At 45.2% G+C, this 60,948-nt stretch overlaps 1 protein-coding gene and 1 long non-coding RNA gene across 2 annotated transcripts in view; one reads left to right on the top strand and one right to left on the bottom strand.

The window, feature by feature from the left end:
• The first annotated feature begins 7,846 nt into the window (after nt 1-7,846).
• LOC131279709 (uncharacterized) lies at nt 7,847-30,621 on the top strand. Its single transcript, XR_011649631.1, has 2 exons — nt 7,847-8,058; nt 28,516-30,621. It is a non-coding gene; the product is annotated as an uncharacterized lncRNA (long non-coding RNA).
• A 16,986-nt stretch (nt 30,622-47,607) lies between these two features.
• Nucleotides 47,608-60,948, bottom strand: part of ABCA4 (ATP binding cassette subfamily A member 4) — a 110,561-nt gene continuing 97,220 nt past the window's right edge. The window contains exons 39-45 of the mRNA XM_058302953.2: nt 60,939-60,948; nt 57,210-57,344; nt 55,880-55,983; nt 55,708-55,800; nt 53,552-53,801; nt 52,647-52,727; nt 47,608-49,352 (exon numbers count right to left, since the gene is read on the bottom strand). The exon at nt 60,939-60,948 is cut by the window's right edge and continues 132 nt beyond it. Coding sequence (XP_058158936.1) covers nt 49,344-49,352; nt 52,647-52,727; nt 53,552-53,801; nt 55,708-55,800; nt 55,880-55,983; nt 57,210-57,344; nt 60,939-60,948 — 682 coding nt within the window. The 3' untranslated portion in view covers nt 47,608-49,343. The remainder of the gene's footprint in view (nt 49,353-52,646; nt 52,728-53,551; nt 53,802-55,707; nt 55,801-55,879; nt 55,984-57,209; nt 57,345-60,938) is intronic.

Below are 60,948 nucleotides of genomic sequence, written 5' to 3'. Positions count from 1 at the left end.
ATCCAGGTTTCTAAGCATCATTTGTTAAAAAGACTATTCTTTTGCAATTGAATGATCTTTGCTACTTTGTAAAAAATCAGTTGACCATAAATGTTGAGGGTAGATGTCTAAACCTTCAGTACTATTCCATTGTCTGTCCTCGTGGCACTACCATGCTGTTTTGATCATCAAGGCTTTGTAATGAATTTTAAGATTGGGGAGTGTGAGTCCTCCAACTTCACTCTTCTTTTTCAAGATGGCTTTAGCTATTCAGGGCTTGCTTGATAGTCTTCCATATAAATTTGATGATTGGTTCTTCTATTTCTGCAAAGAAAGTGTTGGAATATTGATTAGGATTGCAGTGAATCTGTAAATTGCTTTGGGTAGGATTGGCATCTTAAAGATTTTTTATCTTCTAACCCATGAACATGAGGAGTCCTTCCATTTACTGGTATTCTTTGATTTCTTTTAGCAATGTTTTGTAGTTTTCTGCATACATGTCCTATACCTCCTGGTTAGATTTATTCCTAGATATTTGATTCTTTTGGTTGCTATTGTGAATGGATTTTTTTTTCTTGATTTCTTCTTCCAATTGTTCATGGCTTGTGTACAGAAACACTACTGATTTTGGGGTGTTGATTTTCTACCCCAGCACTTTGCCCAATTCATTTATTAGTCTAGGAGGTTTGTTGTGGATTTTTCAGGATTATCTGTATATAGAATCATATCATGTGCAAACAGGGAATGTTTTACTTCTTCCTTTCCAATTTGGATGCTGTATTAGTCAGCTATAAAGGGGTGCTGATGCAAAGTACCAGAACTCTGTTGGCTCTTATAAAGGGTATTTATTTGGGGTAGAAGCTTACAGTCACAAGGCCATAAAGTGTAAGTTACTTCCCTCACCAAAGTCTGTTGCCATGTGTTGGAGCAAGATGGCTGCCAGTCTCTGTGAGGGTTCATCCTTCCTCTTCCTCCTAAGGCTCCATGGTCCCAGCTCCTTCTGATCTCAGCTATAGGTTGGCATAAGGCTTTATCTCTCTCCCCAGGGCTTGATTCTTTCTGGGCCCAGCTGCTCTGTTCTCTCTACAAGGTCAGCTGTAGGCTATAAGTCTCTAGCTCTTCCCAGGGCCTCTGCCATGTCTATGGACATCTCTATTCCTCTGTGTTCTTCTGTGTATTTTCTTCCTGGAGCTCCAGCATCAATACTTAAACTCTTTCCTCTGCTGGTCTTTTTCTCTGTGATTCCTGCCCCTTTGGTGGGGACTCAATGTCCTACTGATGTGGCCAAATCAGAGCCCTAATCGTAATTTAATCAAGTAAAAATGAAACCTTTGACTTTAATACAATCTAATATGCCCAGAGGAACAGACAAGTTTGAAAACACAATCTGAAATCTATTTTTGGAACTCATAACAATATCAAACTGCTACAAATGCCTTTTATTTCTCTTTCTTGCCTAATTGGTCTGGCAAGTACTTCCAGTACAATGTTGAATAACAGTAGTGCTCGTGGGCATCTTTGTATTGTTCCTGTTCTCAGAGGTAAACTTCCCGTTTTTATTGTTGAGTGTGGTGTTACCTGTGGGCTTTTCATATATACTGTTTATCATGTTGAGGAGGCTTCCTTCTATTTGTGGCATCTAGTATTGTTTTCAAGAGTGAGTTTGGATTTTTTCAAATGCCTTTTCTGTATCAGTCATATGTTATTTTTTTTCTTCAATCTGTTAATGTAGTGTATTACATTGATTGATTTCTTTATGTTGAACCAATCTTGCATACCAGGGATAAATCCCACTTTATCATGGTGTATAATTCTTTTAATGTGCTCTTAGATTTTGTTTCCTAGTATTTTGTTGAAGGCTTTTGCACTTATCTTCATAAGAGATAATGGTTTTAGTTTTCTTTTCTTGTGATATCTTTATCTGGCTTTGGTATGAAGGTGACGGCCTCATAGAATGAACAAGGGAGTGTTCCCTCTTCTTCAACTTTTTGGTAGAGTTTGAGCAGAATTAGAGTTAAGTCTTCTTTGTATGTTTGGTAAAATTTCTCTCTGGAGCCATCTGATCCTTGGCTTTTCTTTGTTGGGATGCTTTTTATGACTGATTCAATCTCTTTACTAGTAATTGTTTTGTTGAGATCTTCTATTTCTTCTTGAATCAATGTAGGTAGTTTGTGTGTTTCTAAGAATTTATCCATTTCATCTAGGTTGTCTAATTTATTGGTATAGAATTGTTTATAGTATGCTCTTATAGTTCTTTTTATTTCAGCAGAGTCAGTAATGCCCCCCTTGTTCATTTCTGATTTTTGTTATTTGTATCCTATTTTTTTTTTCTTTGTCAATCTAGCTAAAGGTTTGTCAGTTTTGTTGATCTTTTCAAATATCCAACTTTTGGTTTTGTTGAATCTTCCTATTTAAAAAAAAAATTCATTTATCTTTCCTCTAATCTCTGTTATTTCCTTGTTTTGGTTTAGTTTGCTCTTATTTTCTAGTTCTCCCAGTTTTGAGGTTAGTTTTCTGATGTGAAGTCTTTCTTAATTTTTAAAAAAATTTATTTTATTTATTTCTTCTCACCCCCACATTGTTTGCATTTGTTGTGTCCTGGTCTTCTTTTCAGGAGGCACCAGGAACCCAACCTGGGACCGCAGATGTGGGAAGGAGGAACCTAATCACCTGAACTACCTCTGCTCCCTGCTTTGTTGTGTCTGTCATTGTGTTTTCCTCATGTCTGTTGTTGTGTCATCTTGTTACGTCAGCTCACTGTACCTGCCTGTTGCACTAACTCACCACGCCTGCCTGTCATGCCAGCTTGTTGTCCTTCTCATCCTCTTTTAGGAGGCACTAGGAACCTCTGCTCCCTGCTTTGTTGTGTCTCTCATTATGTTTTTCTTCTTGTGTCTCTTGTTGCATCATCTTGTATCAGTTTGTCATGCCTGCCTGTCACACCCACTCACTGTCTTCTTTAGGAGGCACTGGGAGCCAAATCACAGATCTCCCATGGGGTAGGTGGGGGCCCAATCACTTGAGCCACTTCCACTTCCCTCTTATTTTTTAATGTAAACATTTAGAACTATAAATTTCCCACTCAGCCCTGCTTTTGCTGCATCCCATAAATTTTGGTATGTTGTATTTTCGTTTTCATTCATCTCAAGATATTTCCTAATTTCTCTTGTGATTTTCTCTTTAGCCCATTTGTTGTTTAAGAGTATGTTGTTTAATTTCCCAATATTTGTGAATTTTCTGTTTCCGCCTCTTTTGTTGATTTATAGCTTCATTCTGTTGTGGTCGTAGAATATACATTGTATGATTTCAATCTTTTTTAATGTATTAAGACATGTTTTGTGACCTAATGTATAGTCTCTCCTGGAGAATGATCCATGTGCACATGAAAAGAATATGTATTCTGTTTTTGTTGGGTGAATTGTTCTATATATGTCTGTTTAATCTAGTTGGTTTAGAGTGTCATTCAAGCCTTATATTTCCTTATTGATCTTCTGACTAGATGTTCTCTCCATTATTGAGAGTAGCGTATTAAAGTTTCCTACTATTAGTTTAAAACCATCACACTCTCCCTTCAGATCTGTCAGTATTTGCTCCATTTATATTTTCAGCTCACCAGTTAGGGGCATATATTTTTGGCTGAATTGTCTCCTTATCCATACAAAAATGATCATAATTGTCCCTTGTGACTGTTTTTGACTTAAAGTCTATTTTATCTGCTATTAGTATAGTTACCTCAGCTCTCTTTCAGTTACTACTTGTGTGGTATATATTTTTTTCATCCTTTCACTTTCAGCCTACTTATATCTTGGAATTTAAGGTGAGTCTTTTGCAGACAGTGTATTGTTGGGTCATGCTTTCTTATCCATTCTGTCAATCTTTGCCTGCTTTATGACTGGAGAGTTTAATTTACTTACATTTAAAGTCACTACTGATAATACAGTACTTTCCTCTGCCATTTTGCTACTTAGCTATTATGATTCTTTAAAAAAAAAATCTTATTGAAGTATATCATTCATAGATGAACATATATAAACAATAAGTATAAAAACAAGCTTGCATATCATCATGAAGGGCTCCCATATAACCTTTGAGATTCTCATACCTTTTTTGTCCCTCAATTCTTCCATTAATGCTTACTTTTATATTTATTGGATTTTTTGTGGTTGTATCATATTGAATGCCTCATTTCTATTTGGATATGTTTTTCAATTTTCCTTGTAGCTACCATGTGGATAAAATTTAACTTCCTAAATATATCACAACCATATTTGGTTTGATACCAACTTAACTTCAGTAGTATGTCCATATGCTTTTCCTATCCCCTCTGTCCCCCACCTATTTTTGGGTACCTGTTACCACTTATATTTTTGTACATTGTATATCCAAAAACATAGATTTAGCTTTACTTTTTATGCATTTGCACTTTAGCACCTCTAGGAAGTAAGAAATGGAGTTACATACCAAACAATACACAACAATAGTACTGGCATTTGTAATTACCTGAACGGTTATTTACTGCAGGTCTGTCTTTCTTTATGCTGCTTTGAACCACTGTCTGGTGCCCTGTCCTTGCACTCGGAGGAACTCCCTTTATCATTGCTCATAGGGCAGATCTAGTGGTCATGAACTTCCTCAGCTTTTGTTTATCTGAAAATGTCTTTATTTCTCTCTCATTTTTGAAAGAAAGTCTTGCCAGATATAAAATTCAACCCACAGCCTTCTTGCCTGCATGGTTTCTGATGAGAAACTGGCACTTGATCTAACTGAAACTCCCTCATATGTAACATTTTGTTTCTCTTGCAACATTCAGAACTCTTTCCTTGTCCTCTGCCTTCGATAGTGTAATCAATATATGACAGGATGTCTCTTTCATCGTGTTTATCTGTTTGCTATTCTCTGGGCCTCTGGGATGTGCATATTTCCATCTTTTGCTTAATTTGGGAAGTTCTCTGTTATTATTTCTTTACTCTTCCTTCTGCCTTTCTCTCTTTTTTCTCCTTCTGGGACTCCCATAATGCATATATCGGTGCACTTGATGGTGTCCCAGAGATGTCTTAGGCTAATTTTGCTTTTAATATTTCCTTTCTTTCTGCTAGTCAGCCTGACTCATCTCAAGTGTCTTTTTGTTTTTTAAGTCTTAAAATGTTATCTCATGTTTCTCAAGTGTCTTTTCTTCAAGTTCACTGATTCTTTCTTCTGCCAGCTCTACTCTGCCCTTGAAACCCTGGGATGTTTCATTTCAGTTATTGAGCCTTCAACCAGTAGTTTTGTTTAGTTACTTTTTAAAATTTCTATCTCTTTATCGATACTCTCATATTGCTTACTTGCATTTTCTTGATATCCTTTAGATTTTTCTCTGTAGTTTCCTTCAACTATTTGAGCATTTTTAAGGTTATTTTTTAAAGGCTTTATTTGCTATGTCCATACTCTCATGTTCTTTGTTGGTATTTTCTTGATTTTTATCCTCTTCTTTTGGATGGAGCATCATTTGCTGCTTGCTGTCTCTTTGTTACACACTGTATATTTTAATATTTTAAATGTTTACAGGAAGTGGATATGCCTCAAGCAATTGGGCTCCCAACTACCATATAGGAAGTCCAGGTTTCAATACCCAGGGCCTCCTGGTGAAGGCAAGCTGGCCCATGCGGTGAAGCTGGCCCATGCAGAGTGCTTTCCTATACAGGGAATGCTGCCCCTTGTAAAGAGTGTTGCCCTGTGTGGGAGTGCTGCCCCACACAGAAGAAATGGCCCATGTGGAGAGCTGATGCAGAAAGATGATGCAACAAAGAGAGACACAGAAGAGAGACAATAAGAGACACAGCAGACCAGGGAGCTGAGGTGGTGCAAGAGAATGATCGCCTCTCTCCCACTCTGAAAATTCCCAGGATTGGTTTCCAGAGCTGCCTAATGAGAATACAAGCAGACACAGAAGAACACACAGCAAATGGACACAGAGAGAAGACAATGAAGGGAGGGGGGAGAAATAAATAAATAAATAAATAAATATTTTTTTTAAAAAAGTTAACTCTGGGACTTATCCCCTGAGATATCTGTTTCTTGATTTTTTAATCAGCTGCTGATAAGACAGAAATTTTCTTGAGTTTCACCCTCCTATCAGGAAGGTCTGCCCAAGGCGAATGCAGCATGCAGGGTTTTCCCTGTCTTTCTGGGCCTCTGTCTTGTCTTGGGCTTTTGCTTGTTAGTTGTTTTGGAGATCCCCTGTTATAGGAGTTTGGTATTCCCTCTGTTTCCCAGGAGACAGACCTCCCTCTCCCAGGTGTTTGAAGTGGGCAGGCTGTCTGCCTCGATCGTTTCTTACACTCCTTTCCTTGTCTGAAGCTGCTTTTGCCTGGATGTCAAATTCTGGGATGAGGGGCACATTGGAGAGGACTTTCCCAAGTTATTTTTTCCCAGTCAAAGCAGACCAGGGACTCACAAAGGGCTCTCAAGTGTCCTGGGGAGGGGATCAGGCAGTACACCAAGAGCTTCTCTGACAACTCTCCAGAGCTGAGCGTTACTAACCCGCCCAGCAAATGCCAGCTGTCCCCTGCAGCCCTGAGGCTATGCATCATCTTAAGTTTCCACTGCTACCAGCCCTGTCTGGGGAGGGTTGACACAATGGCTGCCCTCAGAGCTAGACCCCCAGTAATCCAAATTTGCTAACCAAAAGCCATGATCAGCAGAATGGGTGTAGCTCAGTGGTTGAGCATCTGCTTCGCATGTACAAGGTCCTGGGTTAAATCCCCCGTCCCTCAGAAAAGAAAAGAAAAACAAGCCATGATCAGTTATCAGCTGTGCCCTCCCTGTTCTTGGGGAAGAGGGCTTTTATGTCTCTTTCTGTCATCAGTGAGCTAGCCAGGTGCTGGACCCCAGGGCAGCCGGCTGCAAGAGTGGTGGATGGGGGGTGGTGGTGTGCTGGTAGTTGCTGCATGGAGAGAGCAATTTACTGTTCTGTACCAATTTGTCAGCCTTTCCCTCCCATACAGTGTTCTTCTGGTCTCTGGAGTTTCAAAATAGCAGTTTCTGACTGTCTAATAGTTATTTTGGTGCAAGGACTGAGTCTCGGAGCTCCCCACTCTACCATCTCCCCACAATCCCTCTTGTGGTGCTATACTCAGCACCCTGCGTAATAGCAGATGGTCAGTAATTGTCTTTTGATTTGAACATGCAAATAAATACTCTCAGCCTGGTGACTCAGTGGAAAGATGGAATATACTGTCTTCTCATTTAACTCGGCATCTTGGAGCTCCCAAACCTCTCTTTGCCTCTATGTGACTCTGCCCTGCCCTAGCGCCCGTCTTTGACAAGGCAATCCTCCTCCTTTGGTACACCATGCACTTTCTGTCAGCCACCAGGCCCATATCAGCAAGAGCATTTTTCCTGCAATCTGCATGGCATGGTGGATGGGCAGTGAATTTGGAGTTAGTAGGCCTAGGAACTCATTCTGGATCTGTTACCAATGAGCTGTGTGACCTTGGGCAAGTCATGTATTTTTTTTTCAGCCTCAAGTTTTCCACCTTTAAGACGGGGAAGGGGTTTGTTAGTGGTTTTGGCATGTTTAGGGGTTCGGGGGTATATTCATTTCCCTGGGCTGGGTAACAAAGTACCACAAACCGGATGCTTAAAACAGCAGAAATTTATTCTCTCACAGCTCTGGAGGCAAGAGGTCTGAAACCAAGTTGTCAGCAGGGTTGGTTCCTCCTGGAGGCTGAGAGGGGGAATCTTCCATGCCTCTCTTCCGGCTTCTGGTGGTGGCCAGCAGTCCTCGGCGTTCCTCGGCTGTGACAGCTGCACTCTAATCTCTGCCTCTGCCTTCACAGGGCCTTCTCCCTGAGTGTCTGTCTGCATATCTGTTTTCTGTTCTTAGGAGGACACGACTGACTGGATTAGAGCCCACCCGAACCCAGTATGGCCTCATCTTAATGGTTACATCTGCAGAGACCCTCTTTCCAAATACGGCCACATTCTGAGGTGCCACGTGGACATGCATTTCGGGGGACGTTATTCAACCCAGCATGTAGGGGGCAAGCAGCTGGACTGGGCCTGTACCCTGACTTCAACTACATCAGCCCTGACTTGGTATGTTTTACTGTTTATACATCTTGGTAATATTTCATTTGAACAAAGACTTCCTCAGCCAAAACCTGTTTTAAAATCCCTGGACTAGCTATAAAATGCTTTTCCTCTTTCTGTTGTATCAGGAACCAGTGTTCCTCACTTGTTCATAAGCAAAAGTCTTTGCTGGTCTTCTGTAAAGGATTATTACTAGCTGGAAAGATTTCCCCCTTTAATCTTCTTAAAATCAAAATCTAACCATTTGTCCTGTTGGTTCTCCAAACTCACTTTTTGTGCAACATCCTGGCTTGTTTGTATATTTCTGTCTTTCCAAGCTTTGTTCTCGTTCATGTTGAGATTTGCTAGCTGATTAAAAACACACTTCTGCAATGATGTCATTTTGGAGATTAGCTTGGTGCCCTAAGAAATCAGAGGCAGGCTCAAACTTGCCGCTTGTGAGCTGAGTGGGAAGAGAAGCATTGGATATTTGCAGGATTCATTTTATACATTCACCATTTAATAAGCATTTTTCAGTGCTGTGCTAGAGGTCACAGTGGGGAGTAAAAATCAAAGGCTACACTGTGTCTTCTTGTGGGGAGTTTACAGATCAGAAATCTTCTAAGGAACAATTACATTAACTTAAAATTATGAGGGTCTTAAGTGTTTGTTTCCTACTGAAAACAAAAAGAGAGCTTGTGAGCGTTTTTGACCTTGTCGGTATAACTTTCAAAGATGAATTCAGTTCAGACTCATTCTCTGTGATCTTAATCTGAATTCTTTGCAGTTTGTACATTAACAGTTTAGTGGGTAGACAGTACATTATAAATTCTGTACTAACTCCTAGTTATTGACTGATTTACTGTTTGTTTTATTTTTTAAATGAAGCAAACTAGCCAAAGAAAGCATGTACTTTTGCCTCCATGTCTTTGTACATGCTGTTCCATTGATCTGGAAACCTCTTTTCCTTATTCCCACCTGCCCTCCCTATGGTTAACTGACTCTTTAAGTCCATATTTAGTGGGACAGGTTCTTTGGGAAAAAGCCCTCCTAAGTCTGGGTTATGCATCTGTGCCAGTTTAAAGTTTCTTTATGAATCCCCAAAAGACAAAGATTATGTTTTTTTAAAAAATATATTTATTTCTCCCCCCTCCCATTGTTTATGTTTGTTGTCTGCTCTCTGTGTCTGTTCATTGTGTGCTCGTCTTCTTTTTAGGAGGTACCAGGAACCGAACCCAGGACCATCCCATGTGAAAGGGAGGTGCCTAATTGCTTGAGCCACCTCCTCTCCCTGCTCGTTGTCTCTCATTGTGTTTCCTCGTTGTGTCTGTTGCGTCATCTTGTTGCATCATCTCGTTGCATCAGCTCACTGCCCCAGCCTGTCTTGTCAGCTTGCTGTCTTGCTTGTCTTCTTTAGGAGGCACCAGGAACCAAACCTGGGACCTCCTGTGTGGTAGGCAAGTGCCCAACTGCTTGAGCCACATCCATTTCCCAATTATGCTGTTTAACTAATCCATTCCTGTGGGTGTGAGACCCTTTTGCTTATCCTACATCAGTGAGGCATGACTCAGGTTGAGTCTCATCCCCTTGCTGGGTCTAATGTAAATAGAGACACAGAGAGACAGATGCACAGAGGAAAAGGAAGCTGCCATATTACATTGATCCTGCCATGTGAGAGAGGACTCCAGGTTTGCCTACAGCTGCAGAAAGGCCAAGAAGCCCCTAGAGACTGAGAGAGGAGGACCAGAAAGAGACAAGCCCTGTGTCTGGTTGCCCACAGCTGAGCTCTGGGAGCCGGTAGGTTCTGGAGGGGAGGCAGAGATCGGCGGCCACCCTGCTTTGCCGCGCGGCAGCTCCCTGAGGAGGCATCTCTGCTGATGCCTTGATCTGGACATTTCTTGGCCTTGGAACTATAAGTTTTTACCATAAGTAAAACCCCCATTATAAAAGGCAACCTATTTCTGGGACTTTGCATTGGCAGACCTTTGGCAAACTGAGACAGGACCCTCTTGTACTTGTACTTCCCTTTGCTGTAGAGCACACTTACACTTTCTTGTCCTGTCTGTTTCAGTATTTCTACAGTGTGTGATGCTAACTTCCATATAGGGTTTACCGGGTACTAACCGTAGACACACTTTCCATCCACGAACTCACTTAATCATCTCATTGCTGTGAGGTAGGTGGGTACCGTATCATCCCCATTATGCAGATGGGGAAACTAAGGCACTCAGAGGCTAAGGGACTTGCCCAAGGTCACACGGAGAACAAGTGACAGAGCTGAGATTCTAAGCCGGGTCGTCTAGCACCAGTCTATACTGTTAAGTATGCCATCATTCCAGCCCCAGGGCAGTCTAGCAATTTCCTTGGCACTTAGAAGGCACTAAATGTATCCTCAGTGGAGGAGGGGGTGAGGCATGACCCTCGCGCCCATGAACTTCCCGCATGATGGTGGGGTCGCAGAGAGCTGGGGGGGGGGGCGGTCAGGAGAATCAGGGGCCCAGGCCAAGGGCCTGGGGAGCCGCCAGAGATGCATGCGGGCTGGAGCGGGGAGCTGACCGCAGCGTGGCCCATCTCCCAGGGCACGGCCACCGCCCTCCGTGATTGTGTCAGGGCAATCTGGAAGGCGTTTGTGTTCCGAATGTCAAACTAGTCAGCCAGATGGCCTCGATGGGCGGGGAAATAGGATGCATTTAATTTGTAGAAGATGCCTATTAAAAGACAAAAACAAAAGTTTTCCCTTAAGGACAGAAGAGCGAAGGAATTAAACTTATGGACCACCTGAACTGCGGAACTCCCAAAGATAGAGCCATTTTCTTTTCAAAAGATGTGGAGTCTAAAGAGCTTGTGTAGCAGGAGCTCTCCTGAGACAACCCAGCTGGCCACGCTTTGGTCCCGCAGAGGGGGCAGACGGTCAGCGGATGCTGGCTACGGGGCGCGGCGTGGGAGGACACGTCCCTGCCCGCCCTGGAGCCCTTTCGTCCCGAGCGTTCATGGACGGGGCGTCACAAGAGCCCCTCAGTTGAACCAGTGTTTTTAACAGCACACGTTCACGTGTTGACAGGTAGGCTTTAATTTACAGGTTAGATACGTTACATTCAGGTTGTCAGAAAATTCTGCTGCAATGAAATCTGTGTGTGGACTCGCCCGTGTCCAAGCCCAGCTCCCTCCTGCACGTGAGCTCCTTGCCTCCCCCTGTTCTCCCTTCCCCAGCCCCTCCCAATCCTTCCCCCTCTTCCCTTGAGCCTCTCCAAGCAATTCCAGTCCTCACTAATCTGCCGCATTTGTGATTTGAAGTGAGATGTTAAAGGCAGTATTTATAGGGCGCCCTCTGACAGATTTGGGGATTAAGACTTGCCTCTGGCAATGTCCTGGGCTTGTTACTTAAACTCTCCCAGCCTCCGGTTTCCTTACGTAGAAGGGGGCACTAATAACTGCTCCTGTCATGTGGGGATTTTAAGAGGATTAACTGAGGAACATGTGCCAAGCGCTCGTAAGCCAGGCCCAAGGAGCAGCGCCCTGGAAGCCTCCCTTTGCCCTGGCCTCGGGTCCTCCCTGGCCTGGCGCAGTCTTTCCAGGGGCTTAGGGGTTGGAGGTGGCCTTGTCACCTACCACATACAGCAGGCAGGACACAGGGACTTTGGACAGGGACTGAAGTTACTAACCTAGTGCTTATGATACCCTTGATAACCGGGAGGATCCCTTCTGCACTACGGCATAGAATATGCTAGAACAGCTTCATCCCTGGCTTACTTATTAACCAAGTCAGGGAGGGTTTTGGTTGCAGACCCTAACTTACATTGAGAGCATTTGTTTTTATTCTCTCTAATGTGGTTCATTGTGATCCTCTGGTTTTATTTAAATGCAAGGAACTGAAGCTAACCCAAGCAGAACAAAAAGGGCTGTTGGCCTGGTGCTGGCAGGGGGATCTGGGAATCCGACACTCCGTGATCACACGTCGCCAAGGGCGCTCCCAAATTCCTGGTCTCTACCCCCCTCCTCTGCCACCTTCTCATCCTCCCAAAGCAGGCTGCAGGAATTTTTCATGAGATTAAAAGTTAACTCTTCAGCAGGCTGTACTATGAGTAAGCAAAAACGCAGCAGAGGCACCGCAGGCTCAAAGCCAGGAACTGGAGTTTGGGTTGCCGGGGTAGAAAGAAACGGCAGAGCCGAGTGGGAGAAATCCTCGGGCTTTGTGTCTGCCACTGTGGTCTGGGGCAGGCCATTCTTTGCACGAGGATTTTTATTTTGACAATCCTGAGTTCTCAGTTATTTAATCAAAAGTATCAGGACCTGGCGGGTAGAGGGTGGGATGGCATGAAAAGGCCTGAATTCTGGGCTGTGGGATCAGGATTTGGTCTTGATATAAGCCTAAAGATAATGGTCCATGGGGAATTTTTTCTCTTTAAAGCGTTAGTCCCATTGCTCCATGCCAGACCCTTCCAGGCTGTTAGCAGTTGCTAACATTTGCTAGACGCTGCCTGCTGAGCGGGGCAGGCCTGTGCTGTGTCCTTGACAGGGTTTATTTCATTCAGTCCTCACAACAACCCCTCAAAGTAGGCTTGATGATCCCTACTCTGCAGATCTGGACTTGAGCTGCAGAGGTTGGTATTTGTCAGTTAATTAGAAAGTGGCAGCGTTACGACTCGAACCCAGGTCTGGCTATCGCCAAAGCCTGTGCATTCGGTAGAATGGAGGGATAGATAAAAAAAAAAAAAAAGCTCCCTCCCTTTTCCCCTAGCTCAGTGGAGTCAGAAGGAATAAGCATGCTCCCATTTTCCTTATAACTTAGAAACACATTAGAAAGGGGGTGTGGATTTGCCTCCAGAGTAGAAGCCTCAGGCGGGAGGCTGGCGGCTCTAGCCTCGGTGCAGCAGTGAGGGGCGGGCTCGCGTGGGTCCTGGTAGAGGCAAGGCCTGAACTGTGAGAAATGGAGTGTGGACGGGACCTCTCCAGTCTAGGTTGGCTTGTTTGTGAAAAGCACCTACTGCAGGGGCCTGCCTGAGAGTTTTGCCCTGTGACCCAGAATGGGAATGTATGAGAATGCGAATGGGAACATGCAAGGAGAGTTTGTTTTAGGTGGGAGGATTTGGGCTGGGTGGCTTCCAGGGCTGAGGTCAAGGTTAGGTAGCGCCCAGCCTGTGTGCCACTCACCTCTCTCCAACCTCCGCTCCCCAAATTTTAGCCGGCATCTTATCCAGCCCTTTGCCCTGCAGACCTTGGGGACTTTCAGCTGATGGGGTGCAGGGACTTGCCCCAAGTCATGCCCGTTCTGGAGGGAGTCAGAACTGGAACTCAGTCCCCTGGTGTTCTTTCCTCCACCCTGCCGGGCCTTGGTAACTCCTCTTTGTTCCTGGTGAACCCACCAGAGGTTTCCCGAGAACTTTGCATTTGAGGTCTGCAGTCCCAGTCACCTCTGCTGGCACCTAACTCTCTTTGTGTTGCCGTTTCTCTTCCAGGAAGAGGCAGTACATGTGGCTCTTTGTTGGAGTCTTGCCACCATCCTTCCCCCAGGAACAGCATGGGGCTCTCACTTGCTACACTTAGCAAGTGAGAGCACGGCTCGCACAGGCTCCAGGCCTGGCACGAGGAGGGTGGAGAAGGCTAAGTCCAGGCCTGCAGCTTACTCATTCAGCAAGTAGGTATCCAGCTACTGCCGTGTGCCTGTGACTGGAGGCTCCGGTGAGCAACGTGACAGCCTTTGCCAGCAAAAAGTTAACAGTCTGGTGGGGGCGGACGTGTCGTCAGGCAACCACTGTGGAGCGTGATGAACGTCTCCACGGGGGGCAATAGCTTAGCTTAGCTGGGAAGAGCATGAGTGAAGGAAAGGGTGAGGGCTCAGAGTGTCCCGAGCGAGGGGCCCACATCTAGTTTAGTGTCTCTGGAGCACAGAGGCAGATATGCTTACCAGTCCTTATAAGTCTTTTCTTATTTTTGCGTGGGGGCTGGGATGCCTCTTTTTTTTAAACCAGGACGTCCCAGGGATCAAACCTGGGTCCTCCACACGGTAAACGGGAGCTCAATTGCTTGAGCCACAGCCGCTTCCCACTGTAAGTCTTGATAAATCTTGGGCAATTTCCCTGAGAGGAGCGGGGCATGAGATCACGGTTCTATTTCTCACTTGTAACCTGAGCGTGTGTGAGAGAGAAGCCCTTTGAACCCTCTGGTAATTGCCCACAAAAAGGTGTGTATGTATGTGTGTTTTTAAGAGCCCTGGAGGCAGAACAAGTTCAGGACTTTTATGCCAGGAATAATAATTAACCTTGACACTCTGGCCACTAAACTAGATTTTGCCCTTGACATGCTTCTGTTCCAGACACTGCCAGGGATGTTCCCGTGCATCCTGCTGCTCTGTTGTTTATTCCCTGCCACGGGTCACAGACGTGCCCTAGATGTCCCCATCGTGGGCTCATGTTGTCACCCCAGTCACAAGCCACAGAGAAGGACTCAATCCTTGAAAGCGAATCCCGTATCTTGTGTAGCTCTTTGTTTTCCTAAATGGGAATGTCTTCTTTCTTTCATCATGATTTTCCCTTTACTGTGTCTCTGTCCACCCTCACAAATTAAGTCTTTTTCTCACCTATCCTTTGTCTTTTGAAGAGACTATATTACTTTTTAGAAGCTCTTTATAGATTCAGACTATTAACCTTTTATTTATCAATATTGAAAATTATTTTTATCAGTTTGTCTCTAACTTCGTTAGTGGTATCTTTTGTTGTTAAAAAGTTTCAAAATTTTAGTCAGTCAAATTTGTCTAATTTTTTTCTTTACGACCTCTATGCTTTGTGTCCCGTCTGTTTGGAAAGGTCTCCTCCACCCCAAAGATTACAAAAGTATTCTCTTCTGGAAATGTAATTATTTTAAATTTAAGTTAACCTCTTGAAAATCCATCTGGAATTTGCTTTTGTGCATGTTGTGTGGTAAACAGAATGTCTTTAAACTTTCCCATACAGTTGGGCTTAGAAGAGGTGGTTCCTGCTGCGCCAGGGTCTTGCCTCCCCTCTGTGTGGGGAAGCTTGTTGGTGAAAACTCAGAGGATTGTGCTCTTGGCCCACTCAGGCCAATCTGTTTTCTGCCGAGAATGACCCTCAGACTTTACTTTTAGAGCCCCTCCCTTCCTTGGTGATTTAGTGCAGGCTTCATTCAGAAGGTTGTGTTCAGAGCTGCATTTTTTTGAACCTCAGCAACTATAAAGCAGAGGGGATAACGCCTTTGTCATAATGTGAGGAGGAGTAAGTTCTACTAAATGCAGTAAAAGGAGATAACATGTGGGTATGAAGAGAGACAGAACTGAGCTCAAATCCCAGCTCTACCTCTTATTAGTGGTGTGAGCCTGCCAGATCGCTCAACCTCCCAGAGCTTGGGGGGCCTCATCTAAAAGTGGGGGTACAAAAAACTGCTTCACAGGATTATTTGGAAAGCTTCTGATGAATGCTAGTGCACCTCCCACTCCTATTATGTCTGTTAAGCCTTCTCTGTTTGCCAAGGGTGGATTCTAAAGTCACTGCCTTCAGCCCATAATTATTACAGCTTGGGACAGTCAGAATTTATACACTGAGATGACATTTTAAGAATGGGAAGGACTCGGCCCAACCCTTCTGAAATACAATCTCTGAGAGGAACCAGCCAGGTGCATATAAAGCCCTCTGGGAAGATTTTAAGATGGGTAGCCCAGCTGTGTGTGTGTGTGTCAATATTGATCTCCTGAAATTCACTTTTACTATTTGGCATCGGAGATCTCATCCTGTTTTCCTGACTGGGGTCCCTGAGCTGAGGGCATTTTGGGAAGGGTGGAGGCTCAGCAGTGGGGCCCCCAGAGCTTTATTTCTGGCCTTGATGACAGGTTTAACTGAACTATCAGAGATTATAGACCTGGAGGCCACACATGGCCCATAAGTAAAGGTGTTTTTTGGAGTTTTGTTTATACCAGGTGGAAATTCTTGACTGTAGGATTAAGAAATAGCTGTGTTTTCTGGACAAGGTAGCAAACCCAATTATAGTAGGTGTGATGGAAAGAAAGTTGTTGGGAAGAATATGGGATCGGGGACAGGCGATCTGGGTGGATCTCAACTCTGACACTTGCCAGCTATATAATCTTGAACCACTCTGAGCCCCACTTTTCTCTTAATTAAAGCTGGGTTAATAAGGTCTAGAATTAAATGGCATGAAATGAATTTAACTATGTAAAAGTGTCCAGTCTATGTCCATACCACCCTGAATGCACCCAATCTCCTCTAAAAGTGTCCAACCTATATGTCCTCACTTTTTTTTTTGTACAAAATAGCTATAAAATGACATAAGGGGGTGGCGGACTTGGCCCAGTGGTTAGGGCGTCCGTCTACCACATGGGAGGTCCGCGGTTCAAACCCCGGGCCTCCTTGACCCACGTGGAACTGGCCCATGCGCAGTGTTGATGCGCGCAAGGAGTGCCCCGCCACGCAGGGGTGTCCCCCGCGTAGGGGAGCCCCACGCGCAAGGGGTGCACCCCTTAAGGAGAGCCGCCCAGTGCGAAAGAAAGTGCAGCCTGCCCAAGAATGACGCTGCACACACGGAGAGCTGACACAACAAGATGATGCAACAAAAAGAAAGGCAGATTCCTGTGCTGCTGACAACAACAGAGGCGGAAAAAGAAGAAGACACAGCAAGTAGATACAGAGAACAGACAACCGGGGTTGGGGGGGGGAGGGGAGAAGGGGAGAGAAATAAATAAATAAATCTTTTAAAAAAAATGACATAAGCATATCATTTGAAGACTACTTAAAAGTTTTATTTTAATTAAAATCATTCCCTGATCTTAAAGTTCTCCTGAGAGTTCAGGTATCTTTGCCCCAGATCAGAATGGATGGTGACAGTATCCACCTTTTGGGCCAGTTCCAAACCCCTGTTCCTAAGGCATCACAGAGAGCGGAAAGAAAATGGCCATTGAATTATCCTGGGCCACCAGCCTCTTGGCCTCTGCACTAACACTAAAGGATTCTTGGCTAAGTTTCACTAAGGCAAATCACTCAACTCCATGTGTTAATGAAGTGTAATTATTTTATTACTTTAGTTTTTTAGAGTAGAATTTTATCCTTGATAGCCATTTCTTCAAATTTTTATCATGGTATTGAAATTTGGTTCCAAATGATCAACTCTCTCAAAGGCATTTGTTATTACACTTTTGATACCTATGTTGAACCTTATCCTTCCAACAATGGTATCAGGTTGATGTTTCTTAAATATTGTAGGTATCTTATACTACACACTCACAAATGTCATTGGCTCATTTGCAAAAAATAATGATATTTAAATGTTTATGGACATTTTTGGCCTAGAAACTGACAAAGTAACACAGAAAAGCCAAATACTTGATTTAGGTCTCCTATAGCTGATTAAAATCGCATTATTTCTTTATGATTAGTTTTCCATTTTCTCCTCCAGATCCTCAATGGTAGCCAGCTAGACTGTCAATGAGGCTTAATTCCACCAAGTGCCAATCAGGATTCAGCCGGCAAAGGGAAACTCCTATTAGGCAAAAATGATGTGGGAGTCTCAGAAAACAAATGGTCCCAGTATTGACCCTGGTGTCTGGGCTGCTACAGAGCTGAGTTGGCTGGGGAGCTGAAGTTGAGTGCCAGCCCACCCATACAGAAGCTTCTGACTCATTTTAGACTTGCTTATCCAAGGAGCTGCTTGGGGCAATGGGTCAGATAAAAGAGCCCTCTGAGAGCGTAAAATATGGAGAAAATAAGCGCCTTTCTGTAGCATTGTCTAACTTTGGGAGAGATGAGACTTTTGCTGTGTAAGAGGCATGGGGAGGGGATGGGACAGGTGCTAGGTCTTGAAGGTTCAGAAGGGCCTGGAACCTGGGGTGGATGTGGGTGAGAGCTAGGATGAACATCATCTGGCCTTCGTGCTGCCAACAATGTCGTCGGCTGGGTTTCTTACCATGCTCAGAATCACCAGGTTCCTAGGAGACAATTTCTGCAGAAATCCAGCTCAATGGACTAGAGAATGCATGGGTAGACTTTTGGTTGGAATGTCATTGTTGTTGCCTCCACGGAATATTTATCAATGTATTTACCACCGTTGTCTGCAGGGAACTATTCTATATTAATCCAGGGTAGGCTCAGCACTCTGAGATAATACAATTGGCATTTTGGGGGGGTGAATAATGGCCAGCACCCAAATTCCCCTTAGGCCTTAGTTAATCAAATGAGCATAGCTTCTGTCCTGCCAGGAGCTCCTGTGCTCCCAACAAGACTAGACCCACGATCTGTTCGAGGCTCCAGTCTGCAGAGGCTCCAGAATCTGGAAGCCTATCGGTGGACTTGGGGACCCAAGGCCTTCACAACCAGCATCCTTGCCCTGGGTTTGTGGGCCCAAAATGGCACAGCCCAGGAGCTTTCAGGCATGAACTTCCAATGACCTTTCTTCCCAGGTGACTTGCACTTTTCAGAGTGTTTCTGAGCTTTGAGGGCCCTGGGCAACAGAAGGTTACTGGAGGATTATCAAAGGATTAGGGGCATTGCTGAGTGAGCTGGTTTTCTGCCAGAACAATTTTTCTAAAACAGAGCTGATCCTGCCACCCCTCTATGGCAGTATGGCTCCCACACCTTTGTTTGGAAAAGTGTCGTCCAACTATCCTCTGCCTCAAAATCACCCGGGGAAGGGGGTGGTTATTAAAATGCAAATGACGGGGTTCACCTCTGTGGGGTTTGTATGTACTCCAGAAAAGCATGTTCTTAAACCCGATGCACTCCTGTGGATGTGAACCCATTGTAAGTTGGACCTTCGGATAAGGTTAACTTCAGTTAAGAAGGTGTGGCCCAACCCAGTCAGGATGGGTCTTAATTCTATTACTGGAGTCTGCTATAAAGACTAAATTGAAATTTAGACAGAGAGAGGAAGCCACAGAGGGTGCAGCCAGAAGTGGGACATCAATGGAACCCGGAGAGAAGGGAGAAGCCAGGAGATACTGCCTGTGCCTTACCATGTGGCAAGCTAAGGGCCAAGGCTTGCTGGCAGCCAGCCCCAGAATGCCACAGGCTTTGGGGGAGAAAGCATCCCCTTGATGAAGCTTTAATTTGGATGGTCTTTCAGCCTAAAAACCATGAGCAAAGAAATTCCCATTGTTTAATCTGACGCATTTCATGGTATTTGCTTGAGCAGCCCAGAACTAAAACAACCTTCCTGACTTATTTGAATATCTGCCTACAGGATTCAGGAACCTAGAGTTGAAACAAGCACCACAGTGATTCTTATGTACACCGAATTTTTGGGAACCAAAGGACCCTAGAGGATAAAGTCCAAACTGCTCAGTGGAGGACCAGGCACAACAGGATGTGGCTCTGCTGAGCTCCATCTTCTCTTCTTCCCTGGTAGTACCTACCCAGGGTCCTACCTAGCCCAAAGCCTCACAGAGCTTGCCAGGTTCTCACTCTCACCTCATGCTACTCCCACTAAGAACACCCTCCCTACCATTCTTCCTTTCCTTTCTCCCCCTGCTCTTTTACTCTTCTTAACAGTCAGCTCAGCCATCATCTCTACGTATTTATCTTTCTCTCCATTGGACTGTGAGTGCCACAAGAATGGGTTTGTATTAGAGAAACAGAACTGACAGGAGATAGATAGAGATAATAGACAGATATAGAAATAGATAAATAAAATGATATTTATTATGGGAATTGGCTCACAGGATTGTGTGGAATAGGCAAGTCCAAATTCTGTAGAGAAGGCCAAAAGCTGGAAACTCCAAGGAAGGTTTTGATGAATTCCCTAGGAGAAGCTGGTTGGCTGAAGTGGAAATGGAAGTTCTGCCTTTTAACTGCCGAAATCATCACATCTCCTTTTTAAAACCTTCAACTGGTTGGAAGAGACTACTCTCACTGCTGAAGGCAATCTTTTAATTGATCATAGATGTCATTGGCCATAGATGCAATCAACTGACTGATGATTTAAATTCATGAAATAGCCTCACAGTAACAATCAGGCCAGGGCTTGCTTGGCCAAACAACTGGACACCATATTTGGCCAAGTTGACACATGAATTTAACCATCACAGGGATCATGTATAGTCCTTGGTTTTTCAGTACGTATTGGAATCTTGGCCTTTAGTAGATGCTCAGAAATAGTTGGGAATGAATCAAGTTCTGAAGTTAGAGACACCAGAGCCTTGAGTTAACTTGGGCTGAGTTAACAATATCTGAATAGTGGTGGTAGTCATTATTTTTTAAGCAGTTTTACTCACACACCATACATTCCATCCAAATTGTATAATCCGTGGCTCTCAGTATAATCAGAGTTGTGCATTCATCACCACAATCAATTTGAGAACATTTTCAGTTATTTTTAAACTCTGGTTTCTTAAGGATACTGAGCAGATTAATTAAGAAGAAATAAACCCACACTATGAGATTACCATGTACACAGTACTAGAAATTAAAGTAGGGGTACAACATCAACGAACTCCAAATAGAGATATAATTGCAGTGTGGCCATGTACTAATTGTGCAAAACCACACTCACAGGGCCGGGGTGGCTGACTTGGGTGTTGGATGAGTGGGCTCCAGCTGGGAGCGGGAGCGTCCAGGAGCTTAAACTAAGATAGGAGGTATCCTACCGCGAGACCAAGGAGGAAGGAGTCAGAGGTCCGAGTCAGCATCAGAGATGTGCCAGGGTGAGCGCTCCCAGCATCAGGTTCCCACACCAACTCCTGAAGGCAGCAGTGGGTGGGGGCCGGGAACAACCCAATCATCATCCAGGGTGAGGAGCCAGACAAAAAAGGAGCCAAGAATGGTGAAAGGCTTAGAAAGGCTGGGCTTGCACAGCTCTCCGGGAGCTCTTGGGCCAGCTTGGCAGGTGTGCACGATGAGGTTTTACACTGAAGGCCTTTTCTCAGGCTGACACACTGCAGGACAGTTGGGGGCCCCGGGTGAGTGTGCTCATGGCAACATGACACCTTGGGGAGGGTGGGCATCTGGGCACGGTGGTCAGGGACCCCCAAGGGCATAGAAAACTCTTACCAGCTTCTGCTGTCTAACTCTGCCAGTGACCAAGGCTTTTGTGATCTCTAAAAAGGTCCCGGGAAGCGGATTTTGCCTAACGGATAGGGCATCCGCCTACCACATGGGAGGTCCAAGGTTCAAACCCAGGGCCTGCTGACCCATGTGGAGCTGGCCCACGCACAGTGCTGATGTGTGCAAGGAGTACCGTTGTCACGCAGGGGTGTCCCCGCGCAGGGGAGCCCCACACGCAAGGAGTGTGCCCCGGAAGGAGAGCCGCCCAACGTGAAAGAAAGTGCCGCCTGCCCAGGAATGGTGCTGCACACACGGAGAGCTGACACAGCAAGATGACGCAACAAAAAGAAACACAGATTCCTGGTGCTGCTGACAAGAATAGAAGCAGACACAGAAGAACATACAGCGAATGGACACAGAGAGCAGACAACTGAGGGGGAGGGGGGAAGGTAAGAAATAAATTTAAAAAAAAATAGAAAGGTCTCCATCTCTCTGCTCTGAGCACAATAAATGGCCCCTTCATCATCTCTTGCCCTTCCTTAATGAAGTTAGATCACAAAATGGTGGGCCTGTGAGTCTGCATGTTTGAAACTTTATTACAACTGCCAAACCTTTTTCCTCTTTGCAGGTGTCTCTGATAGAAGATGCAGGTTCACTGACCTTCTGCTTTATTTGTTTTTTTTCCCCAAAGATTTATTATTTATTTCTCTCCTCTTCCCTCCCCCCACCCCCCCCAGTTGTCTGCTCTCTATGTCTTTTGCTCTGTGTTCTTTTGTGTCCCTTGTATTCGTGTCACCAGGAATCTGTGTCTCTTTTTGTTACATCATCTTGCTGCATCAGCTCTCTGTGTGTGTGGTGCCACTCCTTGGTGGGCTGCACTTTCTCACGCTGGGCGGCTGTCCTTACAGGGTGCACTCCTTGCGTGTGGGGCTCCCCTATGTAGGGAACACCCCTTCGTGGCATGGCACTCCTTGAGTGCATCAGCACTGTGCATGGGTCGGCTCATCACATGGGTCAGGAGGCCCTGGGTTTGAACCCTGGACCTCCCATGTGGTAGGAAGATGCTCTATCCATTGAGCCAAATCCGCTTCCCCCTGCTTTACTTATGCACATCTTTCAGCTTGAGCCTAACAAGCAGCCGAGGCCGAGCCTCCCTGCAGTAACTGAGCCTGTGTTCCCAGAGCCCCAGGGAGTGTCAGCACCAGAGTGTTTATTCCAAATATCTCACTACTCAGGTTGCTTCAGCTTTCTTAAATCCTTTTGTCTCATAATTTTTTTAGGAGGAACTGGGGATTGAACCCAGGACCTCGTATATGGGAAGTAGCTACATCTGCTCCCCAACAAGAGTAGGCTTTTTCATTTGTTTGTTTTTAGGCAGTATGGGGGATTGAACCTGGGACCTCATACATGGGAAGCAGGTGTTCAACCACTTGAGCTCCATCTGCTCCCCTCTTTTGTCTTGTTATTTCCAGCTTGGCATATGGCTGCCGTTCTTTTCACCTCATCAAAAGGTTGAATGAAGCAATGTTTGTTCATCAGATTTCTCATTTTGGAGGCATTGCGAAGGCAAATTGTCCCTCGGACTCCCCCCGCCAGTCATGAGTGCACGCTCTCGGCGTGTGCGCACAGGTCTTTAGGGTGTGTCCACATGACCTGCGTGCCTGCCGCCAGGCAGTGAACGTTCCCCCCCGCCCCCGCAGTATCTGCACAAGCAGTTTTAGGGCCTGCCAGCTCTACCCTCCTTCTCCATCCTGCCCCGCTGTCCCAGTCCTGCCATTTCCACGAGAAGCACTGCGGTGTCCCCCGTTCCTTTCTTCCACTACTTTGGCTGTAATTGTAGAAATACCATGCTTTTGCAAAGAGAGTCTGACAAGTATATACGTGCAGTTTTGGCCTTTGCTTGATATCTCTCTGCTTCCCTTTTGCTCTTTGTAATTAAAGGGAGAGAGGTGTGAATGTGGGGCTAAAGGCAGGACTGTGACCGTCAAGACTTGAGCTGATCCTGGCTAGGACATGCAGTCTCTGTCTGCCCTTGGGCAAGCTCCTTAAATCCTCCCCCTTTTTAACTGGCTCTGAAGAATAGTCCAGATTGTTTCTGGGGGCCATGCTAAATATTGTTGAAAATGCTAAATATCACTGAAAATATCTTCTCAGCTGCACAGCTGCATCTTTGGCATCCAATTTCCTTTCTGTCTTCCTCTGGTTTTGCAGGGCCCAGGGTCAGATCCCCTATTTTCCTTCTGTCTGAGCATGGAAATAGGAATATCACATATGGACATTCATTAATTGGAGCTATTTTAAAAATGTACGAGCAAATCCAAGTAAAACGTGGTTATGAAAGCCAAGGCCTCTGTGCGTGTGTGTGTTTTCCTGCTGTGGGTCATGTGCTGTGTTATATAACATCTGATCTTTGATCCCCTAACGTGCCTCATCTGCTGCTTGAAGAACTAAATGATTCTATGGCAGGGGTTCTTAGCAAGGGGTCTACAAGCTTGAAATGAAAATTTAAAAATTATTATTCTTGTGGGCGCGTGTTGGTGTGGGTGTGCTATATTTATTATATAATACACAGTATAGTGTGGACTTAGTGAGGGGTCCTGATTTGCACCTGACTGGCAAAGGGGTCTGTGGAACAAAGAAGATTGAGAACCCCCGCTCTGTGGCTTTCAGTCCTGCTTTGTAAATAGTCTCGTCCTCTGATCTGACACAGCCCCGCCGGTCGTCAGGTGCTTTGGCTCCTGCGTTTGGAGGAGAGAGTCCTGACGGTCATGGAGGAGTCTGACGGCTGGGCTCGCCGCGTCCCCACCCAGCCATGCAAGCAGGGTTCTGTTACTCCTGAGGACACACGCACTTCTGGGCTGGGGTTCCAGGCTTGCCCTGTCGAGGGCTTTAACTTCCTAAGCAGCTGCTTGCGCTCCCCCAGAGGGAGCTTGTGGCTGTGCTTTCCCCCTGGGTGAAGGGAAGTGCAGCTGTCTCCTCTGAAACGGGCTGCTTCCGTGGGGCTGCTCCAGATCCCACTGGTGCAGGTGCACAGGGACCTGGGGGCCTCGAAAAGCAATGGCTTCGGAAGGGAAACCACTGACCACGGCTAGTAGCCATGCTGCAATATCTGCTCATCAACTGTAGCAAATGTACCATTATCGTGTAAGAGGTTGTGAAAAGGCGAAAACATGAGAGAGGGCAGGGTAGGGTCTATGGGACTCCCTTCTACTTTTGATGTAACTTTTCTGTCACCTAAAACTTCTTAAAAATAAAGCTAAGATCCTGAGCCTCAACAGACTCCAGCACCTACAATCTGATTTATTGGACTTACCACACTCAGCTAAGATGGAGGTGAAGAAGGACAACCACCACACCATGGAGCCTAGAGTGATTACAACTGAAAATGGGAGGATTGCATCCAGCATCCAGGTGGAATCTGAGCCTCCTCTTGACATAAAGGTGCAATGGACACAACCAAACCAGTGTCCACATAGAAGAGGTGGCATTGGATTGGGAAAAGTGGACATAATGGACAAAGGGTATGGGGAAAGGCAGGAAGAGATGAGAGGTGGAGGCGTCTTCGGGACATGGAGCTGCCCTGGATGGTGCTTCAGAGGTAATCACCGGACATTGTAAATCCTCACAGGGCCTACATGATGGAATAGAGGAGAGTATGGGCCATGATGTGAACCAATGTATATGAGGTGCAGAGGTGCCCAAAGATGTACTTACCAAATCCAATGGATGTGTCAGGATGATGGGAACGAGTGTTGTTGGGGGGGGGGGAGAGGGGGGGTGGGGGGGTGGGGTTGAATGGGACCTCACATATATATTTTTAATGTAATATTATTACAAAGTCAATTAAAAAAAAATTAAAAAATAAAAAATAAAATAAAAAAAAAATAAATAAATAAAGCTAAAGGGAGAGACTGTAGCTCACTGGTTGACTGGGTTCAATCCCTGGTACTTCCTAGAAAAAAATAATAAAAATAAAATAATAAAAAATAAAAGCAAAGTTTTAAAAATAAAAGCATTGGTTTAGTCTGGAAAGTCCTATTTTTGGCTATTGAGTAGATTAAGAAAAAAGATGTTTCTATCTCATCACTTAAACCAACCAAACTAAGCTGCTGTAACCAGAGACCTGCACTAATCTGGGCCCACTAATGGTCTGAGGGGAGCGGGCAGCATGACTGGCCAGCCCTGCTCCATGCACACACTCAGGGCCCCAGAGTCCTGCTGGCTGTGGCTCTGCTAACTGCTGGGTCCCCAAGGTTTGTTTTTATGGCTGAAGTTGGGTCACCACAAATCCAAGTTTCAGATGTCAGTGTGGGGAAGTGAGCAAGGAGCATGTCGTCCCCTTCACTTCTGTTCTGCCAAGAGAACTTAGTGACAAGGCCACACCTGACTGCGTGGCTTGAGAAAGGCCGTCCCTAGCTGTGCAGCTACATACCCAGTCATTACTCTGTTACTGTGGAAGGAGAGGAGAATCGATTTGGGTTCATGGCTAGCAATCTCCTGGCATGCTTTCCTTTTAAATCATTCAGATCCTTTATGAGTTCTGTGCTCAAAGTCTGGGCTGTCTTCGTGGGTGGGCAGTCACACAGGGCACACGCTCAGAAGGGCCCTGTGCTGGATGTAATGCTCTGCTGTTGCCACCCTGAAGTTTTGTTTTGTTTTTTAATTTTTATTAAAGTTAATAGATCACATAGAATGTTACATTAAAAAAAAAACATAAGGGAAGTGGATGTGGCTCAACTGATAAGAGCATTTGCCTACCATATAGGAGGTCCAGGGTTCAAACCCGGGGCCTCCTGGCCCTTGTGGTGAGCTGGCCCATGTGCAGTGCTGATGTGTGCAAGGAGTGCCCTGCCACGCAGGGGTGTCCCCCACGTGCAAGGAGTGATGTACTACGCAGAGATGTCCCCCATGTGCAAGGAGTGCGCCCCACAAGGAGAGCTGCCCCCCGTGTGTGCACCATGAGTAGCACTGCACACACAGAGAGCTGATGTAGCAAGATGGCGCAACAAAAAGGGACACAGAATCCCGGTGCTGCCAAGAATGCAAATGGACACAGAAGAACCCACAGCAAATGGACACAAGAGAGCAGACAACTGGGGGGGGGGGGGGCGGCGATGGAGAAGAGAAATAAAAAATAAAATAAATCTTTAAAAAACAAAAAACAAAAAAAACCCAAAACATAAGAGGTTAAAAAAACATGAGGTACCTTGAAATTTTTAATACTTTTTTAAACAAGAGCCCTGTACTTTTTTTTTGCACTGTGCCTTGCCAGTATGTAGCTGATCCTGACTGCCCTTTCAAAATTAGCATTTTGATTTCTCTCAATTCAATATTTACTGAAAATTCACTTTGTACTGAGGCACCATGAAAGACCATGTGAGGGATGCTGTGAAAATTCACTATCAGGGATCTTACCTTCTATGGAGGATGAGCCAAGGGGAGTCAGTTGCCATTCAGAAGGGCTGCCCACACCCTCCTGTGGGCTAGAGGACTGGGAGGCAGCCTCTGACTGGCAGTGATGGTGGCAAGAGGCGCTGGTTGGTGGTGTAAGAGATTAGCCTTAGACAGGATATTTTCCTAAATAAACTACATCAAGCATACAGGAAATATAGAGAAGAAGATTGTAAATATCTATTTACCCACCTCCTAATTTTGTCAATTCTTTACATGTTGGCTTCATATATTTTTAAGAAATTAAAATATTACAGATACAGTTGAAGCCTCTCTTGTCTCTCTCCCTGTCTCATTCCCCCTTCCTCTCCACCTGAAAGTGGAGATTCATTTCAGGAAATTCATTTCCTGAATTTGGCGTTTATATTTCCTAGGCACGTCAAGTATTTTAAAATTATTTTTAAAAATGCATTTACATTTACCTATAAATAAGCTTTATTACTTTTTGTGTGTTTTAAACTTTATAACAATGGCATCATACTTCACTCATTCATGAATTCAGCAAGTACTATTGAGTACCTATTATGGACTGGGACTCTTAGGCATTGGGGATACCACAGAAAACAAAATAGACAAGAATTCCTGCCCTCATGCATTTATATTTGTATAGGGGCAGAGAGACACTGAACAAGATAAAGTAAGTAAAAATATATAGTATGTTACATCATCATGACTTACAGGGATATAATGATGAAAAAAAAAACAGAACCCAGAGAAGTATGATGTGAGCATGAGGGTAGGACAACTGAAATTAAGATATATAGTGGCCAGGGAAGGACTTGCTGTATCTATCAATCTGCCATTAGATAGGTTTGTTAACCATTTTGTTTTGAAAGCTCTCTCTCTCTCTCTCTCTGTTTATCTTCTTTTTTTTAATTAGAGAAGTTGTAGATTTACAGAAAAAGTGTGCATAAATTACCATATGTTGCCATATGCCATCCCACTCACCCTACTTTAACACCTGGCATTAGTGGTACATTTGCTGCAACTGATGAAAGACCATGTTATAATTGTTCTGTTAACTATAGTGCCCGGTTAACTTTAGGGTTCACTGCTTGTGTTGTATAGGCTTACAGATTTTACCATATATACAACCTAAAATTTCCCTCTTTTAACCACATTCATCTTGCAATTCTGGGGATGGGCAAGTCCAAATTCCATAGGACAGGCTACTGGCTGGGAACTCCGATGGAGGTTTAATGAATTCCCCAGGAGAAGCTGGCTGGCTAAAGTAGAGATGGATATTCTCTTCTCTGAGTGATGAAATCATCACTTCTCCTTAAAAGCCTTTAACTGATTGGATGAGACTTCTCTCACTGCTAATGTAGATGTCATCAGCCATAGGTGCGATCAACTTACCAATGATTTAAGTTCAGGCAATGTCTTCACAATAACAATCAGGCCAGGGCTTGCTTGACCAAACAACTAGACACCATAACCGGCCAAGTTGACACATGAACTTAACCATCACATGTAGAATTGACATCTTAACAATATTTAGTCTTCCAATCCATGAACCTGGAATGCTCTTCAATTTATTTAGGTCTTCTTTGATTTCATTTAGCAATGTTTTATAGTTTCCTGTGTACAAGTCCTTTACATCATTGGTAAGATTTATTTCTAGATATTAAATTATTTCAGTTGCTATTGTAAATGAATTTTTTTATAATGTTTTCTTCTTCAGCATGTTCATTATTAGTGTATAGAAACACTGCTGATTTTTGGTGTTGATCTTTTTTTAAAAAAGCAGTTTTATTGAGATATATTCACATACCATACAATCTATCCAAAGTATATAATCAGTGGCTTTTAATATAATCACAGTGTTATGCATTCATCATCAGAAAAAAATTTAGAACAATTTCATTATTTCAAAAAGAAAAACTCCACACCCCTTAGCAGTCACTTCTCAATCCCTCTATCCATCCCCAGCCCCACATAACCACTAATCTAATCCCATCTTTAGGTGTTGATCTTGTACCCCACAACTTTAATGAATTCATTCATTAGTTATAGGAGCTTTGTTGTGGGTTTTCAGAGAGGGAGAAAGGATCCTCGAGCTCAGAGAGGAACCCACAGAAGCTGAGAGAGAAAGCCACCGATGGAGCAGTCAGAAGTGGAAAGCAATGCAGCCAGAGGAGAAGACAGAGACCAGCAGATGCCACCATGTGCCTCCGTATGTGACAGAGAAGTCCAGAATCTCCTACAGCCTGTCTGTGGGGAGAAAGCATCTCCTGATGAAGCTTTGATTTGGACATTTTCATAGCCTCACAACCGTAAGCTTTAAAGTTAATAAATCCGCATTGTGAAAGCCAACCCATTCTGGTATATTGCCTTGGCAGCCTTTAGCAAACTAAAACACTGTGGTTTTCATTTTATATTACCTTAATATTTCCAATGTTTCCTTCTGATTGTTTGAGTGTGTTTAATTTCTATATATTTGTGAATTTCACACTTCTTCTATTATTGATTTCTAGTTTCATTCTATTGTGTTCTAAGAAGCTATATTGTATGATTTCAAAAATTTGAATTTATTGACATTTCTTTTGTGATGTGACTTTATATCTATCCTGGAGAATAATCCATGTGCACAAGAAAAGAATGTGTATTCTGCTGCTGTTGAATGAAGTGTTCTGTATTTCCTTCTTGATCTTCTATTATTGAAAGTAGTGTATTGACCTCTCCTACTATTACTGTAGAACCATCTATTTCTCCCTTCAAGTATATCAATATATTTTGAGGCTTTGCTATTATGTGCATATATATTTATAATTGTTATATCTTCTTGCTAAACTGACCCCTTTATCAATATAAAATGATCTTCTTTGTCCCTCAAAGGACTCTTTGACTTAAAGTCTATTTTATCTCTTGTTAGTATAGCTTTATCAGCTCTCTTGTGGTTACTACTTGCATGGTATTTTTCCCCCCATCCTTTCACTTTCAATCTACTTATGTCTTTGAATTTAAGGTGATTCTCTTGCAAACAGCATGTAATTGGATAATGATTTTTTATCCATTCTGTCAATCTCTGTCTTTTGACCAGATAGTTTAATTTATTTACATAACTACTGACAATGCAGGACTTTCTTTTGTCCTTTTGCTATTTTCATATATTTTCTTTGTGGTTATAATGGGGTTAAATTTTAACATTCTAAATATATCACATTTTTGTTTTGATACCAATTTAATGTCAATAGCATACACATATACTGTTCCTATACCTCTCCATTCTCCCACCTTCTTTGTATACTTTATAAATTATCTTTTTATATTGTATGTCAAAACCATAGATTTATTATTACTTTCTCTGCTTTACATTTTAGCAACTGTAAGAGACAAAAAGTGGAGTTACCTGTCAAAAAATACAATAGTACTGGCATTTATAATTACCCATATGGTTACCTTTACTTGAGGTCTTTATTCCTTTATGCTACTTCGATCCACTGTTTAGTGTCCTTTTCCTTCAATCTGAAGAATTTATGCATTCTCCTGTTGATTAATATTTTGCTCTTTGAAACATATCTAACTATGTCTACCATATGTACAGTTTCTCTAAGAAGGAGTATACCTATGAGGAGACTTGTTTGCAACAATGGACATGAACCTCTTCAACTTTATTCGATGTTGTCAAACTGCCCTCCACTCTGGGCATATCCAGTGCATTCTGCAGAAATGGGTTAATGCAGCAGGTCTGAGGCTGCTGTCTTTACAAGGGCTTGCTTCAAGGTAGTACTTTGGCTGGAGTCTGGGACCTTGGATTTCCAGAGTGTTCTCAGCATTCCTTAACCTAAGGGTGGTTTACTATGCCTAGACTGTGCAAATAATGCAGACTACGATGGGCACATGCTTCTGGGAGTCTGGCATTTTGGAATGTGCTAGGCAGAGGGTGCCTATGTGACTGGCCCCTAATAAAAACCTTGGGCTCTGAGTCTTTAATGGGCTTCCCTAGGGTGAAGCTTAGCACACGTTGTTGCATTTTGTTGCTGGGGGATGAGTGCACTCTGTGTCACCCCTCATGCGAGGGAGAGAGCACAAAAGAGTGTGCACATAGATTGCTCCAGAGTCCACCTGTGACTTTTTCCTTTATGACATGGCAATGTGTCTTTACTGCTTTGCTGTAATAAATCTTAGCAGAGAGTACAACTATGTGCTGAGTCCCATGAGTCTTTCTGGGGAATCTCTGAAAATGGAGGGTGGCTTGGGGACCCTCATCAGGTACACTAGCACCGAGTTCCCATTGCCCCATGACCTTGCCAGATTTGATATTGTTTCACTTTTACATTTTTGCCAACTGGATAGGTATGGAAATAGTATCCCATTGTTATTTGGACTTGAATTTCCTTGATCGCTAGTGAGGTTGAGCATCCTTTCTTATGTTTAGTGACTATTTGAAGTTCCTCTTTATGAAGTGCCCATTCATATTCTTTGCTAAATATTTCTTTTGGTTTATCTGTCTTATCTTATGAAATTATAGAACTTCTTCTTTATACCTGTATACTAATAGGTTGGCTATGTGCATTGAAAATAACTTCTTGTCTGTGACCTATTTTTTCTTTTCTTTTTTTTTTTTTGGCATTACCAGGGATTGAACCCGGGACCTTGTACATGGGAAGCAGACACTCAACCACCTGAGCTACATCTGCTCCTCTATTTTTTATAGTGAGTTTTTAATGGGACATTTTCATTTAATGTACTCTAATTAATGAATCTTTCGTCCTATGAGTGTGTTTGTATGTGTATGTGTGGGGGCTTTCCACTCCGAGTGCTGGCTTCCTCTTCCAGGCCTCCTGGTCACAAGGATGGTCATAAAGATGAGCCACATCCACATGGAGCTCACAGCTCACCAGCGGGAAACAGTGTCCTGCTGGAGGAAGAACTGGGGGACGTTTCTCAGCATGGTATCTTGGACAGCCATGGCAGGAAGGATTGCTGCTAGGTTTTGCTTTATTTTTCTTTAAGATTTATTTTTTATTTATTTCTCTCCCTCCCTGTCCCCCCCTACCGCTGTTTGTCTGCTCTCTGTCTCCATTCGCTGTGCGTTCTTCTGTGTCCGCTTGCATTCTTATCAGCAGCACCGGGAATCTGTGTCTCTTTTTGTTGTGTCATCTTGCTGCATCAGCTCTCCATGTGTGCAGCACCACTCCTGGGCAGGCTGCACTTTTTTCGCGTGGGGCAGCTCTCCTTGCAGGGTTCATTCCTTGTGCATGGGGCTGTCCGACATAGGGGACACCCCTGAGTGGCATGACGCTCCTTGCACGCATCAGCACTGCACGTGGGCCAGCTCACCACATGGGTCAGGAGGCCGTGGGTTTGAACCCTGAACCTCCGGTGTGGTAGGCGGATGTTCTATCACTTGAGCCAAATCTGCTTTCCACTGCTAGGTTTTGTATACTGGGTCAAGTAGCAGCCATCGCTGTAAATTCATCCCCAAGGGAAATGAAATTGAGCCCAACTTCAGCACTACCAGGAGGGTGAACATGGGCCTCCTCATGTCATCCTACAATTCCCTGGCCAGCTTGAGACTGGGATAGTGACCAAGTATAATTCTGCTGATGATGGAAAATCAGGGATGTCCTGGATAGACAATTTCATGGCTCAGAAGTCTTTCAGAGGGGCCATACCAGAGACTGGAAGCAGAGGGCAGGGGATGAGAAATGGGACAACTGAGAAGTAGTGGCTCCACCAATACTTCTGTAGCACTTTTGATAATTTCTTCCGACTTCTACTCTGGAGCACAAGAGAGCAGTCTGCCAAACCTACCTGGTTCCTCCCTGTAGCCACCTTGGATACTCTTTGAACAAGCTCTGCTATAATCAAATCTGAGACCAAGACATTGGCAGTAGGCCCCACGTTGTGGCTCACGGAGGCCCCCTCCCTAGAGGGTTCATCTAGCCTTCTTAGACACTCCCACGATGGCCCTAGCACTGGCAGGCATCCCTGTTTCTGAAGGCAGGCAATGGATAAATCTTCCTGAGCAGTCTGAGATGAACTGGACTTGGTCTTGGCGCAGAATTGGGGACCATCCCTCATCTGAACACACAGTGACTCAGAGTGATCTTTCTTCCATTCTCCTTAAGTCTCCTGCTTTCCTTCTACCACCTCCCAGGTCCCCTGGCCACGGGGCATCTATTGGTCCCTCCCACCAAACCCCACCCTCCCTGTGGGCTCTTCCTCTTTACCTTTTCCTCCTTTCCTTGGTATGGCCATGTTGCAACATCTGCTCTCCTGCTTCACGCCTTCTTGTCCCCTCTACCTTTTCCTTACCCCTGGAGTTGCCAGTCTTTACGCCTAACTCCATGCCACCTTGGAGTTTCCTGTCTTCTGACCCTTTTTGGATACTGTTCTCAGGGAGGCAGACAGCGATCGCTACTCTGCCAGGTCACAATTTTGATAAGACCTTTTCTTGTTGTTGTTTTGTCCCTTGAGAACTTTTTATGAATAAGTCTTCAGAAAGGAAAAATGAAAGGAAAAAAAAAAAAAAAAAAAAAGAATGTGGGCTCTAGGGCCAGACAATGTGGGTTTAATTCCCAGCACCGCAACTTAGTGTGCTATTTAGGTCAAGCTAACCTCTCTGAGCCTTTGTTCTTTGATTTGCTAAATGGAGATAATCACAGTTAACCCTTATTAGGTGCTTGTAGGGATTATATGATTAAATATGTGACATGCTTAACAGTCCCTGGCACATAATTAATGCTCAGTAAAATGTTAGCAAGCAATATTATTTTTTAAGAAACTTCTTTTATCCCAAGCAGATGGAGATCTTACACTTTCTTCCTAACTTTTCAAGTTTGGGTTTTCAAGAGTAGTTGGTTATTTACTCTTCCTTTTCCTCTTCCATTTCCTTTCCTTCCTGAACAAATCTTTCTTCAGGCCAGGAGTTCTTAATCTTTTTTGTTCCATGGACCCCTTTGCCGGTCAGGTGAAAACCACAGACCCCTTACTAAGTCCACACTATACGGTGTATTATTTAATAAATAGATTACACCCGCACTGACATGTCCCCACAAGAATAATGTTTTCTTGAATTTCAGTTCAAGCTCACAGGCCCCTTGCTAAGAGCCCCTGCTCTAGGCTGTCGGGTGGGGTGCTGCGGGACCGGTGTCCGTGTGGGGCTGGGAGGGGAGCCTCCGGGGCCCAGAGCAGGATGGCAGGGCCCAAGTGAGGTGAGGAGGGTGTCCCTGGGGGAAGGCGGCCTGGCCGGGTGTCAGACCCTGCGCTGGCTGCGAAGGGTGACTGTGTGGCCAGATGGCCTGAGAGAGGGAGTAGGAGCCTGAAAATGACAGCGAGGTGTGGTATCAGAGCCCAACAGTGTGAGGTGAGCCCCTGTGTGAGGAGGAGGCTTGAGGGGCAGAGAAGTGGGCTTCATCGGCGGGGATCAGTCACGTGCGTGAGTATATTAAAGACAACGGGAGCCAGGCTTCTCACCGTCAGGGAGAGAAGTTAAAAATATGGAAAGGGAGAAAGCTAAAGTGACAAAACAAAACAACTAAAGTGAATCCTGCGGTGTTGGATTGGAATTGGACGTGTCAGTGTGTTCTCAGGATTGTAAATATATAGTGAAATAAATATACAGTAAAAGAATCTCAAACTATTTACATATACATACACTCATATTCCCAAACTGTCCGCTGAGAGGGCCTAGATGTTGGCTTCTAAATAGCACATTCTCTAAAAGGAGCCAGGGTTCATAGCGTACTTGCAACCTATGTCTCGGGTTGTGTAGTTACTTCTAGTTTTTTGTTTCTTAATAAACTCTTTACTCCTTTGCCTTAAAAAAAAAAAAGAACCAGGGTTCCTTGATAAAATAGCTGATTTCAGGTTGGGAAAAGACAAGATGAATCTAGAACATTTTGTTTGTGATAAAAAGCCAGGAAGCAAGGACCGGATGTCGCTCAAGCAATTGGGGGCCTGCCTCCCACATGGGAGGTCCCAGGTTCAGTTCCTGGTGCTTTCTAAAGAAGACGAGCGGTCATGAACTGCCACAAGCCGCCATGAGCGGAAGCGGCTCAAGCCGTTGGGCACTCGCCTCCCACATGGGAGGTCCTGGGTTCGGTTCCTGGTGCCTCCTAAAGAAGACGAGCGGTCATGAACTGCCACAAGCTGCCATGAGCGGAAGCTGCTCGAGCCGTTGGGCACTCGCCTCCCACATGGGAGGTCCTGGGTTCGGTTCCCTGTGCCTTCTGAGGAAGACCAGCAGACAGACGAGGGAGCCATTTTGTTGGGGTTGGGGATTAAAATAAATCAAAAGTAAATAAATAAGGCTGCAGTCAGCTAATAAATGAATAAAAAGTATTAACACTTAAAAAAAAAAGCAAGGAAGCACACCAAGGATAATGGGGATGTGTCAAAAGGATGTGGGGGTGGGGTGGTGAGTGGGTTATATGGGAACCTCTTCTGTTTTATTAATATAACATTCTTTGTGATCTATTATGTTTCATTAATATAGCATTCTTTTCCTCTGTGGCTGTGTGAGGATCAAGAACACCGCAGCAACCATCCAGACTGGAAAGTTCATGACCTACTGCCTTATGTACTTCAGCGGAAAAAAATAGCCACCGATGTCCTTCACCCTGGGAAGGCCACAGTAGCTGAGAACAACTAGCCAAATGCACAGGACTGCATCAGAGGTCATCTTTGTATTTGGACTCAGCACCCATTTTCGTGGTGGCAAGGCAACTGGCTTCAGCATGCTTTATGATTCCTTGGATTTGGCAAAGGAAAATGAATGCAAATATACACTTACAAGACGTGGCCTGAATGAGAAGAAAAAGACCTCAAGAAAACAAAGTGAAAGGAACGCAAGAATAGAACGAAGAAAGTCAGGGGCCTGAAAAGGCCAATGTTGATGCCGGCAAAAAGAAGAAACAAAGGTTCTGCATTGTCTTGACTGGTGATTATGCAGATTTTTCACCAGAGGATTAACAGAACTATAAAAACAAAAAGAACACAGAAGACAGCCTGAATGGGTTTGCACTGGCTGAACTGGGGACAGATTGAACATCAAAAATAAATAATGGTGGTGAAGCATTAAATCCAGTGAATAAAACAGAAAACCACAAATCCATTAATAAATAAATACATAGGGTTTGAAGAGAAATGGGATGTTCTTCTAGCCTCAAAGTGCCTCCCACACCAAAAACCCTATTAATTACAAAGAGAAAGTAACTTTATAGGTGCTAAACTTGGAACACACCTCCACAATCAAGTGATCAAAGTTAACACCCTTAGTAGTAGGTCAAACTGAAATTGTGTGCCACCTGTGGGATGCAATGAGAGGAACACAGCATCATTTCTGAGACAGTCTGCCATATTTGCATAATCTGAATCGAATTGTGAGGAAATATCAGACAGCCCACATTAAGAAACACAACAAAATAGCTGTCTGTAATCTTCAAAAGACCGAGGAGGGGAGTGGATGTAGCTCAAGTGGTTGAGTGCTTGCTTCCCGTGTACAGGGCCCCAGGTTCAAGCTCTGATACCTCCTAAAAACAAACCCAAAAAAACCCGAAACAAACAAACAAAAAAACCAATTGGCGGGAGCTGGTGTGGCTCAGTGGTTGAGCACTGGCTTCCCACATATGAGGCTTAGGTTCCATCCCCAGGCCCTGGTACCTAAAAAAAAAAAAAAGACCGAGGAACTGCTCCAAACTGAAGGAGACTAAAAACCCATGAAACTAAATGCAGCGTGTGATTCTAAATTGGATCCTTTTGCTATAAAGGACTTTATTGGGAAAATGGTTGAAACTTGGAGTCTCTGGGTTAGATGGTAGTGGTGTATCATGTTAAATTAGGGAGGTAAACTGTTGTGTTGTGGTTACGTAAGAGAATATCCTTGCTTGTAAGAAAGTGGCAGGGAAACGGACTTTGGCCCAGTGGTTAGGGCGTCCGTCTACCACATGGGAGGTCCGCGGTTCAAGCCCTGGGCCTCCTTGACCCGTGTGGAGCTGGCCCATGCGCAGTGCTGATGCGCGCAAGGAGTGCCGTGCTACACAGCGGTGTCCCCCGCGTAGGGGAGCCCCACGCGCAAGGAGTGCACCCATAGGGAGAGCCGCCCAGCGCGAAGGAGGGAGCAGCCTGCCCAGGAATGGCGCCGCCCACACTTCCCCTGCCGTGCCGCTGACGACAACAGAAGTGGACAAGGAACAAGACACAGCAAAAAGACACAGAAAACAGACAACCGGGGGAGGGGAGGGGAATTAAATAAATAAAAATAAATCTTTAAAAAAAAAAAAAAAAAGAGCTGTAATTTAAAAAAAAAAAAAAAGAAAGTGGCAAACTGAATATTCAGAAGTAATGAGGAATCAGGTTGCCAGTTTTCTCTCAAATGGTTCAGAAAAAAATTCTACTGCACTTGCAACTTTTCTGTCAATTTGTGATTGTTTAAATTTTTAAATAAAATTATTAAATAAAAATTATTTTATAGTTTTTTAAAAAGGGTAATCCATTTGGAATTTATTTTTTTTGTGTGAGGGAGATATAGAACACATTTTATTTTTGTAATTTTTCATGTAGATAGCCACTTGTTAAGGCTGAAAAGAAGCTTGAAAAGTGAGGATTAGAAATATATCTGTGGTGGTTTGAAACTGTTCCCCAGAAAACCATAGCTTAAAGCTAATCCACTCCTGTGGGTGTAAACTGATTGTAAGTAGGGCCTTTTGATTAGGTTACTTCAGTTAGGTGTGGCCCAGGGTGGGTATTTTTTTAAAAAAATATTTATTTATTTCTCTCTCCTTCCCCGCCCCCTCCCCTCCCCCCCCCCCCCCCCCCCGTTGTCTGTTCTCTGTGTCCATTTGCTGTGTGTTCTTCTGTGTCTGCTTATATTCATGTCAGCGGCACCAGGAATCTGTGTCTCTTTTTGTTGCATTATCTTGCTGCATCAGCTCTCTGTGTGTGCGGCGCCACTCCTGGGTGGGCTGCATTTTTTTTTTTTGCGCTGGGCAGTTCTCCTTATGGGGCACGCTCCTTGCGTGTGGGGCTCCCCTACGTGGGGGACACCCCTGCGTGGCACGGCATTCCTTGCATGCATCTGTGTTGAGCACGGGTCAGCTCATCACACGGGTCAGGAGGCCCTGGGTTTGAACCCTGGACCTCCCATGTGGTAGGCAGATGCTCTATCCATTGAGCCAAATCCATTTCCCCCAGGCTGGGTCTTAATCCTCTTACTGGAGTCCTTTATAACAGGATGAATATGGAGGGGAGGTAGGGAAGTCACAAAAGCAAGAAACTGAAAGCAAGGAAACCTGGAAAAGAAGGGAGAGAACAGCAGACACTGCCACATGCCTTGCCATGTGACAGGAGTTCAGGATCACGGGCAGCCAGGTTTCAGAGGAAAGCATCACCTGATGATGCCTTGATTTGGACATTTTTCTCTGTATTTTGCAAGCTAATGATTTCCCATTGTTAGAACCAACACAGTACATGGTACCTACCTTGAGCACCTTAGCAGACTAAAACAGATTTGGGTACTAATAGAGTGGTGTGCTGCTATTGCAAATACCAAAAATGTTGAAAAGACCTTGTAATTGGGTAATGAGTAGAGGTGGGAAGAATTGTGAGGCACTTCACATGAAAGGCCTAGATTGCTTTGAGGAGACTGTTGGTAGAAATATGGATGTTAAAGGTACTTCCAGTGCAGCCTTAGAAATGATGAAAGTGTCATTGCAACCTGGAAGAAAGGCAACCCTTTTAAAGTGGCAGAGAACTTGGCAAAATTGAGTTCTGATGTCGGGTGGAAGGCAGAATTTGAAAGTGACAGGCTTGGACATTTAACAGAGGAGATTTCCAAACTAAATGTGGCAAATGTGGCCTGGCTTCTCCTTGCAGCTTATATAGTAAAATGTGAGAGGAAAGGGACAAGTTAAGAACTGAACTCCTGGACAAAAAGAAAACAGAAATTGATGGGTTGGGAAATTCTGAGCTTCTGAAAATGAGTCCCTAGAGAATAGTGCTCCCTATGAGGATTTAACTGAACATGGAACCACCCAGGTATTTCAGGGCAAGTCATTACTGGAAATGCAGTTATCCAAGAAGGACTTGTGGAAGGTTCTTTTGTCTGATGCTCTGGACCCAGCTGTACTACTCGCAAAACCAACAAGTTTTGCATGTAGTATGAATGGAACCATTGTCACCCTGGACTAAAAGGGACAGAAAAGGGACAGACTGAAGGAAAAATGACTTCAAGGGCAGGACTATGGAAGCTGATGCCTGGGCCAATTCTCTGTGCATTCTTCTGTGACCGCTTCTATCCTTATCATCTGAAATGACAACACTTTTGGCATATTGTGATGGAATAAATGTATTTGCATATGGGAAAAACAAGTCTTTTTGGGGTCCAGAGGATGGAGTGTGGTGGTTTGAAACTATATGTATCCCAGAAAATCATGTTCTTAAAAGCTAATCCATTCCTGTAGATGTAAGCCTTTTGTAAGTAGGTCCTTTTTATTAGGTTACTTTGTAACCCCAGGGTGGGTCTTAATCCTTTTACTGGAGTCCTTTAAAAACAGGATGAATGTAGAAAGGGAGAGAGAGAAAGCTACAGAAGCAAGAAATTGAAAGCAACAAAACTTAGGAAGAAAGAATTTCCTTATGATACCTTGATTTTGGACATTTTTCTTAGCCCCAAGCCTGCAAGCTGATAAGCAAGTGAATTTCTGCTGTTAAAGTGAACACATTTCACTGCTTTGAGCAGCTTAGCAAACTAAAACAATATTCTAGGCAGAGGGAATAACAGGATCAAAAACTGGGAGACAGGGAAACGGACTTTGGCCCAGTGGTTAGGGCGTCCGTCTACCACACGGGAGGTCCGCGGTTCAAGCCCCGGGCCTCCTTGACCCGTGTGGAGCTGGCCCATGCGCAGTGCTGATGCGCGCAAGGAGTGCCCTGCCATGCATGGGTGTTCCCCGTGTAGGGGAGCCCCACGCGCAAGGAGTGCGCCCGTGAGGAGAGCCGCCCAGCGTGAAAAGAAAGAGCAGCCTGCCCAGGAATGGCGCCGCCCACACTTCCCGTGCTGCTGACGACAACAGAAGCGGACAAAGAAACAAGACGCAGCAAATAGACACCAAGAACAGACAACCGGGGGAGGGGGGGGAAATTAAATAAATAAATAAATCTTTAAAAAAAAAAACAAAAAAAAACGGGGAGACAGGATAAGGAGGGCCTTTTAGGGGTTCCGTTTGGCTGGACTGACTAATTGCAGTTTATATTTAGGGACTGACAAGGGATGAAGCTGGAAGGGTAGGTTGGGGCCAAATCACGAAATGTCTTTAGTACCAAGGTGAGGGTTCTGTGCTTAATTCTGTAGGTTATGAGAACCATTGACAATTTCAGTGAGTGATTCTTTTGGAAAAGCTTCCTACTCCCTCCTACTTCCTGCCAGTCAAGTTTGTGCTTCCTCTGGGTTCCTATTATTCATTCTCTTTTCCTCCCCTCCCTCCCCCTCTGATGCATCGACCTGGTCTATTTCTGAGACAGCTTCTCAACCAGAGTGGTGCTGGGGCCTGGTTCCTGCATCCTGGCAACCAGCCCAGTGCCTAGTAGGTGCCCAAGAATAGTTTCTGAACAGGACTCAAGAGCTGAATTTTAGGAAGTAGAGCATAGTGTAAGTGGATGTAGGAAAGGAAAGGTCAGCCCAGTTAGGAGCTGGGGCAATGCTCAGGCAAGAAGTCATCAAAGCCTGAATCAAGGAAAGGGCAGTGATGAAAACAAAGCAAGGAGGACAGTTGGGAATGACCTTGTGGTATTGGAAGCAGTGTCTTGGCAACTGGCAGGATGTGGAGGGTGAAAGAGGAGGAGTGGGATTCTGAGATTTTTTTGAGCCTCTAGTATAGGGAGAAGAGTCATGCTTTAAAAGAAAATGAATCAGTTAAGAATTTTAGAGAATGCCACCAATTAAATAGCAAGAAGTATAAATTTACCTTATAATTGTATAGGATTCTGTAGTTCTCAAAGCTCATCATCTTTACAGTGCTAAATACCTCTGGATACTCCAAAAAAGGGAACCTCTCTCTGAAAGGAGGATTAACAATTATTAGGGATTTTCTTGGTTCTTTTGTGACAGTTTTCTCCAACAGCCCAAATTTAAAAGATTTTTTTTTAAGATTCATTTATTTATTTCTCTTCCCTTCCCCCCGACTGTTCTCTGTGTCTGTTTGCTGCGTCTTCTTTGTCCGCTTCTGTTGTTGTCAGTGACATGGGAATCTGTGTGTCTTCTGTTGCGTCATCTTGTTGTGTCAGCTCTCCGTGTGTGGCACCATTCCTGGGCAGGCTGCACTTTCTTTCGCGCTGGGCGGCTCTCCTTACGGGGCGCACTCCTTACGCGTGTGCTCCCCTACACAGGAGACACCCCTGCGTGTCAGGGCACTCCTTGCGCGCATCAGCACTGCGTGTGGGCCAGCTCCACACGGGTCAAGGAGGCCCGGGTTTTGAACCCGGGACCTCCCATGTGGTAGACGGACGCCCTAACCACTGGGCCAAGTCCGTCGCCCCAAATTTAAAAGTTAATCAACTTATTGACTGTGATAGTTTGAAGTTCCTTCATGAATCCCAAAAATATTATGAAAGTAATCTATTCCAGTGGGTGTGGTACCCTTTGATTTCATTAGATTCACTTTACATCACTTGATTCTATTGCTTTTGATTGGACTAGGTCAGCGAGGCATGAGCCAGCTTGGGTCTCTGCTCTCTTGCTGAATCTGATATAAACGGAGACACAGAGAGAAAGGAAGCTGCCATATTTGATCCCGCAATGTGAGAGAAAGGACTCGAGGTTCACCCACAGCCAAGCTCAAGGAGAAAAGCCCTTAGAATCTTAGAGAGCTGAGGTCCACGGAGAGATGAGCCATATGGCTGAGCTCAGAACAGCTGAGACTGGCAGAGGAAGTCTGGAAAGAGAAAACACTATGCCTGGTTGCCCACAGCTGAGCTCTGGGACATGGTAGATTCTGGAGGGAAAGGCAGCGGCTGGAAGCCATCTTCATCGTGTAGCAGGATGCTAGGATCAACAGTAGCTGACTTTGGTGAGAAAGCATCTCTGATGGCACCTTTTTTTTTTTTTTTTTAGATTTATTTATTTATTTAATTCCCCCCCCTCCCCTGGTTGTCTGTTCTTGGTGTCTATTTGCTGCGTCTTGTTTCTTTGTCCGCTTCTGTTGTCGTCAGTGGCACGGGAAGTGTGGGCGGCGCCATTCCTGGGCAGGCTGCTCTTTCTTTTCACGCTGGGCGGCTCTCCTCACGGGCGCACTCCTTGCGCGTGGGGCTTCCCCACGCGGGGGACACCCCTGTGTAGCAGGGCACTCCTTGCGCGCATCAGCACTGCGCATGGCCAGCTCCACACGGGTCAAGGAGGCCCGGGGTTTGAACCGCGGACCTCCCATATGGTAGACGGACGCCCTAACCACTGATGGCACCTTAATCTGGACATTTCACAGCCTCAGAACTATAAGCTTTTACCTGTAATGAATTTCCCATTATAAAAGCCAACCCATTTCTGGTAGCTACTTTGTTTCTTTCTTTTTTAAGATTATTTATTTATTTATTTAATCCCCCCCCCCCCTTGTCTGTTCTCTGTGTCTATTTGCTGCATCTTGTTTCTTTGTCTGCTTCTGTTGTCAGCCGCTCGGGAAGTGTGGGCGGCGCCATTCCTGGGCAGGCTGCAGTTTCTTTCGCACTGGGCAGCTCTCCTTATGGGCGCACTCCTTGCGCGTGGGGCTCCCTACACGGGGGACACCCCTGCATGGCAGGGCACTCCTTGCGCGCATCAGCACTGCGCATGGGCCAGCCCCACATGGGTCAAGGAGGCCCGGGGTTTGAACCGCGGACCTCCCATATGGTAGATGGACGCCCTAACCACTGGGCCAAGTCCGTTTCCCGCTACTTTGTTTCTGTGGAGCTTGTTTTACAGCCAGCTGTAGGAACAAGCGGGGATGTTTGGAGGCAGGCACCCAGACACTCATAGGGTGAAGTAAGGATTGTGCCCTGCCTGGTGGCTCCTGGAGGTACTTCATAAAGCTTCAACACAACACACTGAAGAACATCTTGTGTGAGGCACCGTGGATGTTAGAGGTAATAAAAACCCAGGCTCGGTTACTCACTAGAATATAGGTCAGCAAAGTATGGCTTATGGGGCAAACCCCTCCATGCCCATTTGTTTATGGAATGTCTGTAGCTGCTTCTGCACTTCAACAGCAGAGTTGAGTAGTTATGGCCAGAGACTGGAAAGTTGAAATACTTACTATCTGGCCTTTATAGAAGAAGTTTGCCAATCCTGACCTACAATGCCAGCACTATGTTCAGCACTCTATTCCCAGAACATAGAGACCTGAGTGTACCTTGTCCCTCTTTGTTTTCTCTCTTCTGACCTCAATTTCCCCTCCTCTCCCTTCTTTCTTATTCCTTTGCTTCTCTGGCAGCTGAAAGAAGATTTTCTCAGCTGTCTGTATCATTCAAAACCAAAGAGATTGCTGAGCTCTGTTGGAAAATGAGAATAGACTTACTGCTAAGCTGCATGCTTGGAATGTTGTCTGACAAGGTGATGTCTTTGCAGTGCTTTGTGGATGAAATGTGCCCTCTGAAACTCAATAGGATCCTGAACTATGGGGTTTGGCTACAGTAAGTTGTGATTGCTTACAGAAGCCGCTGAAGTACAAATCTAAGAAGATGGGTCTCGTCTGCTTGAGTCACTGGAATGTGCACAGGTGCCTTGGTGTCAGGTAACTGCTCAGAAAGCTGAGCATGTATCCTGGTGAGCCATGGCAGAGGCTCTGAGGAGAGTGCCTTTTGGGGGTCCTCATATGTGTCAATACTTAGAAAGTTATAAATCAAGGTAACAAACTGCTAAATAAGGGCCTCAGTTCAAATGTAGACTTCTTGGATTCCTTGGAGTTGCACATTGGACTATGGTGGCTGCCTCATGGCCCCTCCCCCTATTCTCCTTCCCTTCCGTATCTCCAAGGGGTCTCATGAGCCATGGAAGCTCTCCCAGGCCCCAGAAGCAGGCTGTAGACCATTTAGGCAGGGACTCTGTGGACTCCACTCTGGGGTGGGTCAAGGGGAAGGGGCCCCGAGTGGCTCCTGCAGTGAAGGCTGGATGGCCAGCCAAGCGATCTCTCTGGGACTTGGTTTCCTTATCCATTATAACAGTGCAAAACCAAACAAAATGCAAAACCAAACAATTATACAAGGGCCTTAGTTTTTGAACACTGAAGTATTTTCTACCTCTACAAACCTGTGGTTCTGTGATCTGAAACTAAGCCTTCAGGAGCTAAGCTTTTCTCAACTTGACAACTGCCTTGGACAAAGTGTGGTAGCAGTTCTCTCCTGTAAATATCAGGGGTCATAAACTTTTAATCTCATGGGGACCTGCTGAAGCACTGAACTGCCACATTGAGGAAACCAAGCACCAATAGCACGGGCCCTCTGGGTTGAATCCCTCTGTTGCCTGATGTGGGAGGAGGGGCACCCGGCTTGCCTCAGTGGCAAACAGTGCGGCAAGAGGTGACACTGCCTCTGCCCACTGGGCCTAGACAAGGTGACCACGCCTGACTATGCCTTGGCTGCTAACGGCTAGCCGGCACCGCCCTCCCCCTTCCTATCTCCCGCCTAGCCCAGCTCTCACTTCCCCTCCCCCTCCCTTAAACCTAATCTCTTAGTACGCTGTTTGCCCAGCAACAGCTTACAACCACCTATCAGCTTAGTAACAGTGTCAGCCTATCAAGAGTTAGCACATACTCTACTGGCCAATCACTAGCCCAATGCCAGAACATTGCCTTATATGGAAACAGCATTTGCCCTAGCCAATCAGAACCTGCCACACCACTCCCCAATCCTATAAATCTGCATCCCCTTCCGCAATAGACCAGACTTGTGCCATCAGCCTGTCTCCGCGACTCCTTCCTGGGTCGTGCGCCCTCCACGCCTTCGGAGCCCCGGAGGGAAGCCTCAGTGGCCGTACGAGGCTTTCTTCCCCACGCCAGGGACCCCTCTCGTCCCTTAACAGGGACCCCGCTCGTCCCACAACGGGACCCCACTCGTCCCTTAACAGGGACCCCTCTCGTCCCACAACGGGACCCCACTCGTCCCGCAACAGGGACCCCGCTCGTCCCATAACAGGGACCCTGTTTCGTCCCTCAGCCTGAAACATCTATCTCCCAAGGGTCATGCTACCATATTCCTAGAGGAAAACCTTTTTCCTTTCCCCATAAGCTCCACAGGTCTGCTGGTGCAGAACTTCCTCCTCAGTGGTCCACGTCTTGGTCTCCAGGCTGTCACAGAGCCCCCGTCCTCCAAGCCCAAGGCTTTGCTGACCTGGTATCTGTCTGCTTTTCCCTTCCTTTCTCTTTTGGAGACCTATGGTGGCAGGCACAAGTGAAGATCTCCATGAGCTTTTTACTCATAGTGAAAGAAGTTCTCTTTTGAGTCTAGCTATTCTGAACTCTTGTACTCCCCAAAGAGGAACTGGAAGATTAGAAAAGTCGTGTGCTTGGAACATCTCCTGAGTGGTATTATTTTCTGAATTTACTCCCTCCTTTTTTGCCTCCTCTTCTTTATAAATCTCATCAGTAAACTAGTCCAGGAACTCTTTCTTGGGAGATTTGTGCCAAACTTTCAAATCGAATACACTCCAAACCCAAGCAGACTGTAGGCATGCCGCCTCCTCCTCCTCCACTTTTTTGCCTTTTTTGGAGGGGCCATCTTAATCTTGATTTCAAAATTGCATTTTTATTATATAAAAATGTAAACACCCTGCAAATCCAGAAATATATATTTTCCTGCACTTACATATTTGTTGATTTTTATTCATAATCTCCTTTTCAATACAATTTACAATCTTATTCTCATTTCTGGTCTGATTATACAAGTGCTACATGTCAGAAAGGTCTGGAATAAATACATTAGGAGAAAAAACAGACCAAGCTGTGAAGCTAAGTACATGCAACAGGTCCTATGAAAGTCAGGGAAAGAATCTTGGAAATAAAATAGGGTGAGATAAAATAACTGGAAGGTTTTAGCTAAAGCTTTCAGTCATCCTTTTCCTTTAAGAATGCATATGCACTCTGTGGAAATGAGAGGCTTCTTACAAAAAGCTCAGTAACTGTAGATTATTCACTGCGACTCATAAGCGCTTCTATGTTATTCTACTTGCAATGTCTTTCTATTGTTAACAAGTCCATTAAATAATCCAGAAACACAGCAAAAAAAAAAAAAAAAAAAAAAAGAATGCATATGAACTCAAAGTAGTTGAAGTTTCCCTTTTTGTCAATAGGTACTTCTCCGTATAGCTTGTCCACCTTCTTTTCTTAAATTGATCCCCCATTTAAACTGATCTGGGTCCATGCCATTCTCACCAAACATAGTGAGGAACATGGTGAAATTTATGGGACCCAGAGCCCCATTCATCAGGGTATGCATCAGTTGGATTCTTCCCCAGAGAAGCAAGCATATGGTGCAAATTGATTGATCACCCTTGAAGGCCTCTTTGAACACCTGAATCTGTGACCAGTAAAACAAGACTAACAGGTTGGATGTTATGCCCTCAGGGTGCTTCTTGGTGGTCTTGGTTTTTGCCTTTTTGCTCTGCATGGTAGCTGTTTCATTCCATCTCAGCCTCCTGAACCAGGTTGTCCTGTGCGAGATGACCAGCCCTCCTCCACTTTTTTCCTGCTTATTTTTGCGATTGGTATTTTTTAAAGCACAGAATCCCTGTTGCTTGATCTGCTCTTTGCTGCTGTCTTTAGCTTTTTGGAGGCATCATTTTCTTGGAATGACTTCTATTCTGTGTATCATTTGTTTTCAGAGTGTTCATTTCAGTAACTTTGTTGACAGTTTCCTGTGTGTTGGGAGCTGGGCAAACCAAGATGAAAAAGACTCAGATTCTGCCCTTAGAGGGCTCAGATGTCATGGCGACAGGTAGACCAAGCACCACCATGGACATTGTGAATGTGTGTTTTGTTAGCTTTTAAAGCCATGAAGACTCCTGGGATATCAAATTAGCCTTAGTTGTATCCTGTCCTTTGATGGTTAATATTTTAAAGACCAAAGGAGGGACAGATTGAGGGACTGCAACTATTGACTGATGGTTGGTAGTGTGAAAAGCCCATTTCAGCTGGTCTTTGTTGGCCCTCTGCCCCTCCCTCCTGCCTTCATTTCTGGTCTTACAGGCAGTAGCTGCTGGAAACCTAGAGGCCATGGACATGGAGGTATCTTTCTCTGGTCCCAGCAAGTCTGAATTTTAAAAAAATTATTATGTAGCAGCAGCAGCAACAATAGCAATAGCAGTATAGCAAACACTGAAAAAAGTGAGCCATTTGTTTGCTTAAGGACTGCCCTTGGTTATCTCAGATTGCGTTTTGGAAAGGAAAGAGATCATTACACCTTCTCTGTTCTCATCATCTCTATTCACCTTGTATCTTAACCACACCCCAAATGCCTAATGCTTACATCTCAGAGCTAGTCTAAGTTTTCAAGTTGGGTGGGAAAGCACCCTTTTTTAAAGGCAGGTTAACTGCTCTGATCCAAATGGGACTCAATTTTCCATGGCTTTCTGTGGGATTTACCCTTTCCTAGGACTGTTAGTGCCTAAAAGCCCCCAGGAGTAGCATTTCCATGTCTCATCTTAAACTGATGAAAGTAGACTAGTCCTTCTATTTTATTTCAGTTTATGTTATCTCAGGAGAACAACAGTGCCAGTCTTCAGTTTTTAAAAGCTCTTGGTCAGTGAAGGGTAAGCCCAGAAGCTGTCAGTTCCCCCAGAGTAGCAATTCTTTCTATCTCCCTTTTTATTTAAGTTTCTCAGCAGTTGAGGTGGACAATTATCCTAGGCCAGAAGACAAGGAGTTGTTTATTGTGACCTTTGAAATGACCTGTATGTTTTTTCTTTTTCTTTCAAAGGCAAGGGCCCTGGGTGAGACACTACCACCTGGACATTTGATCTAGTGGGATTATGTCCAACCTTTTCTGAAAGGGCTGTGCCAAAAATTTTGGGAAAAATATTGCACAGTAAATTCAACCTTTAATTACTGGACTTTAGATAGGAGCTACTCATGGAGATTTACAGCATGAGGTTAAAGGCAGAAAAGCTACTGAAAGAAAGAAGGTTGACTTGGGTCAGCCTGGAGTCCTTTAACCTGAAGGTGCAGGATGAGGGAGACGGGCTGCAGCACCTCCCTCAAGCTCTCATCTTCTCCTCTCCTACTTTCTTCTCCTCTCTTGTTCTTCTCTTTTCTCGTTGAGCTGTCAGTAGATCTCTTGGCTTAAGTCTGGCCCATTTGGCTATCCCCAACTATTTCCAGTCATGATGTCTCTCTAATAACCTGCACAATGGACCACGAATGGTCCATTTGTGCTGGTGCCGTCCTCCCTGTTTAGTCTTCTTCCCCCATGATATTGTAGTTGCTAACTTAAAATACAAAGCCATACAGCAGCATTCTCCTGGGCTTTCCCAACCTTTAATTCTAATCCTAGTTAAAATAGTTTTAGGGTCAACTTATGGTTAATTAGTAGATTTTTTTTTTTTTTAAATCAAAACCAGAGTTAAGTGAGAGGTTACCAAAGTGGTTTTGTAATCTTGATTGGCAGTTACTTCCCAAGTGTCTACTATGTGAGCCAGAAGCTGTGCAGGATTTACGGTCACGTAGCCCTCTGCCCCCTGGAGAAGCACAGGATTCTCGTTGCCAAGGTAAAACGTTACCACCTCATCACATCCTCTTCTCAGTAACGGTCATTGGGACTCAACTCTTTCTCCCCTCTTCCTTCCCTGCATCACTTCTTGGGACTGAGGTCCATTGGTACTACAACATGGTTTGAGCAGCACCATTCTAGGTCATGGATAGAAGATGACTTTGACCAGGAAGTCCATTTGTTCTTCTCATCCATAAGTTGCTTGAAGTAGTTAGTTTAAAACTATTATTTTCTGATTCTTGGTGAGCTTTTATTTACTAGACACTTGGCAAGTAACTGCCAATCAAAATTACAAGATGTCCTGTGAACATTTCCCTTCTAATATCACTGCAGAAGGTGCACATGCCTGCCATGTGCGAATGGCACAGTGTTGTATGAGTGAGGCCTTGATTTCTTTAAATAATTAACACAGACATGGTGGATCTCTTATCCAACCAAGTATCCACTCTCTTGTGTTCTTTTTTCTTTGCCTTTTGTCCTAATTATACCGAATGAGGTAAATATACAAATAAACTGGTCAAACAGTTGTGAAATCTAGATTAAGATAATACCCAACTGACAATGGATAATATTTACGTCCTTCAGTTGGGTATTTTCTTCAAACCTTTTAAAGCAGGCTTGGCATGGAATATCAAGACTAGGTCGTTTGCCTCTACCCAAGTGTCGCAGAATCTTGCCACGACTAGCATTCCTATGGCAATAAATCTCACAGATGCTTATGGCAATGACAGGGAGCTACACACATGTGTACACAGAGCATCTGAAAACCCTGCCAGATGGTACACACTAGGGACATCACTGAATTAAGATAGTTTGTGACAATTACATTTGCATTTTACTTTCTCCTTAAAAATAAAGCACACGTGATCACACACAGAGAAAAGCAGATCCACTTAAAATGAGAAAGGAACCAAGACCAGATGTCCTGGAAGGATGGACTGGGATTTCTTTTTCTGTGCTCTGCATGAAAAGGGTTTTGTATTTGTTTGGTCAGTTTCACCCTCATGACTCTGTGTGCGCCATCTGAGGCAAAGAGCCTCATTTTGAGTTCACCCTCCTCACGCACTGGTTTTCTGCTGCAGTGGGATTAAGGTGTGCTGACTGGGTCGTTCAGGTGACCTTGTGGGCAAAGGGCCTGCACCTTCAGCCATCATTGTTGCTCTCCAGCTGTAGGGAGTGAGCAGTGTGGGGCACTCAGCAGACCTGTGGAAGGACAGCAGGGAGACACTCATCATCTACGCTTTCTCAAGAGATGGTGCAGCTGCTTTAGATTTTTAAAAGTTCAACAGTTGGCAGTGAGTCTCTGAAGGAAGCTCAGTGAGGCCCTGGGGTTCTGTCAGATCACCCAGGTTGCGGGCAGCTTGTTTCCTTATCTGTGAGATGGTCAGATGACCTCTCAGGCCCCTACGGCGGCTCCAAGATCCAGACATTTCCTGAACATCCACTCAGAAAGATGCACGCCCTGTGCGTGTATATGCACATGCATCTTAGAGGGCAGCTACACACTGTGCTGTTTCCAAAAGCTGTTGTAGCACCTTTGGGTTTGTTTTTAGCCCAAGAAAATTGCCACTACTGTCTTAGAAGTCAAGGAGATACCATAATTCAGGTCTTTCTTCCTTGAGCTGCACATTTCCCTTTGACCACGTCCTATAAAGGTGGCCCCTGGGAAGCATGAAAACTTGATGGGGTGGGGCATGAGATGTGAGCTGGAGTCTCGGATAGCAGATCAAAGCTCTGGCACTAAGGTTGTACTCCCTGAGGAGGACACCAAGGTGACTTTTCTAACTGGATAAACAAATTCTCCAGTTAGAAAATGCAGGTTCATTTCCTAAACTGATACCCAGCTGTCAGGGTGGGATGTCTGCAAAGAGGAGGTCAGAAGCAGGCCCACCCAGTCTAGACAAAACACGGCATTTCCAATTATCTAAATACAGTACCAGGGCTGGGAACATGCTTTGAGGTGGGACAAGGGTCCCAACCAAGGCTGCAGGCCCTTCTGAAATGAATTGATAGGATGTAAGTTATATGTGGAAACGCCATAACAACATTTAAGAATGAGTCTCAGAAACTGATCTGAGTTGTTCCTGCTTTTGGAAAGCACATGAGATGGTCACCCAATTATTAATTCATTTCGGATATTTCTAAGGTGACTGATCACATGCCTAGTCAACTGTGAAAACCTTGACCCTCACCTGTTTTCATAAAACAGATTGTGACATTCCACAACACCTCATCCCCAAAGTTGTTTTCCAGTACTGAGGCCCTTGAAGAATTTAAAAATGTTCTTGATAAGCAGATACACCCGATCTCTAGATAATGAAATGTCAACTTAGTTCTGGCTCACAGCCTGGGGCTGTGAAACCACCAGTCTGCTCTGCTCAGTTTCCTGTAGCTGAGCTCTCACATTTGTTCAGGGGCGAGTTATAATATTTTCTAGAACTCCTTGAGAAAATTGATCGTTTTCTTGTTTGCAGGATATTTTATGGAAAATTATTTTAAATTAGTATAACGTAAACAAGAATGTAATCACTATTTGTGTTGTGACAGATTTATTTATGTCCAACACTGTACAGGATTTTTGTAAATCTTGGCAAAGATAAGTAATCATAAGCTCAGAATTAGGTTTTGAATCACAAATTTATTATAAAATTTAACAACCTTCTATTTTGAGGCAGATTCTCTAATATTTGTATGGTGAAGTGCCTAAAGCAAGATTGAAAAGTGGTCATATCCAATTGGGGGGTGGGTGGGGGCGGGTTGGAATTAACTGCTGCAGGTCATAGACCCCCTGTGAGTGCCCTGGCCTGGCGGGAGATGATGTGGTATTTGCACTTTAAGAGGGAATATACACGGGGGGAGGGGAGGCCAATGGTACTTCTGGGAAGACTTTGCTACCCAATTATGTATTCTGAATTGCAAAGGGCTCCATAACTGCAAATGTTTTTCAAATAGTATATTTCTCTATGTGTCAACAAGAATGGCAAGATCCATAAATGAGAAACAATGACTGGAGAATCTCCTCAAAGCTAAACTTTTGGGGACAGGTGCCTTTACTTAGGAACTCTGGGGGGCAAAATCACCTGTCAAGAAACCATATGTCTCCACCATCGAGAGAAGCCCCCACCACTGCCACATCCTCAGCGCTGCCCCCTCCATGCCACATCCCACCACCCCTTCCCCGCTGTGTGTGGAAGACTTTTCAATCGAAGGCTGTGAGCATTTCTTTTGCAATCAGAAAACCATTTGCATGGTGTGGGAGAGCACTTTTTGAAGAGAATAGATCCGCATGTTTTTGCTTGCAGTGGAAAGGCTTGGATTTTGGAAATGTGAGGTAAGAAAGGTAGGAGAGAGCATTGAAACGTTTTGGTGTTGGGATACTTGACATCTATGGGCATATGTTTACTTTTGTTAACTAAACAGTTTAATAGAGTCTCAATACATGCACTACTGATAAAAGACAGTGTCTGCCTTACGATTTGCAGACATACTTTAAAAGTTTAAGCAATTTGAGGATTCATAACATTTGAGTTAATTGTGTGGATAGCATTGATAATTTTTTTTTGTGGTAACATATATATATATATATAAATTTGCCACTTTAGCCATCTTTAAGTGTACAATTCAGTGGCATTAACTACTTTCATAATGTGTGCTACCATCACCACCTTTCATTACTAAAACTTTCATGACCCAAAAGAGCATATGTTTATGTTTTAAGGGAAGAAAATTTACCAGTCCCTGGGCTTGTAGTTCCAAAGGTGGACATATTTGGTTTATGTCAAGGATTGTTGCCTGCTGTAGGGTGGGGGCTCTTTGGTCTTCATAAAATATCAAGATGGTGGAGGAGGAAGCAATAGAAGCAGTGCCTCCTGGCCTGTGATAACGGGGATGACTTGGAACAGGTGCTTCTGGATTCCTGCCCCGGCGCAGTACCCCATGTAAGGAGCCCGTGCGCCCACCTCATCCCAGTTCCCCAGAGAGAGAGCGAGAGTTGAAAATGTACTGGAAGAGGCTCCTGAATCCAGGCGACTAGGCTTTAGCCTGGGATTTTAAATGGATAGAGTAACATCTCCACTCACTCCAGACTTCCCTGCCTGTTATTCCATTAAACAAAGACATGCAAATCCCTTTTTTCCTATAAAGTTCTCATCCCTCCGAATGAGTTTGTTGATAGCCAGAAAAACCAGATGCAGCTAACACTGGAGACACTCCCTTCCAAGGCGGTGCTGGTGTTGAGTTTTCCCCTTTGCTCCTGACCGGTGGAGACACAACGGCTACTTGACAAGGTTGATTTAGCTCCCCAGAGTGCCTAAGTGCCTAAGTAAAGGCGCCTGTCCCAGAAAGGTTAGCTTTGTGAGATTTTCCAGCCGCTGTTTCTCAATGGTGCCTGCAGGAGGCATATCTGGGCCCTGAGGCCACTTGGGCAGAGTGGACCCCTGGACCTCCTGAGCCAGGTATCTGCCTCAAGGAGTGGACTGTGAAAGAGGAGCCGGGTACCTTGGTTTGGGCTCCAGCAGCTCGAGGGTGGAAAGCAAGGTTGTGAGTTTCAGTCTGCTGTTTAGCAAAGGTCACAAATACCTGGAGGCAAGAGAACAGCAGGAGTAGTTAGGGCTTTCTTGAAAAACCGGCCCCTCCCACCGCCCTCCTTCCACAGTCAGCTGCAGCCCTGCTGGAGGGGCTTGCGGCCTGCCTGGGGCTTGCTTCTCAGAAGGCTGAGCTAAGCCAGGGAGGTCCCCCAAAGGAGTCGAAGGACTTGGGCACCAGAGCTGGGAGTGGCCAAGGCAAGGCAAGTTCTCATCCAGTAGGGTCCTTCTACTTCTCTAAAGAAAAAAACTTGAAAGAAGGAAAAAAAAGGCAGTTGATCTCTTTTCTCTACTTCATCCGAAGTGCACAGTGTGGCCCTGACTCCATCCTTAAGGCCGACGAGATGCTGAGGAGCAAGCGCCTCAAGGTGGTAAATGGAAACCTGCCTGTTTCCACCTGCTCTACTAATCTGTCTTTAGGGATATTTATTTTAAAAATCAAACATGTATTCTGTTTATTGAAATTCACCAAACTGTATACTTAAACTGAGTACATTTTACTGTATTCAATGTAAATTTGGCACACTGATTAATTTTATTTGGAAAAAAAAAGCCACCCCCCAGAAACCAGCAAGGATGAAACAGTGTGTAGTGGGGAAAGATGATATGCAAAAGTCAGTGAAGTTTGCTGATGATTAACATGCTGTTAGAAAACACTCTGATATATAAACCTTTACCCTAGTGGACAGAAGGACTACCGTGTGTTAAAAATGAGGACTGCTGTGCCTCCCTCTCATGCCAGTCCCAGCCCCCTTGAGCGCTCCTGCCCCATCACTGCCACAGCCCCTCCTGCACTTGGCGCGCTTTGGGCAGACTTGCCTGGTCCAGCGTGGTCTGCGTGACCGAGTACTCCTCGATGAGCAGGCTGTCCTTGTGGGAAATGAGCAGCTGGAAGATCCTGGCCAGGGAGGAGGAGGAGACCTGGAACTGGAGCATATTGTAATGCCTCTCCCTCTGCACGCTGCCCGGGAAGTTCCCTTGGAAGAACTGCTCCACGGGATTCAGGTCGGGAAGCAGGTCATCCTTTGCGGATTTGATTTTCATTGTCACGATGTAACCATCTCCAAACCTGGGGGACGCACACAGCGTGGTAAAGGCCTCTGTTAGCGGTTGGGTCTAAGGCAATCCGCAAATAAGAAATCGACTCATTAGAAATGTGCGGGATTAAAGCTTATGTATGTGTGTTTAAAACTAAGAAAGGGGAGTGGATGTGGCTCAAACAGCTGAGCACCCACCTCCCACATGGGAGGTCCCCGTTGGGTTCCCTGCGCCTCCTAAAGAAAAAAACCAAGAGACAATGAGCAAAAACAAACAAACAGAAACAACGAGCAGACAGCAAGCAAAAACAATGAGCAAACAGAGAGCAAAAGCAATGAACAAACAGACAATGGAGCCGTGGGGGAGGGAAGGGGAGCTAAGAGAAAAAAAAAAGCATGGTACTTCCTGGAGGAACGGTTTGATAGGAGTGGTTAGGGGTCTAAGTGTCCTTATGGTGAAACAGCAGGTGTACTCTGCTGAAGCCAGAGGTCATATTAGCCCTAGGGGGTGACCACAGACTCACGGGTAAAGACTGGCAGGGTCAGTGCGCCCTTGGAGGTGGCAATGCCTGACGGGGCTTCATGAGAGGGTCCCACGCGGCAACAAGGGCTGGGGAGGGCAGCACTTCCTGGAACAAGTGTCCAGAAGCAAAGGGACCTGCCAGGGCCTGGGCCATCGATTCTTCCCTGCTCCGCACACGGCTGGTCAGCATGGGGACGGCCCAGCGGCGAGGGCGTGCGCGGCTGGCTGGCAGCAGCGCGCATTCACAGCGGGGCACACTGCGCCACTTATCTATTTCAGTGCCCTCTGTGACCTAGGGCTGTCCTCCTTCAGTGAGATACCGTTGGCCTTTCAGTTCTGGGAAAGGGCCCACCCCTCCACGCAGGATCACTTGTGTCTCACCTGCTCTCCCACGGGGACACTGGGGAGCTGGAGGGAGAGGAGTGCGGCACGACTGCTTCCCCAGCCGCCACCCAGCAAGCTGCCCGGCCGGGTGACCCCACAGGCTGACGCCCTTGCAATCATCTAGGCAGCGTCCAAGCTGTGGTTGCTCAAGAATTCAGGGGTCAAATACCCATTGGCCAAAATGCAACTAGCCTACTAGAGCTTTCTCCCAATCATTTACTCGCCCTGGTGCACAGGAAGGTGATGTCTACTGGGCAATGCCCCTCGTCGAGATTAAGAGCCTTGGTGGAGAGAAGGAGGTGATAGCTGGTCTTTCAGCAACCTGCCCGGTGGCCTCCTATCCTGGGCTCTCAGCGCGTGTGTTAAATAGATGAGTGATAACTGTAAATGCACCCTCTCTCAGTTTATAAAGCATATCAGAATGCCCGGGAGCAAGGCATCATTATCACATTCTTATTTTAACTGATTGCCAACCTTGGCACAGACTCTATTAATAACAAATTATTCGCAATGGTTTACAACTTATGGACATAGGACAATCCTACTCAAAATGACTGGCCTTGCTGGTTTTTCAGAACAACACATGGCCATTTCTCAAACTCAGAGATACAAGCTAGAAAGGAAAACTGGTTCTCAAGCCACTGGGTCTCCGAATCCCTTCTACACCGGCCGTGGACTCACATTAAATAGATTCTCCTGTCCTGGATCTGGCGTGGTGAGGGGTGGGATAACGAGGCGATGGCAGGGACATGACCCTTCCTCATCACAGCCAGGCTCTGCCTCCAGCCTGGTCAGAACCTCCCCATCCAGACACAGCAAACCTTGAACCACAAGCCCTTTGCCCAATTCAGAGAAGCTTCTTATCCGCATAAGGGCTTTCTCCAGCTGCTGCAGGAGGAGTCCCCAGGCGCCACCTGCCTCTGCCCGTGGGATGAGGAGCAAGCAGGACCCTCCCAGGTGTCAGCAGAGAGCACAGGGCCCGGCTGAATCCACCCCCCGGTAGGAAGGCGTATCCCGTGCCGGCTCCTTACTTGGACTTGAGGTGCTGAATGGTGCCCAGGCACTGGAAGGCGCCCTTCACCATGATGGCCAGCCGGGTACACAGGGCCTCGCATTCTTCCATGCTGCGGGCAAGGAGAAAGCAGGTGAGGGCGGCAGGGAGGACTGCCACCCTCCCTGCCCGAGCGCCTGGGGAGCTCTTGCCTGTGGGACGTGAGCACCACCGCTCTGCCCTCCTTGATGATGCCCGTGATGGTGTTCCACAGCATGCGGCGAGCCTGGGGGTCCATCCCCGTGGTGGGCTCATCCTGGGGGGGCACAAGGGGGGCTGTGGGGTCGGACCGGCCTCGCCTGGTCACTGCGCTGCTCCTTGTCTGACTCCCACTGAGTGGTTCTGGTCATCGAGGACAGTGAATGGACAATGCACACAGCCACTGCCCAGCGGGGCAAGATGCGGGGCCCCCAGGTGTAGGGCAGGGAAGGCGGGGGGGCTGCGTCAGGGGAGGAAGGAGACACGCGGCACACCTCCAGACGCATTCCAGTCCAGGAGGGTGTTAAAGTCGGCTCAGACAGTGTGAAATTATCCTTCAAAGAAAGAAACTACCCATCTGTTGGTAGGGAGGCAGGGAGGTGGGCCAGATGGCTTTTGGGGTTCCCTTCCCAGCCTGTGACGTAGGCGTCATGAACCTCAGACCTGATGGGGCCGTGGCCTCGGGCCTGGTCCAGCTCAGCTGAGAGTCACAGGACCAGGGACAGCTCGTCATCGGCCTTTGGCCCAGGTCGGCAGCTCCTGTCCATTCTACTCACAAGGAGACCTCCTCAGGCAGGAGCAAATTCTGACTAAGGCTGGACATTCCAGAGCCGGCTGAACCTCCCTGTCGGCCCACGGCCTCACAAGACTTCCAAGGACCTCCCAGCAGGCGTGTGTCATGGCTCCAGTTTCACCAAACTTGGTGTGATGGATTGAATTGCATCTCCCAAAAACTATGTTCAAGTCTTAACCCCAGGTCTCATGAACATGATCCTATTTGGAAACAGGATCTTTGAATATTTTGTTAGTTAAAGTGAGCCAAACTAGATGAGGGTGGACCCTAATCCAATACACTGTGTCCTAATAGGAAGAGAAAATTGGACACAGACAGAGAGAGAAGGGGGAGAGCATCCTGTGACCCTGGGTAGAAAACCCCGTGCACCGCCCACAGGCGCCAGAAGAGGCAGGGCTGTTGGCGGAAGCATGGCCCTCCTGACACCTTCGTGTTGGATTTCCAGCCTCCAGAACTAGGAGATGATAAATTCTTGCTGTTTGAAACCACCCAATTCGTTGGTACTTTGTCATGGCACAAAAGAAACGTACACAAGCCGTGATCCAAAACCTGGGCCCATTTGCTAAAAAATTCATAGTGGAAAACAGTCAAGACTAGAAACCCTGCATTTCCTACATCTGGCTGATGCAGGGCATATTTCCCCCAGCGAAACAGACACTGCTGTTGGTGTAGGCTCCCGGGGCCCCGGGGCCCACAGGTCTTGCCCTCACCAGCAGCACGAGCGGCGGGCAGCCGATCAGCGCGATGGCTGTGGAGAGCTTCCGCCTGTTGCCCCCACTGTAGGTGCCAGCCAGGCAGTCCGCATAGAGACAGAGGCCCAGGCTCTGAATACTCCAATCTGCGACCTGGGGAAGAAAAAGAAGTCTCATCTGGCGAAGCCAACAAGCCAGCAAGCCAAGCCTCCACCAAGCCGCAGCCTCAGCATCTCAGCTCCACACCACCAGAAGGGCACTCAGGCGGGCTGACACGGGGCCGCCCGCAGGCGCACGTCCTCCAGCTCCTGCTCCTTTCCACTCTGTGCCTTAGACCCCGGTGGGGCTCAGTCAGCTCTGTACCCACTGGGTACAGCCTCCTGGGAAGTGTCCTTCAGCCTTGCAAAGAGCGAGACAGCGCCTCTCACCGATGTCCCAGACGGAGGGGTGGAAAGAAGAGTCCTCAGGCCCATTTGAGAAGATGGGCCCACCTGAGGCCTTGTGTTTTGGAGTCATGGAGGGACAAGGGGTCAAGAGGGCAGCTACCTTTCCTGAACTTTCTTAAACAGCAAAACTAAGCCAGTTCACTGGAACCCGGGCCTGAGGGGTGAAAGTCTGCTGTGGCAATCAGTAAGGACTCCTCCGCATGGAAGGTTCCCACGTTCATTTGTGCATCTAACGAATGTGTATTCAGTCCCTGAAATGAGCCAGGCGCCATACCAGGCACTGGACAATAATGGTGAGTGTAGCCATTGCTGCCGCACTCACATTTAGGGAAGGGGCAGTGACAGAGGAGCAAAATAAACAGAATAATTAGATTATGACTGTGCTTTGAAGGAACTCAACAGGGAACTAGGATAGAGAATAACAGCTGTGTGTGTGGGGGGAGCGGGTTTGAAGCTGGTGGAGACCCGCCCACCAGGCGTCCTCCTTCTGTATTTCTGGCACCCTCGCCAGGGGGATGCTCTTCTCCTAGATAGCCACATGGCTCAGCCTCTCACCTCCTTTAGATCTTCATTCAAAGGTCACTTCCCCTGTGAAGTTTTTCTCTGTGAGCTACTTTACCTAAAAGTGCAAACTCTACCCCAACAATTCTCCCCTGCTTTATTTTTCTCATAAGGACTTTTCACTCTTTGATATACTATATTTTTTACTTATTTATCTGTTTATTGTCTGTCCCTCCCACTAGAATATAAGCCCATAAAGGTAGGGTTATTCTTTTTTTTTTTTTTTAATCTGGTTGCATTATTGTCTTTTTTTTTGCTTGTCTCCACTCAGGTCTGAGAGGCCTTTTTTCTTTTTTTTACGAGGAGGTCTCAGGGATCGAATTGGGATCCTCCATATGGTAAATGGGAACTCAATTGCTTGAGCCACAGCCACTTCCCTCTTTTCAAACTTTTATTTGGAAATACTTTCAAACCTACAGAAATGTTAAGGACAGTAAGAACAGTACAAGGAACATTCATAAACCCTTTACTCTCCTCACCCACCCACATACTCACAAATATTTTTTCTGATTGAAATACGGCCTTTCACTCCTAAATACTTCAGTGGGTATTTCTTAAGAATAGAGATATTTTCTTACATAATCACAATAGTTATTTTTTTTAAAGGTGACATACATTATTCTAAAGGCTTTACACTATCTCTCCCCACCCCCCTTTGTTGCTTGCACTAGCTGTGTCTGTTCCTCTTTCTTGTTTCTTTAGGAGGCACCAGGAACCGAACACAGGACCTCCAATGAGGCAAGGAGGCACCTAATCGCTTATGTGGCGACCTCAGTTCCCTGCTTTGTGTGGCTCTCATTATGTTTTTCCTCTTGTGTCTCTTGTTGCATCATCTTGTTGTGTCAGCTTGCCACACCTGCCCATCGCACCAGCTCACTGTCTTCTTTTGGAGGCACCAGGAACTGAGCCATGGACCTCCTATGTGAGAGGCAGGAGCCCAATCGCTTGAGCCACATCCACTTTCCACAATACAGTTATTGACATCAGTCAATCTAACATTGTTACCATGCTGTTATCTAATCTACCATTCATAGTTCGGTTTTGTCAATTGGCCCAAATGTCCTTCCTAACACTTTCTTCTCTCCAGCATAGGATGAAGTCTAGGGTCAGGTATTTTTCATTTTGTCTCTTTTGTGTCCTATAATCAGGAACATTTCTATAACCTTCCTTTGTCTTTTATGACTTTTGATACTTTTCAACAATACAGTCCCTGATTTTTTTTAATGGAATGTTCTTCATTTGGAGTTGTTTCCTCATGACGTGATTCAGGTCACACATTCCAAGTCAGAATACTACTAGATGAAATTATGTCTTTTTCAGAGAACCACATCTGGAGGCATGAGATGTCCATCTTCCCCTCACTGGTGATGTTAATTTTGATCACTCAGTCAAGGTGTCACCTAATTATTATTATTATATTTCCCCCTTGCAATAATAATATATCAGTGGGGAGAAACAAATATCCTGCGTCTCATAAAAAATATCCTCTTGATTTAGCGTCCATTAAGGATTCTTGTCCAATCAAATCTTTACTATGTTGGTTGCAAAATGCCAATTTTCCAACTCCAAAACTTCCTCCATGCTAACCAGTTGGCTTTCAGCATTTATCTGTATGCAAGAGCCCTCCCTTCTCTCCCATTTATTTATCTATTTATTAACTGAATGAACTTGTGAATTTCTACTTTTTTCACATGGTTTATAATTTATCATGATACTTAATTATTCTGATGCTCAAATTGTTTCATATGTGGTCATTGGGAACCCTTCAGACTGGCTCCTGTGTTCTCATGACATGCCCCCACCCCCTTTTTTAGCACCTCTTGGGCCCAAGACTGAGGGTATATAGTCAAATACTGTGTCCATCACTTGTATTAGTTCTTTATTTTCTTTCTTTTTAAGTGTGACAGTGGTATACATTTGAAATATGATTGGGATAATGTGGTTCAATTTGCTTTAAGTGTTAGGTTTTGTGTTTGATTTTGTTTTTATCCCCTTCCCATACTTAATTATTTAGTTTTATTTTTTTAATATGTAGAACATTAACATGCTTCCAAAAGTATAAACTATATGAAAAGATACCCTCAGAGAAGTGTTATCCTGTTTCCCTTTTATCTCATTCCCCTTTTATAGAATACCATACTTGTTTTCTGGTTTATTTTCCCTGCATATCTATTTATAAAGATAAGCAGATACAAGTATATGTATTCTCTTATTTTCCCTTCTTTCTTATATAAAAAGTAGCATTCCACATGCACTCATTTATACTTTGCTTTTTTCACTTAACAGTAGTTCTTGGAAATAACTGTATCAATTCATAGAGATCTCCCTAATTGTTCTTTTACAGCTGCATAAGACTTTATTGTCTGTAGGTCCCTATGCTTGAACATTTAGGTAGTTTCCAATATTCTGCAGTTGCAAACACAATGAATAACCTTGTACCTATGTACTTCGTAGTGCTGAAAATATATCTTCAGGGTAAATTGCCAGAAATGGGATTGCTGGATTAAAAGCATATGTAGTTTTGTCTAAAATGAAGGTAGTTTTTTTTTTTTCATTTATTTTCCCCTGATATATCCCTAGCTCCTAGAACAGTACTTGGCACATAGAAGACACTCAGCAAGCATTTGCTGAATGAATGAATGGATTGTGTGCTAGAGCTTTCCCATTTCTTAATGAATTTGCTCTCATCAAAGAGACTTATGGTTTACCAAATTCTTAAGTTCAACAAACTATTTTTTACCCTCTCAATT

This window comes from Dasypus novemcinctus, chromosome 9 (genome assembly GCF_030445035.2).
Source record: "Dasypus novemcinctus isolate mDasNov1 chromosome 9, mDasNov1.1.hap2, whole genome shotgun sequence".
NCBI classification, from domain to species: Eukaryota; Metazoa; Chordata; class Mammalia; order Cingulata; family Dasypodidae; genus Dasypus; species Dasypus novemcinctus.
This window is presented reverse-complemented; position numbering and strand designations above follow the sequence as displayed.